Source organism: Thalia democratica, chromosome 2 (genome assembly GCF_965202585.1).
Source record: "Thalia democratica chromosome 2, ktThaDemo2.hap1.1, whole genome shotgun sequence".
NCBI classification, from domain to species: Eukaryota; Metazoa; Chordata; class Thaliacea; order Salpida; family Salpidae; genus Thalia; species Thalia democratica.
The window spans coordinates 47624884-47691016 of NC_139166.1; the positions used below are offsets into that span (position 1 = coordinate 47624884).

At 26.0% G+C, this 66133-nt stretch overlaps 3 protein-coding genes across 4 annotated transcripts; 2 read left to right on the forward strand and 1 right to left on the reverse strand.

The window, feature by feature from the left end:
• Positions 1-9981: 9981 nt before the first annotated feature.
• On the reverse strand, positions 9982-25636 carry LOC145830174 (mitogen-activated protein kinase 1-like). The gene is made up of 7 exons (XM_082938077.1): positions 25501-25636; positions 23256-23438; positions 21671-21860; positions 19243-19474; positions 15059-15190; positions 14575-14777; positions 9982-10677 (listed from the first exon to the last, which is right to left on the reverse strand). Exons 1-7 carry the CDS (start codon positions 25611-25613, stop codon positions 10666-10668), a joined length of 1065 nt encoding a protein of 354 aa, XP_082794203.1. The 5' UTR covers positions 25614-25636; the 3' UTR covers positions 9982-10665.
• Positions 25637-34448: 8812 nt separating this feature from the next.
• LOC145849815 (uronyl 2-sulfotransferase-like) lies at positions 34449-37293 on the forward strand. The gene is made up of 2 exons (XM_082954883.1): positions 34449-34945; positions 36417-37293. The coding sequence occupies exons 1-2, from the start codon at positions 34455-34457 to the stop codon at positions 36925-36927; spliced, it is 1002 nt and encodes a 333-aa protein (XP_082811009.1). The 5' UTR covers positions 34449-34454; the 3' UTR covers positions 36928-37293.
• Positions 37294-39924: 2631 nt separating this feature from the next.
• LOC145849703 (uncharacterized) lies at positions 39925-56852 on the forward strand. 2 transcript variants are annotated; one of them, XM_082954731.1, is made up of 34 exons: positions 39925-39998; positions 41117-41213; positions 43227-43324; positions 43579-43653; positions 43879-43965; positions 44610-44726; positions 44780-44912; positions 45130-45184; positions 45511-45551; positions 45622-45818; positions 45970-46118; positions 46402-46526; positions 46594-46738; positions 47390-47478; positions 47649-47761; positions 48113-48303; positions 48495-48630; positions 48794-48955; positions 49166-49349; positions 49495-49618; positions 49870-49969; positions 50225-50468; positions 50733-50981; positions 51166-51365; positions 51648-51747; positions 51834-52015; positions 52567-52710; positions 52844-52994; positions 53344-53482; positions 54078-54218; positions 54679-54726; positions 54882-55014; positions 55827-55931; positions 56338-56852. In XM_082954731.1, exons 2-34 carry the CDS (start codon positions 41135-41137, stop codon positions 56539-56541), a joined length of 4440 nt encoding a protein of 1479 aa, XP_082810857.1. In that variant the 5' UTR covers positions 39925-39998; positions 41117-41134; the 3' UTR covers positions 56542-56852. The 2 variants fall into 2 exon arrangements, with proteins under 2 accessions (XP_082810857.1, XP_082810856.1); XM_082954730.1 differs by having other exon boundaries at positions 39926-39998; positions 41124-41213.
• Positions 56853-66133: the final 9281 nt, after the last annotated feature.

The following is a 66133-nucleotide window of genomic DNA, read 5'->3' on the forward strand; positions in this document are numbered from 1 at the left end:
GTTGTATAACAATTTGTAAAAGTTATTAAAATGAAACTTAAAAATAACCTACTATAAAGCGCTAATACATTAATCAGAAATGATACAACATTTACAACAGACTTACATTGTAGTTTTTAGACCGTAATATAACGGTTTTTGTCTCTGAATATTACAATTTTAAAGGTTTGCTTTTTAAAATTTGCTTATTATAAAATTATTATAGTCACGGGAATTATTATAAGATTCATCTTAAATATAGTTATAACTGCTAAAGTCCTACAAACAATAGTTCAAAATATTGAAAAGTAAACGATTTAGGGAATTGTATATTATTAACGAAAAGCGTCTGTTAAAGTAGATTGAAAGAACAAAAAAATATGAAATAATGAAAAAAATTGAAATTATGTGTAGGATGAAATATAAATAATAAGGTGATAAAAATAAATTAAACTCATGTTTAGTTAATACTAAAGTTAAGGATTATACTAACAATGTTTTTTACGTAACACATTAAAATCATAATATTTTAAAGAAAAAAAAAATATTTTAATAATTTTATAAAGACTAGTTAGTTTTTAAAGAAATCTAGATTAAAATTAAGAAATAAAACAAAGAAGTAGAATGGGTTAGAAATGATCAGGTTAGAAGTGATTGGGTTAGAAGTGATCGGGTTAGAAATGATTGGGGTAAATCGGGTTAGAAATAATCGGGTTAGAAATGATCTTGTTTGAAATGATCTTGTTTGAAATGATCGGGTTAGAAGTGATCAGGTTAGATATGATCGGGTTAGATATAATCGGGCTAGAAGTGATCGGGTAAGAAACGATCGGGTTAGAAGTGATCGGGTTAGAAGTGATCGGGTTAGAAATGATCGGGTTAGAAATGATCGGGTTAGAAGTGAACGGGTTAGAAATGATAGCGGGTTAGAAATTATCGGCTCCCGTGCCGATGGCATGATTTGAAAAAAAAAGTTTTTAGAAAAAAATATTTTACCACTTGAAACAGATAATAAAATAAACATTCTCTAAATTTTTCTAAGATGGATTTACAAATTAACAAACATTTTTGTAAACTCGAAGGATTAAAATTCTTTCCAATAGGTATGTATTAGCTTTTACCTTTCTAATATGCGTTAGTTTATACATCCCGCTCTGCGGTGTCGCGCTTTGAAGTTACAAACATGAGATACTAGAAGGTTATCTTCGCCAAAAGAGTAATATAACATCGACATCATCAAATGAAGTTTAACTTCTATAAAGTAGATAACAAAACTAAACATATCTATCTAGGAACCAAACGCCGTGAGTTCCTATCGGAAGAATTATTTTGTCGAGACTGTTGGTCGTTACTTTATCTTTTCTATAGTTAGTACTTTTTATAGTTTTTACTTATAAATTGATTTATTATTACATATTTAATATATCACAATTTTATTAATTAAGTAATTTAAAAAGATTCTAGGTGTGTTATAGTTTAAAACTTAAGAAAATAAGTTACTTATAAGTAAGACCTGTAACTAGACTTCTAATTTTAGTATTACAATCCACTCGAAAATTAGGCACGCAGTTTATTTAAGATTACATATTAAGTCCACAACTAAATATCTTTATCTAACGTTTTAACCCGTAAAAACACTCAACGTGTTTGCAAGGGGAAACTTTTTTTTTTAATAACTTGTTAAGCTATTAACTGCATAAAATTATGCTGTTAGTTTTAATAAAAGTATTGACACTTTAAGTTTTCATTATATCAATTTAAACTTGGATAACTTTTATAATAAGATTACTTTAACAGAGAACTAAAATACTTTGTTTCTCTTCCGTCATTTATGGATATCTACCGTTTAATATTTAAAACTAATCTACTTTTTTAACTCAAATGGATAGACTTTACAAAAGGATCCATATCTTACAAATCCAAGATCCAGATCTAACCTTTTATGCTTTATTTTAATAATAGGTCCAAATAAAAAGAAACTCTAGTATACTTTTAAAAATGTTTAACTAATTGTAAAGTAGAACTAAAAGATACAAACTAACCATCAATCATAAAAAATTACAGTATTAGTACTTATGTATATAAAAAGTGAGCTACGAATATTGTAGATTAACACATACTTTATTTAATTTTTCTTTGGTAAAGATAATATTATATTGTTTATTATTAAATATTTGGTCCTTAAATATTTGGTCCAAGGACCTGGTGTACGTAAAAATCTTTCGGTTATCGAGTCATACACCAGGATACAGTTTAAAGTCATGTCCAGGACAAAACACACAAACATTCAACTAAAAACGCAGTTTATTTATAATAATCTTCTCCTTCCTTACATGAAAAAACTCTTATTTTTAAAGTGTTGTATTAAATTGGGTATACTAACATTTACCACCCGCGCAAAATTTCTACCCGTACGATTCACACCCAATTAACTTCCATCCGAATCAATTCCCACTCGATCGATCAATTCCAACCGAAGTTGTTCGTCAATTTTGCAAGGATTTTTTTTTGCATGGTGTCATTTTTATACGGGTCGTCACTTTTGAACGAGTTTTCGTTATTGCATGACGTCACTTTTGAACAAGTTGTCACTTTTGCACAGATAACATTTTTGCACAGTTTAAAACTAGGTCAAATAAAACTATATTCAAAATAAATGAAACTAAGTTGAATTTAAACTTCATCAACCTTAAAAAAATCAAATGAATATTTAACTATATATTGTTTTCTACTATACAAAGACTTAAGTTTATTTAAAATAAAATGTATTAAAATCAACATAAACTTTTAAAATTATTTATTACTTATTAAAATTAGTTTTTCGATAAAGTATTTAAAAAAAATTTTTAAATTACAAAACCTTTGCTTGTTTAATTTTTTTAAACTTTTTTAATAGCAATCAATGTAAAAGTAGGACTTTTATTTGTATTAAACTCAAAAATACAATATAGGATACATAGACGCACAAAAAAAACGCACGAACCAGGATTTTTGACAATGATGTTAGATTGAAAAACTTATTTTGGTAAAGTAAAACAACAGAACTGATATTTTTACTTACTTTTAGCTAGCTTAGCATTAAAGTAGTTTTAGTCCTCTTATTTTTAAAAATATTTAACTTATTATTACAGCTTAAAAATTTACTTTAACTTGTATGTTAATGCACTTTACAACTTTTTATACTTAATTTAAAACTGTTAGTGCAAGTTATTATTTTAACACAAAAGTAAATTTTAGTCTAAAAAATAGTTTTAAGTATTTTAGTTTATAAATAATTACCATGTATCGCGTGTAAGTGCAGTTTTAAGCATTAAACTACTATTTTATTACACATTTTTTGCCAATATTTGTGTGTTTACGTTGTTATACATTTTATTATAATTAATTTATGTCTTACAAGCTTAATCTACCGTACAACTTAGAAGTTATTTGATGTAGAATACAATATAACTTTTGTTTAAATTTGGTATCAGATCTTTCAATTACATTTTTAACACTGGTTTCGAAACAAATATATTTTAGGATTTACTTGATTGTACGTAGACTTTAAAAATCTTTTACTTTGTTCTGAAACACAAGTGATGTATCTCCAAATATTATAGTTTCAAAACTGCTGGGAACTTCTCAGGTCCGTATATATTAGGTTTTTTAAGTTATTATCATGTGATTTTAGCTTTCTCTTTATTAAATCTAATTGGTATGCATTTTTTACTAGAATATCTTTTATTCTCTCTATCCCAGAATGAAGAAGTTTTTTAGAACAGATCTTGTAGGCTCTATTATATATTGTTTTTATTAAGTTTAATTTTCGCTATTAAAATAATTGTAATGTAAACATTGCCCAGTGAATGTGCGAAAATGGGGAATGGATCAAATATGCACGAAGGGTAACTTTTGTACAAAGGATCATTTTTGCACGAAAGTAATAAATAAAATTATAAAACAAAAAATAAAAAAATTGTCAATAAAAAGTTACCGATCAAGGGAAAGGGATTACAGTGATAGTAACAAAAAGTTAAATTAAAATTAAAACAAAAAATAAATTAGTAAGAAAAAAAACTGACCAAGGGTAAGGGGTAACAGTGATAGTTAAAAAAAAGAAAATAATAATAAAATAAAATGAAAAGAAGTTACTGACCAAAAGTAAGGGTTAGAGGTAACAGTAATAGAAAAAACAAAGAAAAAAATTATTTAAGAAAATTAAATGATAGTAAAATATTCAACCTGTGCACAAGTATAGTGCAAAACTGACCCGTCTCCAGACATGTTTAAAGATAATAAGAATGTAACAAATCAACTTACAAAGAGCTGCACAATATGAAATTAAACCAAAATATTTATTTATTTACTATGTTTATTGCGAAAGCATAAAACAGATGTAAAGTAATAAACTCTATAAAACTTTTAATTTTATTTCATTTAGAAAAAAACAGGTATTTAAAAAATAGTGGCAACCTTAACTTTAGTTTCAAAAAAAATTCTTATTTGCTTACATAAGATAAACTTAGATAGAATTTGATGTAAATTTTTATTTTAAAGATAGCTCACCAAACATTTGAAGACGCAAAATGTAAAAGTGTCACTGTGAAGTATTAAAACATTTTAGTTTAGTTGATTTTTAATCATTAGTTATATAGTTAGTAAATGTAAGTTTTATTTTTTTTAGTAACTTGTATTTTAAAACTAAAAATTATAGACTAGAAACATTGTTAAACAAGAAACAAACATGTTATTAAATTATCAAACCAATACAAAACGGATATTATATAAATTATTCAATTAAACTAACTAATTACTCAAGCAAACTTATTGGCCATAACTTTTTTTCACATTATGACGTATTTCAAACCTGGAGTTAAATTTTATGATACTTCAAATTAATACTCGACCTTTTTCCAATAAGATGATCATCACGAGAATTTCAATACTTTTCATTCTGTTCGGCTTGTGCTCGTGTCAAGTCCGCAGGGAAGTCGCGGAGGCCAACTACGAGGACTTCCCGCACCAGGTGCAGATCGTGGTCACGTACGCGGACGAGAGCGTCGGCGGCGGGACCGGAACGCTGATACTGGACAAGTGGGGCAACCAGTGGGTGCTGACCTGCGCGCACGTCTTTCAAAACGTGAAGGGCAACGGAGCGGTGGTGTCCGCCGAGGTGCGCATCCCGTCTGAGGGGTTCGCGGCAGAAGCGAGTCACTGGTGGTCGGACGGGAGCTACAACATCTACGAGGCAGAGCCAGAGTATGAGGAGGAGTACAACTACGAGGAAATGGACATCGCTCTTGTGAAGCTGAAGACAAACTTGATGACGAGTGACGGTAAATTAGCCCGCGTCACCGCCGCAACGCTGCCCGAAGAAGACGACGTCATCGAAGATTACAGCGAGGTAAGGTTCGCGGGATTCGGTCAGAACAACCGGAGAGAAGATGACATTCTTTTGGAGGGAAGATCCTACAAGCTGCCCGATTACGTAAGCTATCATCTGGAGTTCAAACTGGAAGGACACCACACGATGAAAAAAGCTGAACGCATTCATGAGTATTACAGGAACGTGGCCAGCGACGAGGAGAAGCGGGAGTTGAACATGAGGTTCGAACTGGAATATCCTTCTCACTTTTTCACCGGGGTCAGGCGCCCCCATGACATCGGGTCGCACGCGGGAACGGGCGACTCCGGATGCGGCCTTTTCAAAATGGAAAAATCGACGACGGTACACGGTGTGCTCATCATACAGGATTACGAAAAGTACCGCCGCCAGCAATACACGCGGCCGATCAAGTGGGTGAAGGTGGCGGATTTCAAAGGATGGATTGAAGGCAAGATGGAAGCTCACTCGGACAGAAAATTCCGTCAACGGGCGGGGAATGGAAACTTGCAGAATGTTGTTTTGGCTGCCGTCTACGGAGTATGCGTTTACTTTTTGTAAAATAAATTGGTCGAATTTAATAATAAAAATGTAATGATGTTAACGCAAATAAAAAGATCAACAGCTAACTTTTAATTTTTTGCTTTCAACTCTAGTTTAAGCGAATATTCTTTTTGTTTTGGTCACATGACAATTCAAATTCCGACAACTCAAGTTCTTAAAAAATATTTAATAAGCAATGTATATAAAGTATTTGAAAAAAAAAACGGTTATAGATCTAATTAATAAAAGTATGATAACAAAAAGTAAACTGAAAATGAAGTTCATTAAAAGAGATTTTTTTAAATTACTGAATGTTACTATGTAATTAGACTTATTTTATCAATATCTCAAAAATACAAAAGATTTTGTAAAATTTAAAAAATAGTTATAAGGTTTTAATTAGACCAACAAAAATATTTCAACTTTTTAAAAACCGTATTATTTTTATAGTTTTAGCTCTTTAACTGTTTTTTTAAGAATTTGAATTATTGGAATTTGAATTTGGATTGTCGTGCACCCGTTTGTATTTTACTACGTTTAACTAATAAAATGTCACATGTAGTAATTAGATATGGGAACGGGTCAAAATTGCACGAGTTTACTAAATTGCACGAGGGGACTAAATTGAACCAAAGATACTTTTGCATGAAGATAAATTTGTACGAGGGGACAAAGCTGCACGAAGACAAATTGCACTAAGGGTCAATTTTGCAAGGAGGGTAATTTTTGCACGAAAGTAAAAAAAAAACAGAATAAAAGTATATGTAAAAAAACAAAATAAAAATAAAAGATAAATTAATAAAATAACAAAAAAAAAAGTTATTGACCGAGGGTAAGGGCTAGGGGTAACAGTGACAGTGAAAATAAAAACAAAAAATAACTAAGAACAATTATAAAAAAATAATTAATAGAAAAAAATAATTACCGACCGAGGGTAAGGGTTAGGGGTAACAGTCAGAGTAAAAAAAAATTACTAAATTAAAATAAATAAAAATTTCAATTAATAAAAAAGTTATAAAAAAAAGAAAAGTTTATCCCGTGCAAAAATGTCTCCGTGCAATTTTATTTCCTCGTGCAAAAGTATCTTCGTTAAATTTATGCCATCGTGCAACTTTGTCCCCTCGTGTAATTTCGTACGCTCGCGCAAACTTGACAGCTACCTATTAGATATATATACAAAATAATTATAAACTACAGTAATCTGCCGAAAGAAATTTTGGTCTTTATTTACCTACAATAATATATATTGTATAGTCTTTATACAAACATGTTAAAAGCCACTAAAGTAAGTTTACAGATGACTATTACACTATAATACCATCTTAATTATAATACAATTATTATATACTAAAACTATATTATATACTTAGTACACATTATAATATAATTCTTATATGATAAATAGTCATCTTAAGTATAATAAAAAAATTATACGCTTTTTACATTTATGTTTCAATCGTGGGATATGTAAATGTAATTGCACTGTTCATTATTTTCGTTTATCTAAATTTTTGTGATCTTTGAAAATATATTTTAAAACAGTAAAAACATTTCTTATTTTTAGCTGAGAAGTAGCTCGCAGGCCGCAGATTTTGACTTTGGGGGGTGATTTTGGCCGCAGTTTGCAAACTCCTAGTCTAGGTAGTATTTTGCTCATATACCAGAGATTACCAAACAAAAAAATTGTTTATTAATATTTTCAAATATTATATATAACCTGAATTTTGTTTAGTTATTTTTTGAATGCTATAAAATTAGTAATAAAAAAGTTGGTCTAAGTACTTAGTGCAGGGGTCGGCAAACTGCAGCTCGCGGGCCAAATGCGGCCCTCGAAGACAAAATCTGTGGCCCGCGAGGTACATTTCAGCTAAAAACATACTTTTTTAAATCAATACAAAAAATAAATTTGGTGGTTTAAACTTGCAAGTAGGGTTTAATTTAAGTAATTACGCATTATTAGTGCTCTTTTATAGCTATTTTTGTCACATTTTTTGGTTTAAATTAGCCTTTTTGTTTAAATATTACTATATATTTCTAAAAACTGCGGCCCGCGAAGACTTTTTTCTGTATAGTGCGGCCCGCGAGAAAATTTTTGTAAAAAAATTGGCCCGCTACTTATATAATGCTGCCGACCCCTGACTTAGTGTATAGAAAGAGCTTTCGGTCACCGGGTTGCAGTCGGATTCACTTTCAAATTTTGAGATACATAAAAACAATTTTACAAAACCGAAGACTAAGAAAACTTACCATTAAAAAGAATAAAAAATAATGTTTTCAACTCACATTAATAACAATAAAATATTGCTTAAATGGTAGAAAAAACTGCCGAGTGTAATAAACTAAGGCATGTAATTAAAACTATTATTATATATAACAGAACACAGTTAAAAAACTAGTAGATAATTATTCATTGTGTAAAAGGCTTTATAAACTCGAAAGTTTGAACTAGCTATTTCTAACTAATTATTGCCTTTGTTATATTTTTTAATAAAGTCTTTTGAAAATATACAAAATTTCTAAACTAACAACTTTTTTTATCTATTCCAAAAACATATTTTCCATAATTTTTTGTACAAAATTTTGTACTAGATAAAAACGGTAACAATTTTTTCTTCATAACTTAATCCTCTCAAAATAAATTGATATCTTTGTTAAGTAACCACAACTTTACAGTTATAATATTTAACTTACAACTACCATATTGATTTGTAAAAGATTGACAAAATCAGTTCTGTAGCTTTTATTTGAATAATTTTCAATTGTCCAAAATTTTCACGCAATTTCAAAAAAAGCTTAAGTATTGTCAAGTTAAGAATGTACTTCTTAGCTTATTTACTTAAATAGTTTGCTTACTCACTGTATTTTTGTTCTTTTTTTGTATATATTTTTTTCAAATATTAGTAATCAACCAAGTTTTTAAGTTTACAAACGTTTCTCGAAAACAATTAAAACCTTGGCCACAATTTGGTAACATTATTTAAACTTGTATAACGGTTTATTTGAAATAAAATTAGTTTAAATGTATTGTGATTATAAGCTAGTTTCAAAGAGTTTCGTTAGGAAACAACGTTCCACTCTATTAGAGATCTTTAGTTATAATTAAACCCTTGTTCAGGTAGAATTCGTTTTAAGAACATTTTTTTCTATTTGAATAAAAGTTTAATTACAGCTAAGTACTTTTATTAGAGTGAAACAACGTTTTATAGCGGAACTGTTTGAAATAAACTGTTTGTATTAATTTCCTTGAATCCAAGTTGAGAACTCTAACACTTAAAACCAAAAGTAAGATATAATAAGCTGGTTTGTAGAAATATATTTATGTTGCAAAACTACTTGCGTTCGACAAAAAATAAAATTATAATTTTTAAACTTAATGAAGAGCTAGTATTGACTTATAAAACATTATATGAAAATAAAACACGATTTCAATAAACTTTTTTTGAACGCAAACTTCTCAAAATCAAATTAAAAGTGTCCGATTTATTGATTTAGTTATAGAGTTGCAGCAAAGTACTTTTTCTTAATATATGTGTTTTTTTTTTTGAGCAGAACAAATAGCTATTTTTGTTTAGAAATCTACAAATTAAAACAAACCAGCAGATTCAATGTACGAGAATCGAGAAAAAAAAAAAACTGTTTTGAGACTTATGATACACTTTTACAAATATTATTGTTATTAGAATATAAAGTTTCACTATTAACTTAAAAATTGTCTAAAAATCTATTCTGTTATATTTTTTTAGTAAGTTATGCACCGGAAAAAAGCTGTTAAAAATTGTCAAAATAAAACTACAGCTCTATCTTACGTCATGAATTAAACATTTTTGCAGATGTACTATTTTTGCAGAAGTATTTTATAACACAGAATTTAATTACTTAAATATTAAATGTTTACAATTTGTCACTGATTTCGAAATTGAAAATGAACTTAACATTTTTTTGGTTTATTTTTGTAAAAAAGAAACACTTAATGCTTAAGTTTTTATTACTCAGCTTTGAAAAAATAAATAAATAAAAATCTCTTGTTCATACTATACAATTACATTTATTACTAACACAATGACACAATAATATTTGATGTTTATTTATACTTATTGTTGAATTACGAAGCACAAATAAGACAGCGGTTGAAAATAATAATTCAAGAAATATTCTAGTAACTATTGGTAGTGTACAAATTTTAATTAAACAAAATTACTTTTGCTAGAAAAATATTTATCATAATTGACATCTACTACTCAAAAAAAAAAGGAAAGTAATGGATTATAACGAAACGATATTAATTTTGACAGAAAACTGAAAGTAAAACTTAAGTTATTTTTCAAAGTAAGGCTGTTTTTTTTTAAATAATTTTAACACATGATTAATAATTTTTTTTTTGGTTTAACAATGATAAATTTACAGAGTGTTTAAATACAATTTTTGACTTTTTTAAAACTAATAAATTGAAATTACTTCTCTGAAACAAAAAAAAATTTGCTAAAAAAGCTATGTATAACAAAAGTTGATAGTTATTTTTGTAATGCACATATAATTTAAGTAAATTAAAATATCTATTAAATGACATTAAGTAAAACACCAGGAACAAAATTTAAACTGCATTTTGATAATTCGAAAGTAACTTTGCCATATTTAGAGCGCTAAAATGTTTCAATTATTACAGTTTAAAACACATAATGTTACAAATTATTCCAAAAAATAACATTATACACATGTTGTAAACATAATAATGGCGTTATTAGAGGAATATTAGGGTAAACTGGTAATTTGACTTGATCTCAACGAATCTCCTGAAAAAACAAGTTTGTTAGGGTAATAAATAGTAGTAGATAAATTAGAGTTATGGTTGAAAGTTCTTTGTTTTAAGTTTTGTCACTTAAGCAATTTTTTGGGTTATATGTTCTACCAAAATAATATTTATTTTCACTGAAAAAATTACCTATAAAAACTTTTAGCTATTTATTAAAAGCGATTACTTTAGATTAAAAAAGCACTAAACAGAACAAATACTAAAATACATCCGATGTGTGAATACTCGTCACGAAAAACGTGCTACTAACCTGATATGCTCTAACGTTGGTGTTTCAGTTTAAACTAATATAGTTGTATAGCAAAGGTTAGCTTTCATTTATTTGTGAATGAACGGTAAGTGGTTTGTAATTGCCAATAACTTAGCTTTGGAGTGCTTTTTAAGTGTCAATTGTTGTAATAGCTATTAAAAAAGTTTAGACTTGCAATTTGCTTTCAACACATACCATACGAAAGTGGAGATAAGTAAAATTGAAAAACCATCTTGACAAAGTATGTTTTTTGCTTTTATTTTACGGTTTAGAAAGCTTAATAAATCAATTAAAATGGTAATATTTTCAGTACTCCTACTTTAATTATTAAAAAACTTAAAAAATAAATCAACAACCGAAAATTAGAATATAACTAAATTATCAATATAGAACTTGTTAATTTTATTCAATAATTATCACTACAGAAATGACATCGATAAGCAAAATGCGTACTTTACAGTTTTGAGACAAGTTTGAATCATCTAACACTGGATAGTAGCTAGTATTTTAAAACAAATATGATCTGTTCTTGTTCATTTTTTAAAACTTGATCAAAATAACAAAACTGATAACACTTTTTAACTCATTTTACTTTTTGTGATTTTTTCAAAGTAGCTTTTGAGATATAAGCGATCAAAGTAAAAAAGATTAATAGTATAATTGTAAAAGGTGACAGCTAAAAAGGCAAAAGAAGATAGTTTTACTAAAAGTCTACCTTCTTAGGTTTTTGAGTAATTTCATTTAAACTTAAGTAAAATTTATAATTCATTAACAAACAAATTTTATTTTTGTATTGTGTTCATAAAATTAAAACTAAAATTTTGCTTCCTACTAGTTGTTCGCAATATTGAAAAAAAAATTCTGAATATTTTTTTTTTAATGTAATAGAGATAAATTTTTAGTAATTATTTTTTATTCTAAGAAAATCAGCCACGAAAAATTCTCTTCTATACACTACAATTGTACCGGAGCTTTTTTTTTAAACTAATTATATATCAAAAGATGGAATTTTTGTTCTATGAAAAGTATCTTAAAGTTTATACTTTAAGCTTTAATTTACAGGTTAAGTTAATTTAAAAAAAAATCTTAAGCCCTTTGTGGTTTTCTTAATATAGTTTGTTTCCTTTGCACTACTTTTATTCAAAAAGAAAATTTTATTTTATGTTTCCATTTACATCATATAAAAAACATGTATTTGCTCGTTTAACTTCATTAGTTCAATAATACGTCATGAGACATTCATTTTCAATTTTTTTGATCCCACTCGTTTTTTAGATTTAATGTGTACCTTATCGATTTTCTTACTGTAGCCAGAATTTCTTTTTTAAGTCTAGATAAAAAGGTCATTAAAGTTATAATCAACTACGAAAATTTTATACATGGTTTGAATAAGCTTGGAACAAAAATAAATGACATTTACCTGAACGAATTTAAGTGTACAAAATAGAATTAGATTCAAATTCATTAAGGTTTAGAAAAACAGGTTACATAATTTTAAAATCAAATTTATTTTAAGACTTTTTAATAAAACAATATATAGATTTACAATGATAATTTTGATAAATACTTTTTAGTGAGATAGTTGTTTAAAGCAGGAAATTGATGAAAATAGCTGAATAATGACTCTTGAATTTTATCATTTTGCTTTTATTATAACTTTATATAATATTTTACAGTTTATTACAAGATGCAAAAAGGCTAGAAAATTTTTTAAATTATTTAATACTGCTGATGATTGTAACGTAATTTTTTAATACTTTGATTTTAAACTTTTGTCTAGTTTTTTAAAAATATTACTGAATTAAAACCTTTTGAAAAGTTGGTACTTAATCGGTTAAGAAGTTTACAAGATCGAGGAGCTCTTTAAAAAAAATTGTATTATACATAAATCATGTTTAAAGTATAAAATTTACGCTTAACTTAGTTTTTTTAAAGAAAACAATAACAAGCTTAATTTGCAAAAACAAATTTTCAATGTATTAAGAACTGGTTTCAAAAAGTGTCATATCACTATGTTTTCACAGTATTTCAAGAAACCAAACAGTAACACATGAGAAGAAGGAACAAAAACTTCCAAAAACCACAAAATTGAAGCAAAATGAGGCAGTGGAAAAATACGGAGCACAATAAGCACATAGCAGTGCGCGCATGTTCAGCTTACAAAGAAGAGAAGAAATTGCACGCAACACCGACATTCACTTATTTCGCCTCGCAATATTCACCTCTTTACATTCGTGAGTGAAAAGCGTTCAGCCCGCGGCAGGCGAACTAGCGTAGTATTTTGACGCTGCTACTCTTTTGCGCTTGTTGCTTGTGAGACGCCGCTGTTTGAACTTTTCCATGTTTCAGTGTTTAGGAAACAAAAGACTTTTCTTTTTTAGAAAATAGTGTTAGTATACCAAAGTATAAGGCTGTAGATTACTGTAAAGAAAATGTCAAGTCTAAAGTTTTAAGCATGAAATATTAGTTTTTAATAGCAAGAGTCCTAAAGAGAAAAAAAAAACGTAGACTGCACGATTATACCTGTAATTAAACTAAGAACATCCAATACTGTAGTTTAAATATAACCTGCTTACTTTTAAAAGCATCATAAAACTATCAGATACCTATAGAAATTTTTATTTACGATAAACACATTTAAATATTTTAATGATAAAATTTATAATGCAGCAAATTAATTAAAACCTTATTTATAAAGAAAAACACACAGAACATGTGTATTTAAAGTAAATGTCAAATTAAATATTTCTTAAAAATAAACTTACAAAAAATAAATAAACGATGGTTTAAAAATCTACCAGTTTATTGCAACATTTTGTTCGAATTAATTTCGGACAACCGTCCTTCATCTAAGACATTTAGGACAACCAAAATTAATTTGAACAAAATGTTGCAATAAACTGGTAGATTTTTAAACCATCGTTTATTTATTTTTTGTAACTACTGATGCAGGGAAAAAATCACTAGTAAAAACAATTGACTTGTGCCCTGGACCGATTTGCGAGTTATATATAAATCTTAAAAATAAACAAAATGTTGTATAACATTTTTTTTATTCTAACAATATAAACTTAAGTAGTAGTTCCTCATTAAGCGTTTTTGATGAAAATTTTGAAATAAAACTTAAAAAACTTACATAAAAAACCACCTTTATAATAAAACAATCAAATTAAACTTTAAAATAAACAAGTAAGATACTTTATTCACTTACAAAAATTATCATTTATTTCATAAAAAAAAAAGCTGAAAAATAAAGTCGACTAGCTTTATAACAAACTTTATTAATAGTTTGCTTTAATTTTAAATACTTATATTTCCAGTTGACGAGAATTTTTAAACAAAAAAAAAACAATTGTACATATTTTAAATTTGCTATACAACTACATTATTTACGTTTTGAAAATAACACCATTGAAATACTATTTAAGTCAGTCCTTAAAATTGCCAACATTAAACAAGTGATTATTAAGGTTTAATATTAATAAACCTAAAAATACTATAAATATTAGATTTTACAAGCTTATGAGCTTTTCAGGTCTTTTTCTTTCAAAATTTACTTAAACTATTTTTTTGATCATTGGGGCTTATTACGATATCTCTGACATTTCGCAAACACAAAGACTAAACCTGGTTCGACACGTTGAAAATCATCTCCTTCAGCTTCTCCTTGGGCAGATCGTCGAATTCCTCGTGGAAGGTGAACGGCGACTCGGCAACCGGCTCGTCAGCAGGATCGTAGTACTGGTCGAGGTAGGGGTGGGCGAGCGCGTCCTCCACAGATATCCGCTTGTTCGGGTTGAAAGTCAGCATTTTGTCCAGCAAGTCCAATGCTGCAAGTTGCGTTTGAAACAGACGAAAATTAGTTGATTGTAAAACTGTGTAGAGTACTATACGGATGGTTTAAATAATATCTTGCAATGTACAAACAATCTTCTAACTTTTTTTTTAATAGAAATAATTTCCATTAAGAAAACGTTTAAACTTATGAAAAAAACTGTTTTTTTTTTAAAGCAATTAATAAGTGCAAGTTTTATTTCAACTGCAAGTTATTTCTAATTTTGTGATAAAATATCTTATTAATTTTTTATAACGCAAAACAAATTATACAAACCTCTTTCGTCAGCGCGGGCATACAAACTTTTCCAGGGAACTTGCTTCTTTTCGGGGAGGGACACGAGGTAAGCACGAGCTTTCTCGTTGATGATGCAGTTCAGATCCTCCCTAGACGGACTTCCGAGCACGCCTGCAAATATTGTTGACATTTTAGATGTTCAAACGTAAATTTTAATAACTACTCACTAAACATTGGTTCATTTGAAAATCAGTTTTGAAAATATATTTAATATATGTTTTAATAATACTGTTTTAATAGTTAGTAAAACTAGTAGAAATGTTTGAATATATAATTTTTAACTTTTCAAGTTTACATTTGAACGTATGTATCCAGTTTTATATCTTACTTAACCGTATTGGATATAATAGTTGTGTCATTGTTCATAATGATATTTTAGACCTACAAATTGTTATCATTAACTAACTGTTTATGGACTAAAAGACTAGTATTATATAGATATATTGTATAAAATAATTCAAAATGATTTTATGAAACTTAAAGAAATAGCATATTTTAAAATACTAGCAATTTTAACCAAGTATAAAAAAACTTTAATATTTTAATTAAAACTAATTCTACAGCTTGCGAAAGCGAAATAACTCAGCTTTAAAACTTCAAAAAAAATTGTAGTTTAACTTTGTTTCAGATAATGAGTATATTTTATCACAAAAATATAGTAAAAAAAAATTTACGTTTACCGATGTTTTTACATTTTACCTTCATAAGTATTAGTGTCAATGTTCAGCAAGATTTTACTATATTTCACTTGACTAATATTTTATTTTGACTGTGAAGTATCAACATAAAAAAACGTTTGAACGGTGTAACATTTCCTATGTGACGTCAAAACTAAATAATAAGATTATTAAAGTAATTTGCTGACTCAGAGCTTTGTTAGAAAATAACAAATAGTACTATACGTCATTTCAAAATGGAAATTAAAAACAAAATACACAAAGTATAAATAGCGACAAAAAATTTCCAAACAAGTTGACATCTAAACAAACTGTTTTGCTATAAGTAATATTTCAAGTTGTAACATAAATTTACATACATGAGTGCTACATAAAGTATTAAAAAGGCTAGTAACCAACACATTAGATTCTTTGTTTTTATTTATATTCTTAAATAAAAAACCATCTGTTTTAGAAATTTTAAGTAGGTATGTGGTAAGTATGTTTTTAAGCATTAGCTTCGTCTAATCTTGCATGCAAAGTAAAAAGGTCCGAATTTCATCTAAAATTTCTAAATATCATATTCAAACTACACATGTATACTTTCGACTCAGTATAAAATATTCTTTTTTTTTTGCTGTAAGTTACGTGCCACGTAAAGTCACGAGGCATATAAACTATGATCACTGTACTTTGAGTATTAAAACAAATAACAAACAAGCTTTATTCTTAGAAAAAACATTATATAAGTTACTAATAAATATACTTTTACAAGGTTTTAAAAACTATTATTTAAAAACTACTAGTTCTAGACGCTTTTTCAAAAGTATTATAAACAAAATGGAACTCACAACTACATCAAAAACGCTTTGACTTAAAGACTATTTAAAAAAAAATTCAGATTTTATTAAATAATGTAACAATTTTTAATGCCTTAACGCACATTTTAAAGTACCATACTTGAAATTTAAGGTTACATAACTCAACTTGGTAGTCAGTTATACTAAAAATAAAAATTCTTTAGAAAAATATTTTCTAGTCATAGTTTACTTTATTTCGCACTTTTATAAAAACAGCTTGAAAAGAAATCTATAATTCAAGCAAAAATAGCTATTGACATCAGTTATTTGTTCTTCAAACGTAAAGTCTAAAATAGATGATATAAAATATATTTTAAACCTAATCTAAAAGATAAAACATTGCAAGACTCACATATTTTTTAAGTTAATGGTTAATAGTTATAGATTTGGTGTAGCCCTTTTTAGAATACTATCTTTAGAAGATCTGAAATTATAAACTTCATCGATTGTGTTATTATTTTTATATAAATTTTGCGTTTCAAGAAACAAGCTTTTATTCAAACGATAAATAACACATGACGCACCACTTGATCAAACAAGCATCAAGGGAAATATTATCAAGTTAAATTTGATTTTAATTGTAGCAGTATAAAAATTTCACCTAAAATATGTGGAAAGCTTAGTTTCTACAGACATCAAGTTTCAACTTTAATTTGAAGGATCATTTGCAAAAATTACAGCAGTTACATATAACTGCTATATGCATGCACACTCGCTACAAACTTGTTGTTTCCGTGTTATAAGTTTAATATCTTCAATGTTATCATTTTTCATTAATACTTTGAAACTAACTAATATCAACAACTTATCAGTAAAAAGTAAGTTTCTTACTGATAATGTATACAAGTATACACCTTTAGTGAAATTTTAACTAGTTTTAACTTAAGTTTAATAAAAGTTTATTTTCGTAATCATCACCTTGCGTGAAATATATAGTAATAAATTACAAGATTAGCATTTGTTATTTAAAGTAAAGCTCCTAAATTCAGGATTGTCAAAGGTTTTTTGTAAGTTTCTTCGACGTTTTAAAAAGTAAGTTTTTTGGTCCATTTTTAGTACAAAATAGCTTAAGTTAAAATAACTGCCATAAATACTATAACAACAATGAAAATATACTGTAATGTAAAGTTACTTTAAATGTGTTTTTTAATGAAAAAAATAATAATATAACTTTTTTTAACACTTTGATTGATTTTTTGTATCTAATCGAAATTTTGTAACACAACATGTAAAAATAGTAAGAAAAATCTAGGTTTTTCAAGATTTTTTAGTGATTTTTGTTTGAAATTCCAGTTTTTTTTTTCAAAATTTCTCAAAATCAAAGTTTTCCCAGGTTTTTTGGCACTCTTGTTAATTATAATAAAGCTCTAAAAACTAGAATTAATTATTCATATTACTAATAAAATTTTATATACCTTATAGGAAATAACTCTAGCTAAAACTGTAAAGTAACCGGCTAAGTTATTATACATATTTTTTTGTAATTTAAAATAATAACAAGCTTTTAAAAATGTCTTCAATTGATTTCACTAGATTTAAAATTTGAAAACGAATATTAAACACTTTCAAATAAATTGCTTACAGAAACAAAACTGTTCCAAATATAATGAAGTAGTCACTAACGTATTTAAGAATTTATAATCTTAGTATAATGTTTATAAATTAAAGAAAGAATTTGATTTATTTAAGAAACATCTACATCAAACATTATATCTCACTAAAACTAGTACAATCACGTATTTTCAAAAACTTTATTTATCAAGCAAACAAAGTGTTCAGCTATTTTTTTGTTAAACTAAATACAATAAACTTGACTTTACAATGCAAACAAATAAGTACAAATCATTAAAAACAAGAACATTTTATACAGTAATTATAACTTTATAAATAAAATAGTAAAAAATACTTTATAAACAAAACATTAATAAATATTTTACAAATAAAATAGTTTTAAACTTAAATAATTTTATTCCTTCTTTTTCACTACTAAACACTTATTCTAAAAATGTATATAAATAAAATATAATTTATTACTAAATTTTACAGTCTAAATATACTGGAACTTGAAAAATTTATTTAAGTTATAAAGTAATCGTATTTAGCGTTAAAAAACGATGCTTAGTAGCTTGTAATTACTTTAAAGTAAAAAGAGTTAGCTTATTAGTTAAACAGTAAAATTAAAATATAAATAACTTTTACTTACAAATTTAAAATATTCGTTAAAAATCTTAGAATCTTTTTAGGTTATTCTGAATAATTCAAACTGTTTACGTTTGTGCTAATTCTTTTTTGAAAAATACATTAATTATTTAGGTTACACTCACAGTTATTACTTTAAATCTTATTAAGGTAAGTGATAAAAATAAATTTAACTTATGATCAAAACTAAACCACACAATGTACTGATAACTTTTATTTAGATTTATTAGTGTATTTAAATTCAAAATAAATATCTTAGCAATATAGTAAATTATCATTTCTAACAACACAGCATTTATTAGACTAAGCTCCAAAGCCACTTACAAACTAACGTATCAGTATTGCCTAAATACAGCTCTAAAAAACTGAAATCACATGGTAAACAATTCAAGTTAACAAATCATTTTGCCAAATATAAATACAACAGAAGCTAATGACACTAACTCACCCAATATATGATTGAGTTGATCAAGGTAGTGCTTGCCGGGGAAGATGGGTCTGTTGCTGATCATCTCAGCCAGAATGCAGCCCACCGACCAAATATCAATGGACTTGGTGTAGCCCTTAGAGTTGAGCATGATTTCCGGTGCCCGGTACCACCTAGTGGCAACATACTCGGTGAGGAATCCGGTGTGGTCGTGGGCAGGATCGGCCACACGCGCCAGTCCGAAGTCGCAAATCTGCGGGAAAATTGATTAAAAAGAACCAGAAGTTAAACTAAGCGTTGTGAGCAAAAATATTAAAACTATCCATTTGCTACATCAGCTTACTTAAAAAAGTATCAGTCAGGGTTGCCACTCTTTGAGCCAAAAAATCTTCCCTGAGTGACCAAAAATTTCCCTGAGTAACCTTAAATTTCCCTGAGTTTCCCTGAGTATTTTTCAAATCTTAAAAAAAAAAATTTCTCTTCTAACACAAATTATTAATACCTCATTCTTATTTTTCTTCTTTAATAATAAAAGGAAGGTTGTATGTGTATGCTTCTGCATGAAATTTATGAAAAAAACTGTTTTCAAAAACTCAATCTTAAAAGGTTTAAACCAATTAGAAATTAAAAACTAAATTTTTGCTCAACTTTGTGTAAACTTGTTAGTTAACTTTCTACATAAAAGAATAAAGTTTAATTTGTTTGACATTTTAATTGACAAAATTTAATTTTACTATTATAATAATTTCACATGAAGAACTCACTTAAATGCATACATAATAACTTCATTATGACTTATATGTCTTTCCTAGCAACTGTTCTGAATGCAGTAAATAAAACATTTAAAATCTTAACATTATTGTAAAAAAACCTGCAAAAACTGCTACTACTTTTGAAATTATTATTTTTAAACAAAAATTTAACCTCTATTTTTTTAACAAAAGTAATACAACACTAATCTGTATTCATTTTAATTTTTTTTATTGAAAACAAGTAGTTGTAAACAAATAACAAATAACTTTATTATTTAAAAAATAAGAACTAATAGTACAACATAGTGTTTTTTAAACTACATAAGTAACTAAAAATAAGAGTTTATAAGAACTTTTCAATGAATAGTTAACAACAACTTTCATTTCTCTAAACTGTTTGATTTTACTTAAGTAAATATAAATTTAAAACTTAAAAAAACTACAATGTTAATACTAAGAATATTGAAGAACTAGCCACAAGGCTAAAAAAATTCTAAATAACCACTTAAATAATAAAAATTACTACTTTTGAACAAAATATTGAAACTGAATTAACTAAACCTCATTCTAGGTCTAGAAAAAAATTTCCCTGAGATTTTCAAAAACTTCCCTGAAATTTAGAGAAAAAATCAAAACTTCCCTGAGTTTTCCTGAGTTAAAAGAAAAATGCCAAAATTCCCTGAGTTTCCCTGAGATTTTCTACAATTTAAAAATTCCCTGAGATTCCCTGAGTTCCCTGAGTGTGTGGCAACCCTGATCAGTATTAAAGTTAAAAATTGTAAAACTTTACTTTCAAATATGTTGGTGGCTTAATTTTATTTTCAATTATTTAGAAACTATTTTTAACAACACCCAAAACTTTAAAATCATTCATTTGTAAGCTTTAAAGGTGCAATGGTTAAAGACTTAGTTGTTTATTTAGTCACTAACGAATTACAACAAAAGTATATTATTTATAGAAAATGTTAATAACATGATGCTCTTAAGAAAATTTCCAGATAAAATTTACATCTATAAACTAATAAAAACGATAATTGAGTAAAAGCAGATAGGTAATCTAATGATTGTCTAAACAAATTTTGTTATAAAATACAATACAATGTTATAAATAATTGTTTTAGAAAAAAACATATTAAAAACTATGTTAGTCAGTTATTTCTGTTGTTGTCAGTTTTAATATGTTGGTTTATCACAGTATTGAATTTTTTGTGTTTAAATATCTTCATGCTCTATACTATTTAAGAATTAAGGTTTGAAAAAACTTGTTACAAACCTATCTTTTATACCAGAATAATTTGGATCTTTAATTTAAACAATTACTTGATCAAAAAACTTGGAATAAATTCAAAAAATTAGATAATTGCTAGTTGTTAAACTATAGTAATTTTTGTAACATATATAAAATTGTTAACTTTTAAAGAAAATTTAATATCATTTTCAAATAACTAATATTTGATCAATAAAACTGTACAAACAATCTTATAAGTATGTAAATATGAAAACTTTAATCTAGATCAGTCAACTTTATTTTTTGTTTTTTATAAAGAACTTCTTTTTTTCCTAAACTAGTTTTGTGTTAGCTTTTTGTGTGAACGTACTAAGGAAGTGATAAAAATAATTTACTATTTCAAACTACAAAAAATTAGCTAGTAACTTTAAATTAAAAATTACATATAACTAAAGTTTGAAGGAAATACCTTTAGGTCACAAGTTGTATTTAACAGAAGGTTGCTCGGCTTTAAATCTCTGTGAATGACGTTGGCAGAGTGAATGTACTTGAGACCGCGTAGTATTTGGTACAAAAAGTAACATATGTGATCATTGCTCAAGTGCTGTGTTTTCAGAAGCTTGTACAAATCAGTTTCCATCAAATCTTGTACAATATATCTGCAGTACGAAAATTTTATCAAAGTAAAATATCAATTGTTGCATTTGAATTGGTAATATAACATGTTGAAAAAGATTAATCAAATTAAAGCGTTGAGTTATAATTAAATAAAATTTTAGTCATTGATTTATAACCTTAATTTGTTATGTAGTACTTTTTATATGTCAAAAAATAGAGCATAACAGATATAAGTTATAATACACAATACTCAATAAAGTTTTACTCGTTAAACAATAATTATTTATTAAGTATTTTTAGATGAAATGTAAAAGACGAATTAAAACAACTTTTAAGTTTAGCAAATGTTTGGTAAAAAACTTAAATAAAAATTTTGATAAAACTAATGAACTACAATTAGAAACTATGATAATATTTTATCAACTCAAAGACTCGAACAAGGTTTTATTTTTCAAATAATAATCAAAATAGTTAAATATATCGTATAATTAAATTTAACAAAGGAATCTATTCAAGCTGAAGATTCTAATGTTGAAAAATATTTTTTACAAATTCAGACAGTTACTAGTTATTTCTTTCAGCGGTGAAACATAACTATCTGAATTTTTAGTTAATATTTTTACAGTATTTAAAAAAAGATTTTAAAAATTTCAGCAAGCTAATGGTATACAGTGTCAAAGATTTTTTAACAAAAACTAACATTAGCTTTCATTTGAGGCAAAGAGTATATAATATTAAGATATTTTTATAGTGAAAAAATATTTCAATTAACTCTTGAGATATAACCTGTTTTGTATTAAAAGTTTTCAAGGCTAATTATCTCTGAGTTTTTGAAAATTCACTAAAAACCTATATCTTCCTTCATTTTTAAAGCATTTTACTTTAAATTTTTAGATTTTTTTTTGATATTATAAACAACTTGTAGGAAGCAGATTTAAAAAAAAAACACGAACAAAATAAAAAAATAAATTTTATTAAAAAAAATTATACGAAAATAAGAAAAAATAACTTCCCTCAAGTAGTTCAAAATTTATTTAAGATTAGACTGAGAAATCTTTTAAACAATTGCTCAAAATGAAAGAGATAGATTTTTTTTTAAATGGTATACTTTGGTTTTTTAGTTTGCACCTCCCATAAAAACTTTCTAGCTTTGATCGCTTATATCTCAAATGTTACTTCAAATTTTAAGAATGGCAAAGAGGAACTAGTGGTTTTATAAATTATATAAAAAAGTATAAAAACAAAGTTCTGCCTCTTCCTCTAAGCCTTAAGAAAATTTAATAATCACTCAATAAAAGTATTTGTAGTTATGTAAATATCTTTATAGCAAATTTAGTTAAAGTAACATAAACCAGATGCACTATAACTCTTACAGTATTTGATCTATCGAAAAATATATACCTAGTTTGTAAAGCATTTATGGATAAAAAACTTACACATCTTTCATTTCGTTGATAGTAGATGCTTTGATTATATCTTTGATTGATATGATATTTTCATGATTGAAACTGACAAGTATCTTGATTTCTCTTAAAGTTCTTTGGCAGTATGTTTGATGTTCAAATGGGCTAATCTTCTTTATAGCAACTCTTTGGCTTGTGTTTGAATCTGTTGCTGATCTATATAATATTAATAAAAGGTTTATTCAAAATAAAATAAGTCTTTTAGGAATTTAAATATTAGTAGTACAAATTATTTGACCTAATAAATGACTGCGTTTTTATTTTGTATGACAGTTTTTTAACAATAATTATACTTTCTAAAATAGTAATAATTACTAATTTTATTTTATTTTAGCTATTTAGAAATTTAGGTAAAAATAAAAACATCTAAGGTTAGTACCAAGCTAATAACAATTTGTAACATTAATAAAAAATTAATCTTAAGAAAAAATTAAGTTTTATGAATAAAAGCTTAACAGGAATATTAATGGTTTACAAACTGTTATAAAGTACTTCCAGTACATACAATATCAAAAATTAAACAAATTTATGAAAACAATTTTACAATAAAACTATTTAATAGAAGTGTTTAGCTTTTAAACTTTTAGTATCTAGTAATTAGACTTTGCTACAAAATTTAAACTTTACTACTGTTATTCTTGTTAAATTAACTTGTTTCAAGTTATACAAAAAATAAACTCAGTACATTTTAACAAACTCTGAATAAATAATAGTTTGATTAAACTATTATAGCAGTAGTTTTACAAAAAAGGGTAAAAAGATAACAGTTTTAGAATTATTTGATTTTTATCTTCAGTATTTTATGGAGTGGATAAGCAAGCTGTCATTGACTTTTTTGTGAATATAAAACCAAATCAAGTGTTATAAATAGTTTTTAATAACTAGATTTTTTGTTTTCAATTCTATTTTTCTTTCAAGTATTAAGATCAGTATATCTCAAGTGTATAGGAGATAAATTAGTTAAAGTGCAGCTATTTTTTACTTTTTTATTTTTAGAAGTTACCCAAAATTATTTCATTTATTATTTTCATCAAAACTTAGACTTGATGAAACTTAAAAATGATACTTACATATATAGCCTTTTTACCAATTTTCATGGATATGGATATGAGTTTTCAATTAAAATAATTAGTTTGAAAACTCAAAACTTAAGACTTTTTTCTAGAAAACTCAACATTAGTTTTGAAAAAGTTTAAGGGTCATACAACTCAAAAAGCTTGTAGGCTATATATGATCATCTGATCTAAAGGCTATAGCAGTTATCATCACGTTAATTAACTCTGTGCATCCCAATATCAAAAACCACCAAAAGCGCAGTAATTATTTTAAAAGTTTCCCAATTATCTAGTGTAAATTTAAAAACACTCCTTAAATGTGCCTAGAACATGTAATAACTAGTTTAGTTTCATAACAAATTTTGTATACCCATACATGAGCTTTGCGCACCTTAACATTTTCTTGCACCTAAAATTAATTTTAGGCACACTATGAAGACCACTAGGCTAGAACATAGTTAATATAAAGACTTAAAATAACTTTATTAAAAAAATTAGTTTCTTGGGACAAAGTTTTTTTGAGCTATCTGAAAGCAATATTTTGAAGCCTGTTTACTTTTTACTTAAAAAAATAGTGATTGAAAAATTTAAATAATTTCTAGTGTTCTTAGTTAAAATTTTTTCATTATATATCTTATTTTATAATAAACGTTATACAATATTTTTAAAAAATGGTAACAATAATAATAAAAACAATAATAACAACATTAATTTTTTCAGTTGTTTTTGTATAGTTTTTGAAATCCTTTTTTTTTTAATGAAAAATAACACTTACTTTATTTTATTATATAAAAACTGTTTATGTTAGATTATCAATCTTAATGTCAGTTGTTTGAAAAAATGTTTAATGTTGTATCAAAAAATGCTAGTGACAAGCAGTTGTACCTTATAATTTTAATTAATACTTTGAAATTAACAAAAAATAAATAATGTAGAACAACTTTAGAAACTAAATCAACTCAATCTCATAAACTTTTAACAAAAAACTAGTCAAAACTTTTTGAAATTTTTCTAGACTAGTATATGTTTATTGAAACTTCAAACTAGCCTGAGTGCAAAGCACCCTTGCTACTTAAAAGTAATGTACTTGATTAAAAGCAATTTTGAATAGCAAATAACAAATGCAAAATTATCAATGATATCTAAACTAAATTTAAACTTACACAACCATCCCATAGGCACCTTCACCAATGTAACTAAGTGAGGTGTAGCGAGGAGCTACATTAAAGACTTGACCTCTCACAGCACACGGAGTAATCTGATCACTAGCCATCATACAATTACTGATTATATAAATATAAACCTATAAAACATAATATTTAGATAGATAATTGTAGAATGCTGCATATATTTTTAATACCAAGAAAAACTTTTCCTACTTCTAGGTAATCATAATTTATTTAAAAGTTCTTATATTAGTAATTGAAAAAGCTGTCAGCAGAGATGTTTCTTAAACTTTTGTATTTAAGATAATAAGGTTTTTGTGTAGAACTTTTTAAAACTAATACATAAATTAAAATAGATCACTTTAAGAAAAAAATTAATAAATTAACTTCAATTAACTTGGACTTGTTTATTTAAAGTCATAAACAAATGTTATATACATAGAATTTCAACTACAAAAACATTAAAATTACAATTATTAAAACTGTTAGATTATTATTGTTAAGAAAAAGTTCAAGTATAATCACTTTTATGACTTTTTTGCAACACTTTAAGTTATGTTTTAAACATAGATACATTATACACTTATTAAAGATATAAATTTCTTTAATATTTATGTTAAATTGTTACCAGCAATCATGGAGCATAATATTTTAGCAGTTAGTTTTCTAAATGTTGTTGTAGAATTTGGTGCTGTCAGTTTACTATAGGTTTATCTAAAATTGCATCAGCTGATTGTTAGTTTATTTAGATCACATAAGTGGGTTGATTATGTAGTTTTTTGTTATAAGGCAGTGGATACTTGCTAGAGGAATTGAGATTTAAAAGTTATTAAATAACATTGTGAGTGTTTGTCTAACTATGTCTTTTATATAACTAGTTTAATATAATTTGCTTTTATTGAAGATAAAAACTTGAATTTCACAACTTCTAAACATCTACAAACTGAATATAACACAAAAAAACTAAAAAACAAGTTAAGTGTGTCTAAGTTTAAAATAAGCTTTCCTTTAAAAACTTAATACAAAAAAAAAGATACTATTTATAAGTCTGATAACTTCAGTTTTGTAACATTTTTTCAATTTAATAATTAAATTGACATAATCTTTGGTTACACAATTGTCCACTGAGAATACATAACTTAGATAATATAAGCAGTTATCAACTTTTTCTCACCAGCCTCAACCATTTTATTTACAATCTGATTAACAGCTAATAAAGTTGTACTATCTCTCCTAAAACCATACTCAGGGTTACTAAATGTTTTTGGAAAATTTTCTCCAGGTTTTTGAAATTTTCTCCAGGGGTTCAAAAGTACACATTTTTGAGTCTATTTTTAGTTTAAAGCTAAGTTTAAAGTAAGAAAAATAAGAAATGGTTAGAACTATCAAAAAAATCAGTCTCAGTCTTATACAAACGCTTTGAAGAGATCTTTTATTTATTAAAAAACAAACATTTTCAATTCTGTAAAAAACAAAAAATATATACTAGCAACTAGAGAAAATTAAATCAATTTTGTAAAATAAAAAATAATAATAATAAATAAAAATCACCATTTTACTAAAATACTGAATTTTATACTTTTACTACAAAATTAAAAGAACACTTATATTTGAGATTAGTCAGTAAAACTTGATATAACTTTTTCAATTTGAGAAACTGAGAAGACAAATTTTTCTCAAATCGAATAAGTTATATCAAACTTTAAATACATTAAATACTCAACAATTACTTTGATTAAAGATAAAATCTATAGTTTGTCATTATTTTACCAGATTTATAAACTGGGATCATCTCAACATATTTAAGAGACTCAGGAAACAAAAAGTACTCTACTGTCAAACAGTTTGGAGAACAACAATTTTATAACCAAGTCTCACAATCTAACACCTGGAATGAAAAATCATAATGCAAACTTATAAACCGTTCCACATGTGACTCATAAAAACTTAATACAGATATTTAAAATTTTAAAACTATCTTGTTTTATACAAAACACCAATATTTTTTGATAATTAAGTTTTTATTTTTTTATAGGTTTTGTATAATTACAATTATTGGCTATTTTAGTATTTGTAATAATAATATATTATTCCAGAGATTTGCAGATATAAAAAGGAACTATATGCTTTTTTTATGCTTAAAAAAACTTGTTTCAAGCATAAAATTTTAAATAAGGTTTATTGTTAAATAGATTTTACAAGACATGAAATTAAAAAACATTTGAAAAAAATTATATTAAGTTAGTTATAATAAAAATTCTTGATTCTAGTGGGTAGCAGTTTTCTGACCACTGTTTTACTGTGACATAACTGCTTTTTGTAAGTCAAGAGCTAACATTTTCTGAAGCAGCAATAATAATGTAGCATAAATTAGATAAAAGCTCCATATTCTCAAAGCTTTTGCTAATTTGTTTGATATCTACTAGTGGCCTAAACTAGGTTTTTCTTTTTTTCTTGATACATATTACATACTATAACTAACATATAGGTTATCAGAATAAAAAAATCTCATCAATGAATTCATAATAAAGTTTAGTGCTTTTTACTTAAATTATATATTAATATAATAATAGTGGTGTACGACTCTATGACCAAGAGGTTTTTCGTAAAATTTAGAAAAGTATTTTAGTTTTTTATTTTGTTTTGTTCAATAAACTTGTTTCATATCATGCTCGAGTCCGAGTGTGTTTTGTTAATTTAATGAAATAGTAGATCTATCTTGGAGTCTACCTCTACCATAAACTACTTAGATTAAAAAGATAATTTTATACTTCAAAATATTGGGAAAATACTAGTTTTAAATAGGGATATAATTAAGAGGTTTGTTGTTTATAAATAAAGAATTTGAAAAAATTGTTAGAAATATTTTATTTTAAATAATGAGTGATTTTTTTCATGTTTTTCTTAAAATTATAATTTAGTCAGCCAAAAAAGATTAAAAATTAATTAAACAACACGAGTTTTTTTACATACAAGACTTAAAAATATGAGTAACCTTTGTTTAAAAATACTTGTTATTTTGAAATTTACTTTATTTATTTTGTTAATGCTAAAAATGAAAATGTTTTTTGTAGTTGTGTTCTGGTAACTTTGAAAAAGTTTAAAGGCATATAATAAAAATATGAACCTAAACACTTAAAAATACAGTGTTTGATGTTTAGGAACCGTAATATTTTTTTAAATTTTAAAGTTGTAAAAATTACATAATTAAATCAAACACAAAGTAAACGTCTAAAACTCTAAAACCAATAAAAAACATTTAAATAGTTAATGAAGAAAATTTTTATTGGAACTTTTAGAAGTGGAAACTGGCAACAATTTGAATTTTTAAACATTTTTAATCACGATTAGTAATACAACAATTATTTTTTTTTTTTAATGTTGTAAAAAAGCAAAGTAACACTTTTTGTTTTTAATCGTTTTATGTAACTAATGATTTTTTAATTATTCTTACTTTTATTTAGTTCCTAACATAATTTATAGTTTTTAACTTATGACCCTCAATATATTAATGAACTTTTTTACTAAATAGTGATTTCATAATTTTGAAGGCAGAAACTAAACAATAATTTCGAAACTGTTCATTTAAAGAATAAACTTTAAGTTTATTCTTTTTTAGATCACTTGTTTAAGATATATATTATTTATTGAACGACAAAAAAATACGCTTAAAAAGTTTGGTTCAAGGACCTGGTGTACAATAAACCTTTCGGTTATCGATTCATACACCAAAACAGTTTAATGTTATGCCCAGGAACAAACTTTAAATTACATAACAAACAGTTTTGTTTTTAACCATTGATAAACAGCTTTTTCAACACCTCTTTTTTTAACAGATTAAAGGCAATTATAAGGTAAAGAAGAAAGTTTCTTAATAAAAAAAATAGTAAGAGTTTTTGCAAGTTCTATAGAAGATTATTAAAACTTTAAATGATTATCTTTTATTCTATTTTACTTGTGATGGTACTTGGTTTATTCTATTTCTACATGCTTTTTTTTCACAAATTGTTATAAAAGCAAAAAGTAAATCCTTATAATGTTTTTTAAAGATTTTTATAAAAAAGCAAACTAATGTATTTTAGTCTTATTATGTTACAAAAAAACTTTTTTTTTTATGATACTACCCTGCACTGCGGGTTAACTAATTTCAAAAATTGTTTAAAAAGGAAAAAATCGTTATTAATGCCGTTTAGCAATGTAAAATTAATTGACAAATGTTAAAATTTTTGAATAAATTTAAAATTTTGATAATTGAATTAACCTTTTAACAGATAACTTTGTACTGCTCAAATGTTTAAAATAAAATTCTGGCTTAATAACTAAAGATCTTAAGGTCACTATCACAAAATTTTATAAAACTTAATATTTTACAAGATATCTAATAAACATTTAAATTTACATTTTTTAAAGTTTCAATTTTTGGATTTTTTGTTAATCTTTTTGGACTATTTTTTCTAATTTAAAGTGATCCTCCGAAGTCTTTAAGCATTGTACGACTTTAATATTAAAAATAATGAAACTTAGTAATAATATTGTGAACTACATGATTAAATGTATGCTTTTAAGATACGAGCATAAAGTTATTGTTATAGGAAAATCTATTAATTTTTCAAAAAACATAAAACTTTAATGTCAATTATTTTCCTTATCTTAAAAGCTATCTAAAATTTTTTTTTTATTTTAGAGAACGCACCTTTGCCTTTAATTTAAAAAAAAAATTATTTAATTTGGGGTTGGAATTATTTCATGGGGTCCCTCAAAAAATAAAGGTTTTTTTTCGTTTTTTTTCATCAAATGGTATTAGAACCAATAATAAATATTTTTTTTTAATTTTTTTTTTTGATTTCCCTTAGTTTGCATGTTATAAAAACTCGTAAATAGTTATTTTATAAATAATGTTAATATCTTTTACGATTTGGCCCAAAATCAAAATGTAGTATATTACACTATCATTTGCCTTGGCCATTTCCTAGATAAAAAATTGATAAAAGGAAAAAAAAAGTTAATAAGAATGTGAATTACATCAAACTAAATTAAAATAAAATAATTCAATTAAATTTGTTGTATATTCACAATTGATAAGTATATAAGTAATATTAATGCACACTATGTTGAAACACCTTCGAATAATGCAACGTAAGAGTACATTAAATTTAACTCACTTATTGTTTCTTTCTTTTCTGTTTTGTTTTTCATAAATAGTTTAACAAACAGAAATAAAGTTAAAGTAGCATATTTAGCCTTTTAAAAATATTTAAATAATATCTACTAAAACTATTTTGACATTCTGATACTTAACTACATCTCTAACTGTACACACACATAAATTGAAATATATTTTAGTTTGCAAGGAATTCGCTTGACATTTGCAAATTTATTGAACTTAATACACAGTTCAACTAAACGGAATATAGTTAAATATGAACCAAATTGTAATCTATTTTTTAACACTAAAAAACACTTTTTTTATTAGATATAGTTGTAACTAAGTATTTAGTTCTTCAACAAATATGACATCTTTTTCATACTTTGATAATAAATTTTCATACTTTTAACTTTTTTTATTAGTTTTATCACAAAGTTAATATTAAAACTTAAAGATTTCTTTAAGTTTTTTAAAAATACACATTTATTCAGAATTTTTTCAAGCTTACTTGATACTATTTTGTGATAACCAATATAGAACTAAGGTTTATATACTACCTTAATGGTTTTATAAAAAATAAGATATATTAAAAATGTTTTAAAGCGTTAAGTTTACTATTGTATAATAATCTTTAGCTATTCTTATCAAATATTACAACATAATGTTTAAAACTTGTTAAATATTTTTTAAGTGTTTTAGTTTAAAAATAAGGGTTTTGTTAATTATATTTTCATATATGAAGTACAAATTTATAAAATAAAGCATTTATAAAGTGTTTTTTTTTAATTTTTAATAGCAAAGCATAAAATATTTATAATATTGTTTTCTTACGTGAAATATTGAAAGTTTTCCTCCTTTAAGTTTTTCCGGCTTTTTAAAGTAATAGTATTAGTTCTTGACCATTAAGTTAAAATTTTCATTAAACTAGTTATAACTTGGTGATACTAAGTAGATAGCTCATTAAACTAATTTATTTTCAGTCTATTTCAAACAAAATTGTCCACTTAGTATTAACATTGTGTTATTTATTCGAAATATATAGTTTTATGATAGTAAAGATGATATAAATTTTAAATTGTTAAAACAAAAATACATTTCAAATAATTCTTTTTATTTAAAAATGTTTTAACTACTGAATATTGTGCAACATTGAGTAAATTTAATTTGTTTCAAATGTTTTACACTAAGTTTTTGTGCTTAATCAGTTTCATTACTTGTTAAAGTTTAAATCTAATACAACAAGCATTTCTTAATTTAGAATGCTTCTTTAACTTTTATAAAACATGTAAACAAATAAGGACGTAATTTTTAATATAAGAATTATAAGCCCTAAAACTTTGTTGTGTTAATTTTTATGACTTAAAAGTATATTTTTTGTAATATTTTAGTTGGTTTGACTACTAATATTTAACTACTATAAGTATTTTTACATGTAAAAACAACATTTAGTATTAAAATAAAGTTAAAAAAATATTGTTCTGCTTAAGACATTTCAACACTTTTATAAAGTTTTATAAAAACTACAGTCCTTTTTAGTTTTTGTTGAAAATCATAAACAAGCTATATTTATGAAAAATTTATTTTTAAGTTATATTTTTACTTTTTAAGTTATAAAGCCATACTGATAGGTTTCCAAAGAAATTAGCTCATTAGTTTATTTTTTCATTATTAACTTTTTAAGCAAGACAACTTTAAACTTTACAGAGTATTTATTTACTTAGTAAGTATTTTCGAATAACATGTTTATAATTTCCATACGTTAAAAGTTACGTTTGTCATTTTATATTACAAAGATTTGAAAATTGAAAGAATATTGTTTATTTCGATTGCTGTTTAAAAATAAATAAAACTTTAAGCTAATCAATTTTCATCTCATAAATTATATTTATATGTACAACGAACTTAATGCTCTTCAGCATGTACTTTAAGTTTTGAAAAATTTGAAACTCAAATAGTTTGAAATATTTAATAGATAGTTTAGAAAGTCAGGTAAACAAAAATAACTTACTTGTACAACATGTTTTAAAATTTTTACAAAAGATACAAGGATAACACAACGTATCTATCAACGGTTATCTCAATTTAGTTATAAAAATTTTAACATTGAGTTGTAGTGGTGTTACTACTAAAAACTTTATACTAAAACTTTATGCTTTAATGCTTGTTACTAAACTTTTTATTAACTTATTTCATTTTAGTGAAAAGTAAGAAAGCATATAGTTTTACTGTTGATAATATACTTGTTTTTTATTTATTTATTGTTTTAGTTGTATTTAAAAAGTTTAAAGAACATACTTGTTTAAAGAACAGCTTTACTTTTTCTTTTAACTTTTTATTGAAGTATGAAAAATTCACCAGTTTTTAGAGCATTCTCTTTTTATTTAAGTACTTTATTTGAAAATAATTTATTATGATAAAAATATATAAATAACAATAGCTATCATAAACAAACATTATGATATTGCTCATTAGTTGTACAAGTATAAACGTATAAACTACATATACAAAATTTATATTACTACAGCATTTATAATTTTTTTTAAAAGATTTGATTAAACATAAAACTATTAAAATTTTGCTACAAAAATAAAGTTTTAGTAAAATCAAGATAAACATTGTGCTACTTTTAGGTATTTAAGCTGATAAAATAGATTTGCAACAAAAATATTCCAATGAAGGAGTAGGACTGTTGTGAGAATATTGAAAACTTAAGATATTGAAACTTTTTAATTTACAAATTATATTATATTATTTTTTGTTTCAATCTATATGATATACTTTTTTTATGAAAATTGCTCATTCGCACCACCTCAAATAACAAAGTAAGAATTGAGTTTACATTTAACGTTTTTTTTATATTTTAAAGCTATAACTTAATGTTTCAACAAAAAAAAAAAGCAAAATTAATAAAAATATCTTTTTTAGAAACTAATAATCTGCACTTTTTTACATACTTTATGTTGACTAATTTAGGGATAAAGCATATTTTTTTCTAATATTTGTTCCTTTAAACTTACACTGTACACTGCTCCGTGTTTATTTACTTAATTTCTAACTTGAATATGTCTGAATATTTTTTTATCATGTTACATCAATTTTACAAAAATTTGTTCATATGATGCCTTGTTTAAAAAAAAATCGATAGAAATTGAATAAATAAATACAAAGACAAACTAATTTACTAATGAAAATATAGTCGAAGCTGATAGTATTATACATATTTCAGCTATCCTAAAACTGCACTTTTTGTTTAAACTTTACAGAAAACAGTTTTGCGTTCTCTCGTTATACAAGCGTATTATCATAAAACTGTATCGAGCAACTTTGATGAAAAAACTAAATATGAACAGTTACAACAAGATATGACTTTAAAAATTAATGTAAAAAAAACCTAGATATTCAGTTTAGGTTGAACTATATTATAAGATAATTAGTTTTTTTTTTTCAAATTAAAGGTAAAAAACATTTCTATTCGATTGAAAAGTATAGAAAACTAAAAGATCTTTTTTATTGTATTCACAATATAATTCAAAACTACTATCAACAAGTAAAAAGTTTTTTTATGAAAATTGTGTATTCTGCTTTTAGGTAGTGTAATCGTGTTTTATAAGACACTTAATTAATAAAACGTGATAGCATGAACGTAGTTTTTTTTCAATAATTATAGATATACCTACTAATTTTTAAAATAACGTTATGAAAAACAAACATTATATGTAAACACAGAAGAGTTTTTCCCATTAATATAACTTACCTTAAATTTGTTATATTGTTTGCTTATTTAATTTACAGCTTTTATTATACGATGAGCGTTTCTTTTAAAAAGCATAAAGATTTTTTTTTCATTGGAGCTCTTTTTATTGTTTTGGTCTATCTCTTTACTAGCAACAAAAAAAGCTGCGATGCAGAACTGGTGAAAAACGAATTTGCTAAAAGAGAAAATTCAACTGCTGAGGTAGAGTACATCAAAAACGACGGTAGAATAATTCCTATTTTGCAACAAAATAACTACATGAGTCGAGTCGTCTACAATAGAGTTGGCAAGTGCGGCAGCAGAACAATGCAAAACGTTATTCGAAAACTCGCGAAGAAAAACAACTTTAATTTTTTTATTTCGCCAATCACAAGTGATTTTCACCCGAAGCTGACCGATTTGGCAAACGAAGTTGAGTTGATTTCATCGATCGCACCTCCGATGTTATACTCGAGACACATACACTATGTGGCTTTTGAAAAGTTTGGAGCTGCTCAAAAAAAACCGATATTCATTAATTTAATACGTGATCCAGTTAGCAGGTATGTTGTTTTTTAAAATAGTTTGATTTTCTTTGTCTGAAATAGTTAAACTGAAAAGCACTATATTTAGGTGAATGATATGTGTATATGGTAAAGTATAAAAAGCATGTTATGTTATGTTTTTACAAATTCAAGACTCAAAAAAACAGTGTTACTAGTGATATTGAAAAGCAGTGTATCTATTTTACTTTTATTTTACTATACGACAAGCTAATTAAAACATATTCATTTAAAAATAGATAAAATTAATTTGAAACTGTAAAATTTATTAACTATGCTATTTATTTAAACTATTTATTTAAATATACTAATCAAAGGAAACATCTGCGAAAGTCTACAGAGTCTAAGCCTGGACTTTCATATGCTGTGAGACAAGCTGAAGTTAACATAAAAACTTGATCATACCATGCAAATTTTTCGGCTTCGGCTGACTGGCTAGTTTTAATAAAAACTAAACCCGGGTCTCAGTCTACCGAAAGCTTGTGGTCTTATTATTGAATTGGCATGATTAAACTTTTATGTAAACTTTTGTATAAACGCATAGTGTTTCGTTTCACATAAAACAATGAAAAAATATAGTTTTAAAACTTAAAAAAAGTTGTTTAGTATTGTTACATTCGGAAAATATTGTTTTTCACCATTGAAAGAGAAATTTTTCTAGATAGTTGGACTAATTCCAACTTTATTTCAAACTAAAGTTATACTTACATAATTCATTTACAAGCAACTATAAAACAAAAAGCTAGAAAAACATTGGTGAACCTATGTTTTGAAAAATATTCATTATGTTTACTTTTAATTTTTTTTAAACTGTCATCGAAAAAAAATCTAGTCCCAATATATAAGTATTACAAGATTTATAAACATGCTTAAAATAAAAGTTAAATTTAAAAATAATGATATAATTTTATCTTAAAACGCAATATGTAGTACTTTTAACTTACTTTAAGATATAAACATTTAAAAGATGTTAAAAAATATCATTATTAAATAACGTTCTAAAATTACAAAATAGCGTATGTCTAAAATTTAAAAGACTAAGTAAAAATTATGGCAAGGGTAATTTATTTGTTTTAGTATATATATTTCAAGTTCAATTTAGTTTTTTGTACATACTTAGTTACAACACCATAAACCTGCTATCTTTGCATTTACCAATTAACGTTGTTAAACAGGTAGTATTAAGTTGGATTGTATATCACAATGACTTTAAAACAAATATTTTATACTAAGATTTGTGTAAAGCAAAGTTGTCAAATTTCTTATTGTTTAAATGCCAGTTGCGCACTTAAGTTTGAAAAAAATATTTTTGTTTTAAATTAAAACTTCACGCTCGAGTAGTTAAAACAATTTGTTTTAACAACTATGCTATAGAGATAACTAATTTTTGAAGTGCTAAAAAGTATTACAAAACCGTAAATCTAAAAAATATGAAAACATTTTCTTAACTTTAAAACGTTTATTTTTCCAGGTTTTCTTCTGATTACCACTTTAAAAGGTTCGGTGACGAGAGAAAAGCCGTCGGAAGGTCCAATTCTTTGTCCAAAGAGCAGATAAACCTGAACATAAACGACTGTATAATTGAGGGTCACGACGAATGCACTTTGCCCATCAAAATCTGGTACATTGTGCCATATTTTTGTGGACAGGCCCCTTTTTGTCGAAATCCAAACAGAGATGCTTTGCAAATGGCGAAGCAAAATGTTGTCAAAAACTACCTAATAGTCGGTGTTTTGGAAGATTTTGGGGGTTTTTTGAAGGTTCTAGAAACGCTTTTACCGAAGCATTTTAGCAAATCTACAAAAGCCTACGAGGAGTTTTTGAGCGATGCTAAAACTAAAGGAACTGGCTCGCTAGGAAAAGTGAAGTTAAATGAAAAAGCAACTAGCCTGCTGAGAGAACGCATGGCTTTGGAGTATGAGTTTTATAATTTTGTAAATCAAATTTTTATAGACGTAACGAGAAGTTTAAAAATAGTTTAAACAAACTTGGTAGTATAAAATACCTTTTTATTTTGCTTACACGTTTTTATTTTTAAGATCTAAGTTTCAAATCAAGTATTCTAAAAACATTTCAGTACATAGTCTTACTTCATTTTAATAGTCGCACTTTTCTAGGTATTTACGACACACAAAATTCTGTGAATTTTAGGTAATATGCTATAAAAGTTTAGTAAACTTTTATTTTTGTTTATTAAGCAGATTGGCAAAATAGCTTTATTTTTGAAACCAAAGTTTTTTTTTAATTAACTAAATGACTAGACAAAAAAGCATTAACTATAAATTTTTGTGTAATTTTATTTATTTTTATTTATAAAATGTTGATAAATAACTTCTGTCTATAGATTTTTTTTTAATCAAATTTGTTTCCGAAAATTTTATACTACACTCAGTGAATATTTCATACTTATCTTTATATTATTAAAAGTACTTTTGTTTTTTAATAAAAAGAAATAAACTTTTGAAGATCATATTAAGAAACTTATCTAAAAAAATTAGAATTATCGGACTTATAAACTTGTTTAGAAAAGTAACTTGATTAACTAATTTTTTAATGGCAAATACTGATTTAATTTGTTCATAGATAATGTAAATTTAATAAGTTTCATGGTTTTTTTACCTAAATTCTTAGCGTATAAAATAGTATAGAGTATTTATTAGTAATAAAAATAAAAGCTTACTCTTGTAAAATCGGTTTCACAAATTCATATTTAACTAGTTTTAGAATATCTCCTAATGCTTGGATGAAGGTTTATTAAATTTTGTTAAATTTAGTTTATTCGCGCAGAAACTACTATGATTTTTATTTTTATAATTCAGTTATATGGTTATACATGTACGATATATTATTATTGTATTTTTATTGTTTAACGATCGACCTAGTTATCAAAACCTGGCCACTTAGCTGAAAGACGCACTAAAAGATACGAAATAGAAAAATAAACACAAAAAGTTAATTTTTTAAACAAAATATTTAAAATTATAATATAATAAAATTTTTAAAAATTTAAGCATGCATCAAGAGTTATAGTTATAGTTAATCATAAAAAAAACATTTTGCATTAATAAATAAACAAATGACGGAGCAATACATCTGTATTAGCAAAAAGTATGTATTTTTATTATCCAAAAAACTTTTAATCTACTTTTATTTTAAGAAAAAAAAAGCATTAACGTAAACTAACATTGTTAAACCATTAGATGAACCAATTAAATTTGAATTATTTTCAATATAAATGTGGTAAAAAAATTACGTTTACTAAAAAAAAAACGTTTTACGAGAAAATAGTATTACCTTATTCCTTTTAAGTTTGGCATAGACTTGAAATTCTACTCAGTCCTTTTTTTCGGTTTAAAGTTTAGATTTCTTTTACGTTCTAAACAGTCATATAAAATTATTTAGCTTTGAAAGTGAACCATAGTTTAATTCAATATTGTTTATTGAACGACAAATTCTTAGGACCGAAAAATGCACGAAAAAACCTTTCAGTTATCGAGTCGCACACCACTCAGATACCTTTTAACGTCTTGTCCAAGACAAAGTAATGATACTGTTAATAAACTTATGTTTATAAATAAGTTATGTTTTCTTTGAAATGGTTTAGCATTTAACATTTCATGAAAAGTAAATCTAATGATATTAAAAGTATATTTGTTTGATTTAGAACGAAAAGAATTGTTTAAGTATCAAAGCTTAGGTTACTTTAATAGTACTTTATTTTATAAGACTAAAATAAGTTTTAAATAACACATAACAACGAATATAATTGTAGTTTCGTACATACAAAAAATTTTCTGTTAAATAGTTGTCAAATAAATAAAATATTTCCGATAAAAGACTAGACTAGTGTTGTAGATATGAATTAATTATATTCAGCTATTTCTGTCTTTAATAAACGGTTTACTGAATTGAAGATATTTGCATTAAAACTTAAAAGTTTTGTGTAATATTTACTCATTATTGCTAAGGAGTTTTATTTTCTTGAAATTTAAAATACATTTTATTTAAAAAAAAAAACATTACAATTTACATGTATTGAAAAGCAAGAAAAAAGAAGTTAAGTAAAAAAAAATTGTTTTTTAGTTAGTGCCTAAATTACTATTTTTCTTACAACAGTAAATAAAAAACTGCAAAAGACGTTTAACTTACAACTTTTTTCTTGTTTTAATATTTTTTTTCTATAACTAAATATAAATTTTCTTTGCTTTCCTTTTGCTAAAAACATGAAAATCAAGTGGAGTTGTAGAAGTTCAAGTTTTAAAAAGTAAGAAAAAATAAATTTGCTTGAGGCAATCAACGGTACAAACACTTTCTTGTTGCAAACTTTTAAAAGGTACAAAACTTTAACAAAATTGTGTTAATCTTAAAAACTTCATATGCAATCTAAACAGTTATGAGGTAAGTTTTGAGAACATTTGTTACAGTGCTTGAGATTGCAGATTTAAAATTTTATTTATATTAACTATTTTTTTACCATTTAAAGTATTTGAACATAACCTGTATAGTTTTTAAAACCAACTTTGTTACTTTATTGATTTGGAAAAGTAGGTATTACAAGTTAAAATGCAAGTTCTTTCAAAGAAACTTTTAAATCAATTTTATTATATCAAAAAACATTTAAAAAATTTTCAGATTATAAGTTTATCCGCATACTCTTAACAACCTTTCAATGCAATAGTGTATTAAAAGAAAATATAAAAGATCAACAAACTAATAGTTGAAAAATTAACTATAGATTTGTACAATTCAGACAACTCTTTCAAATGTTATTATTACATAAGTTTGAATCGAAGCTATTCAAAAATATAATTTTATAACAAATTAAAAAAAAGCTTCATTTTTATAAGCTAGTTACAACAACTTTAAAAAATAAGCATTAAACTTAAATAAATTTACAATATACGCTATTTTGCTAAACTATTTATAAATATTTATTCTTATTACTGTAAAACAATCTTTTATTGTTTTTAAACTTGTTAGGTGTAGTTCCAACAAAAGAAAATGTAGAAGTTCTGTGCGAACGATTATTGTCGTACTTAGCATCCTTTTATGGGTAAGGTTTGAATATAAATATTTATAATGATAGTTGTTCATTAAAATGTTAACCTTTAATTCAATTTTCTGAGATAAAAACATAAAATATTGTTTATACTTTTAATTCACAAGTTAAAATTGAACCATAATTTTGTTATCAAACATAAAGTTTAGTTTATATATAGTAATTAAAGTAAAAATAAACTTGTAAAAACTTTATTACCTATAGCATAACTTGTAAATGAGCTACTTTGTTTATAAGTTTGTTCTACAAATAAAAAAGCTTACAAGTTAAAGTTTTTGAATGTTTTTTCTACATATAGTTTTAAACTGAGTTTTTGTTTATATACTAATCCGTTAATTTTATGTTTACATGCAAAAATAACCTATGTTTTTTAAGATTGTCGTTAAAAAGAAAATTTTTATTTATTTTTTCTTTGTAAAGTTATTTATATTTCTTGTTTCATATTTTCAAGTAACTCCAGTTTTGATGTCTGGGACCTACGTCGCAGAATATAAACAATTAAACAATATGTAATAAAAAGTAAAACAAATTACAAAACTAACATTTTAGTTATATTTAAACCATGTTGTTACATATTGAAAAAAAAAATTAAAGGTAAAACTAAGACAAATCAAAGTATCTCATTTAAGATTACCAAATAAAATTAAAATTGTTTCTTTTTTAAACAATAGTAATACTAAACTTTAATTTTAATCTTTTAATGCTTCGTTTAACAATTTAAAAGTTTTGAACTTGGCAATTAATCAAAACTTTGCAAAGAAAAGAATGATTCATGTGTTCCATTAAAATGTTTAAATCTTCAACTTTTACCTTTTCAAATATCTTATTATAATTTCTTAATATTTTTTTAAGTTTTATTTTTATTGCTTAATTATAGGTAGAAAATTTCAATCAATCAAAAATATTTGTTAATGGTAACAAATTTAATTCAAACACATTTATCCTGCTGATTAAAGCTAAATTGTTTTCATATAAAATAAACACAATCAAACGTTAATATTTTGTTCCAAGTTTTATTTAAAATTACAAACACCTGCTATTGATTAAGTAAAAGTAATTTAAGTTTTAAACATGATTGATCCGTTTTCTCATACTTGAAATAAATTTTAAAGTTTATAGGATGTGCAATAATGAGTTTCAGTGGATGGCTTTTGTATATAGATGAAGCTGCAATTCTTTACTACAAAAGTTTCACTGTTTTTTCTACTGGTTAGCAGCTTTAAATAGACGAAATTGATAATAGCTCTACAACATACAAATAGAAAAAAATATGAAAATTTTAAACTTTTTTTAAAATTATTTAAATCAATTTAAAGCTTTAATTTTAAATCTAATTTTAGACATTTTTAGACTCATACAAAAAAGTAAATTCTAACTAAAACTACCAACTTATATTTAAATAATTCTTTTTTGCATTAATTAAATACGACTAAGCCTAATAGCTAATTGATAGTAATGTTAGTGCCTAAATTGTCAAATTTTGAAGTAAGACTTAGTTCAAATGTTTTTTTAAGTCTATTAGACTTTTTAACTCTAAAATAACAAGTGCAATTATCTATAATATATGTATCTAAAATTTTAAAATTATGTCTAGATAAGTGTATAATTACTTAATATAACTGTCTACTTAAAAAAATGATATATGTTATGTCTAAAATCAACACACTGCTAATTTTAAGTTTTGTTTTAAATAAGAAAAAATTATTCAAATTATAAAATAAAAAGTGATTTTAAGCAAAAAATACAACTAAGTAAGTTTTTCTTTCGTTATTGGTTTAGTTATTATAAATACCCTGAATTTCAAATACTTTCTTATTAGTGTTTATGTGTTTAAATAAAAAGTTGTAACCTTATTTTTGGGGAACGGGTCAAGATTGCACGAAGACAAAGTTGCACGAGGTTACTGAATTGCACGAAGACAAAATTCCACGAAGATACTTTTGTACGAAGACAAATTTGTACGAGATGTCAAAACTGCATAAAGAATATTTTGCACCAAAGGTCAATTTTGCACGGAGGGTTATTTTTGCACGAGAGTAAAATAGAACAAAAAAAACAGAAGAAATAAACTAGAATATAAGCTAATAAAAAAACAAAACAAAAAGTTACTGACCGAGGGTAAGGGTTAGGCTTAGGGGTAACAGTGATAGTAAAAATATAACTAAAATTTAAAAAAAAAGTCAACCCGTGCAAATTGTCTCCGTGCAAAAGTGTCTTCGTACAAACTTATCTTCGTGTAATTTTATCCCCTCGTGCAAAAGTTTCTTGGTGCAAAAGTATCTTCGTGCAATTTTGTACGCTCATGCAAATTTGACAGCTACCCTTATTTTAGAGTAGAAAACTAAACTTTAATTTGAGTTAGCTTTAAAACTTTGTTTTACATTATACAAAAATATACTCTTTTATTAAATTCATGTTTCTTAAAAAAAAAACAAGTTATTTTTGTATCTAAATAGTTCAATGTTATTAACTCGTTAATATAAATTTAATTTTAACTAGCCTTATTTTGCTTTTGAATTATAATTAAACAGTCATAACTTTATTATGTCTATTTGAGACTAATTTAACATAACAATGGTTAATAAGGTTTGTTATGAACTTATTTTGATTAAATACTAATGTTAATAATGTTTATAAAAATTGAATTACAGTATATGTCTATCAAAACATAATAAATAAACCACAAATAACTTATTAATGCAAAATAAGTTAAACTATAGAACTATATTGAAAGATTACTAGCATTTGCTTTAATGTTTTAAACTTATTTTCAAAAGTAACAGTTAGGTTTTATTATACAACTTTATAAAAAAAATTATAAGTATAACAGTTTTCAACGGAAAAATGTCAAAAACTTTCAGCACGTTTTGCCAGTAAACCGAAACAATTGATGAAATTAAAGTTAATTTGTATATAAAGATTCATTAAACTTCAAAAGCTTGAAATATGTTCAAAAACAAAACTTAAACATAGGTCGGATTCTTAATATAATCTGTTATCCCTTAAAAAAGTATCTACTATTTTCACTAAAACTAAATAAAACAACTACATACTAATTTAAACTCGTTTAAGAATATATAACTGGTTAATAGTATTAGTTTTGAATATGTAACTTGATTTTAGTCTTCTCACTTTGTTAGATACTCTAAGTTGAATACTACGTTATAACTAAACTTATATTTGTACTCTTCAAACTAAAAAAATTCCAAACTTTCAATGCAGCACTGTACGTGATATTCGCAAGTGGGATTGTCTTTCTGGTACTTTCACTACTTGGAACGTGTGGAGCAACAATGAAAAGCAAAGTTTTAATTTTTCTCGTTAGTTTGTTCGAAATAATCATAAAACAAGCCTTCAGTTAAATATAGAGTTAACCTTTTGTATAAAAATAAAAAAAAGAGAATAGTTGTTGAAGCTTTAAATTATGATCAATATAGACTTTAATAAGAAAATTTTCATAAAAATACAAGCGTTAAACTTTAGAACTATGAAAAATTTCAACCTTAATAGTATAGAGCAATTGATTATACAGTTATTAAATAATGCATAATTTTTATTTTATTTATTTCAACAGTCACTTTCAACATTAGTTATAGTGTGTGTTGGAGAAATCATTGCTGTCGTATATTTCGCTAGCTACAGAGAAGATGTAAGTTTTTGGTTTTAGTATTAATGATTGCTTAGTTATAAAAAAACTAGAATAGTGCATTAAATTTAGTAATTGCTTAATTTGACTAATAAGTTTCTATTTGCAAGTTTTTGATACATTTCCAAAAATTAAAGATTTATATTTTAGTTGTAAAAGTAATAAAAAAACTTTATCGATAAGCATATAAAATATTATGAGTAAAAAATATGGCAAAATTAAAATCAGATAACAATGAAACTTGAAGCTTGGACTACCGAAATGTTTAAAATACCTCAACAGGATAAAAAGATTGTTGATCGTATACAAGCTAATGTATGTTTTCTTTATTACTGCAGTAACTACTGACAAACTATATAAGAAATCATGAATACTATATTATTTAAACTTAAAATAGTTAAATATATTGTGTATTGAACGACAAATAAAAGCGCACAAAATGTTTGGTCCTAAGACCTAGTGCACGAAAAAACCTTTCGGTTATCGAGTCGCACACCACTTGGATACCTTTTAATGTCTTGTCCAGGACGAAAAAACTAAGTATGTTTTCATACAAAACTTTATATGACAAATATAAACTAACATAATGTAAAAACACTTTTACTTTTTTATATTCATTTTTTTCTAAGTATATTTGTAAACTTATAATCAGAATTAATTTACCCGTTGTTTTTAATTTTTATAGTATAACTTTATACCACTTAAATATTTTTCTTTAAACAAATAAGTCAATTTAGTATGATTATCGAAAAAATTGTTATTTAAAGTCTTAAAACTATGCAACTTGTCTAATAAAAAGTTAGTTTTATCTAGGATACTAATGCCTAAAAATTTTTAAATTATCTTGTTTTAAGAATTTTTTTAAAATTAAATTTTAATATATTATTTTTATTAAGTAACTTACTTTGTAAATAAAATTAATTTAAACAAACCAAGAAACTAGCTAAAAGTTTTTAAAGATGAAATGTTGCGGGTTCAATTCGCCCCGTGACTACCCGGATGCGCCACCTAGCAGCTGTTTGACCGGAAAAGTGTTTGCCACAGGCGTGCTAACAAGACAAGAGTACTACCAGCAGGTAAGTGGACTAATTTCAAAGTGTTTTTAAAGTAAAACAAAGTGTTTTTCTAGGGATGCAGTAGTGTACTGGAATCCTTTGGTAACTGGATAATTTATTCCTGGCCAGTTTGGTTAACGACCATTTTTATATTTCTGGTCCAAGTAATCACTGCTGTTTGCGACGTTTTTTACTTGTTGCAGTTAGGTTTGTTCGTAAAAAAGATTTTTTCTATAACAAAATCTAAACTTTTTTTATGGACGTAAAACCTTTTTTGTGTATTTTAAGTTATATTCAAAGTTATAAGATGATACATTCGTGTTTAATAAAAAGATACATATTAGAAAAAAAAAGGTTTTGAAAAAATTTCAAAATATTTGTCTACATTTATAATAGTTTTAAACAGTTTAAAAATTTTCAACAGTTGACAGAATAGACTATGATGATAAGTTCGATGAAGAAATTTCTGAGCTAATCGAGTTTGATATTAGTATTTTTCTTAAAACACATTGCTAAATTAATGTCAACATTTTGGGTTTTTAATGATTTTGTATTTCTTATCATTTTTATATTTTACTTTGAAGTTAAAAAATGCAAATTAAAAACTTACCAACAACATAATCACATCTTACCTTAAAGTAAATTATTTTTGTGATCTAAAGCTAGTTAAAAACAGATTTTTATGAATTATACTCTTACGAAACCTTTTGTAATTTTAATTAAATAGATAAAAAAGGTTTAGATTAATTAAAGGTGTAACGATAAAAGCTGAGCCAAAAAGTATTTACAAATTAAACTTTTCCAGCAAAGATATTGATCTAAAAGGAATGGAAAATCTCTGTCAAGGTATGTATATAGCAGTTTTGTAACAAAAAAGAGAGATCTAATGAAAATAATTATATCTATTTTTTATCAGAACTTTTAAAACCTCGCGTTTACGAGTTAAAAAGACGCAACGAAGAAATACCGTTCGGCTTTGAGTTTGAATACAGAAGCTCCAACTTCTATGTGAGCACAGTGTCTGCGAATAGCATTGCAAACATGGCTGGATTCACCGTTGGTTCGAAGATAGTCGAAGTAAATGGAACTTTGGCTCCGTCTACTGGACTACAGGTTAGACGTCATTTACAACCCTTTTTAAGTGTAATAAAAAAAACTAGATTACATAATTTTGCTTAAAAAATAGTTTGCTTATACGATTTCCTTGCAAATTTAGATGAGTAATACCTCTAAAATTTGCAGTAAAATTGTGCAAAAATTACAGGAGCTGACAGATATCATTAACAGTTGCGATTCAGAATTGAGAGTTCTTCTTATCGACAAAGCGACACTTGATTCCTATGACTATCATGACGTAACTATTAACTTACACAACGTAGAAGGAATCACTACGAATTTACCAGCTGTAAATAGGTACTTAAAGTTACCCTTAATTTTTCCTTCAATAAATACTTAAACAAAATGTTTTTATACCACCATAGTCTTGTTAATAAAACCTTTAGCCAATTTTTCATTTTGTGAAGTTCATATTGCTTTTTAAGATGTTGCCCCTTACACTTTTTATAAGAGTTTGTACTTACGGAATTTTAAATTTTACAATTATTTTATCGTGTAGTCATTAAGTGTACTGCAATAAAGAATAGAACTTTATGCTATTCAATATGTATACAAAAAAAAAAACAACTACGAAAATTAGACCTCGTTTGTGTGTTATTGACAAATCATCTACTTCCGGTTTCGGTTTCAATTTGCTTTATCTAGAAGACCGAAAAGGTGAGTTCGTGGAAGAAATTTTTCACGGAGGGCCTGCGTTTCAAGCAGGTATGACGTACAGTAAAAAGTTGTATTTTGTAAAACACAGTTAAATAAACTATATTGGTTTTTGTAGGGTTAAAAGTAGGAGATCGAATAGTGGAAGTCAACGGTGTCAATATAGAATGTAAAAAGTCCAGACAGGTCGTAGACATGATTCAAAAAAGCGGCCAAATAGTTTGCTTGCTTGTCGTTGACCCAAAAACTGATGCCTTTTACAGGTATTTAAAAATACTGACAAAACGTTTTTTTAAACTACAACTTTATTTAAAATTGAGCTAACTTGACTGATTAGTATAAACAAGTAAACTATAAGTAAGCTTTACTAAGTGAAAAAACATTTAAAGTGTATTTAATTAAACTTAAAAAATCTCGTAGGCTACGTAGCTCTTACAAAAGCTATAAAAATTACATTTTTAATTATAAACACTTAAGCAATTATTATATCTAAAATACTTAATAAACATTTAAAATTAGATAATGTAAAATTTACATTCAATAAATTTTAAAGAACATTTTTTCAAAGTTTTTTGTCTAGTTTATTTAATTTTCTACATAAGCTTAATTAATTCAAGAACACTTGTTTTCTTAAGACTTAACTTGTCCTTTTTATGTAAAACATTAAACTTATATTTAAAAAAATGTTATTTTTTAGAATATGTTGTAAGAATTGCTTTTAAAAATATTTTTTTTTTATTCTGAATTATGATTTTTTTGTTCAGAAAGAATTGTTTTATTACTATTAATTCTAAAAAACATACAACAACTTTTGATGATGTACCTTAAAATACGAATAATTTTTTTGTTGACTTTAAAGGTAAAACTTTAATTTGTATGCTTTGTTATATTTAAAAGTTAGTTGCTTTATGTAGAAAGAAAGCAGTCACGGTCTCTTCATCATTGGCAAGTGATTTTTACGCACCAGCTAGCAACTCTCAAAACAGTGATTTAATATCATTAGGTAATTTCTTTTTTATACATATAAAACGTAACTTGTTTTAGTAAACTAATTTGAACTTGTATTTTTCATAAAGTGATGCAACTGTTTAAATCTTGCCTTTAAACTTTTTGTAAAAATTTTATTTTAAAGTTATCTTAGATAAAATCTACTATAAACTAACATTAAAACAGCTGGAAGGAAAACACGAAAAAAGTCAGTCAAACCCCGATACTGTCAACTTGTCAAACGAGCTAAAGAGGAGTTTGGACTTTATGTCGTAATCGACAACCAAAGAATCGGTCAAGTAAATAATATTTATACTATATATGAATTTTATATGTTATAGTAGATTTTTTTATAAAATTTCATATTAAATTATACTGTTTTTTTTTGTTAAAAGTAGTATACAGCTGGAACTTAATCTATTTATAAAAGTCACAAATAACTATTGTGTTTCACTAAACATAGTTTTTCCTACATATAAAATAATAAACTTTTTAAAACCTAATATCTGAAATATTAATAAAAACTTGTGCAAATAATGCTAAGAGGCGACGTTAATTACTTTAAGTTTATTAAAGAGTTTTTCTAAGATATTAATTTTACTAAAAGTCTCAAAAGAAACTTATAAAACTTCTACTTTCATATATTTCAGGTGATCAGGTGGATAGACAGCGGAGGGGCGGCGGACAGGGCCGGGTTAAGGATCGGTGACCGGATAGTCGAGGTGAACGGTTTAAACGTGGAGTATGAGAACCACCAGAACCTGATCAGCGTGATAGGAATGTGCAAGAACACCGCCCACTTCATTGTGGTTGACGAAGACTACGACCGTGCTTACACAAGGTTTTATATTATTATATTCTGTATTATTTTATTTACAAATATTCCAGCGAACTTGCTTCGCTAGGAACTTTATTTTCAAACATTTATCTTGAAACTTGGAATATTTATTATATTATTTTATTCTTTAGTTTATAAAAAGTAATTTGAATAATAAATGCCTAAGTTAAATTGAAAAAACACTGTTTTTAAAGAAACAAGCCGCGGTTGTGTCGACTTTTTAAAGAAGATGAGATGTTCGGCTTTTGTATTGACTATATTCCGTCCAACCATGGACACTACATAATACAAGTTGACAGCTCAGGGCCAGCGCATAGAGCTGGCTTGCAGGTGAATTTTGAATGAACTTACGATCTAACTTAAACCTGTTGTATTTTGGAGAGTGTATTTTTTTTTGAAACTTTACAATACATTTTAAGCAATTTTTGAAATGTTTTTGATTTAATCTAATTTAGCTCCAGGTTTATGTAAGGTTTAAAGTACTTTTTTACAGATTGGTGATAGGATTATACAAATAAACGGGCTGACAGTTGAAGACAAAAACAAGCATCAAATACTTGAAGTACTGCGAAAGTGCGATAATGAAGTCATAATACTCGTAATTGATAGAAAATCTAGCAAGCACTACAAGCGCATCAACCAATTTAAAAGCGAGGTATAACTATTTAGCTTCATTTTTTGTTTAAAAAAATGAGTTTAAGTATATTTTTATTTTGAAATAAGCTGATATTTAAAGATTTTCATTCTATAAAATTCAGTAATATAAAAACAAGTTCCTGAAAAAAGCCAACAAGCTATAACACAGGATTGAAAGAAGTAGCGCTAGTTTTTAGTTTTATATTACTATTTAAATAATTCTAAAAAGGGAACAATCGTTGACTTGGACAATATATCGATTCCTGAGCAACCAATGCTTCTGCCAAACGACGTTTACGACAACTATTCAGGACTAATGTCGCTTAAGAGCGGAGCTCCCAATATTTCCATGCATGACTCAATCTCTATGACATACGATTCAAGAACTACCGGAAGCATGAGTTTACTAGGAGGTTTTTATTAATCTTGTGTATACTTAAAATCAGGGAAATTGTTAAAATCTAACACTAAAATGTTTTTTAACAACCCAAATTAAATCCTTTAAGCATGTAGTAGAGTAAAAAGAGTTCAAATCGCATAAATTTTTGTATTTGAAAGGTGCCTTACATCAGGAGGACGCACGTGAAGCCATGCGTGTGTGCTTGCTGAGAAAATCTTCAAATGAAGAGCACGGATTCTTCCTGGCTGTGGATCGTGACAGGAACGGCCAGATCGTTCAGAAGTAAGTTCTTGGTTGATGCGATTTGACATGAAATATCATAACGAATTATTTTTCTTATTACTGATTTTTTTTGTAAAAGTTAGAAGAACAGAAAAAACTTTAAGCTAAAAAAAGTGTTGTTGTATACTTATATTTCAATTTGATAAAATAAACATCTGTCCATTAATGTTTACCGAAGAGTATCTTTAAGTTTAATTCTTAGATTAGATAGTTTTAACAAAATGTTAGAGTTTCTTTTTTGTAATTTTCAGGGTAATTCCAGGAAGTGCAGCTGACAGATGCGGTCTTATGGATGGCGACAGAGTTGTTTGCATAAATGAGCACAAAATAGACAAACTTTCGCATGACCAGGTTATCATTTTTTATCTATGTATTTTAGTATTTAAAAAAAGTTTATTTGCAAACTAAGTTTCGCTCAAACAGCTCGTCAGTGCTTAAAATAAACTAAACTTCATATAATAATTCTTAATCTTAGCTAGATATTTTTAAGTTCATGTTATTTTTTTTATTAAGCGTAAATTAAGTATAATAATTTGTTAAGAAATTTTTTTAATGAACTAACACTACGCACAGTGTAACAAAACTTCTTTTTTTTTGCATTTAAAGGTAGTGCAGATGATAAACGAGGGAGGAGACGCGATCGCGTTCACGGTGATCGACGAACGAAACGACCAACTACTACATGGACGAAATGACGACAAAACGCACAACGCGTACCTTTACAAGCTGCAACGAAACTTGCAACCGCTGGAGGGCGTGACGCAGCAGGGATTCGGTTTTTACTTGTGGTACGACGATGACGGGCATTACGTGCAGGAAGTGACGAGCGGTAGTCCGGCAGACTCAGTAGGTAAACTGTTTTAATTGATAAATAAATTCAAAAAAGTGAAAACTGCGTTTTAGTCGTTTGTTGTTATTCTAAAAACTAAAGTTACTAAAACGTCAATTGCAAGGCTTGCGGAAGGTTTAGTAACTTTATTTTCTATTTTCTAAAGCTTTTTATATTTTATAAAATAACAAATTCTAGTACTTTTCAGTTTTTTATACATTAACTTTTGATTGTTAATATTTTTATACAGTTCTGTATAATTACTTTCAAATAATTTTATTTAAGGAATGAGAATAGGCGACAGATTGATTGAAGTTAATTCTATCAACATTGAAAATCACACGAACGAAAATATTTTTCACCGGATAAAAACGTCCAGTTCCAAGCACCTTCACATGCTTGTCGTTGATCACAAGACTTTTTTGCATTGCAAGCGCCATCAGGTGGATATTAAATCTCTACCGGTTATTTGCAAATCGGACCAAGGAAGACCTCAAGAAGTTGCAGAAAGTTTAGTTGCTGAAAGTCAAAAAGGTCAAACTTTTGTTGTTTGTGTTATGTTTGTTATTAACAATTCTTTGATACATATTGTCAATCAAGACTAGTTTAAAAATTAGTTTCAAAAACAAAATTAATTATCTCTTCTAAAACCGTTAATTTTTATATATTCGTTACTGAGCTTTATTTAACTTTTGTCGTACTTACTTATTTTTTTTAGAAGCGTCAAAAGTAGAATATTCGGAGCACGAAGTGACGCTTTTTAACGAAAAGCGCAAAAAGTGGAAAAACTTTGGACTCAACCTGGCATACTCTAATTCGTTCATGCAAACATCTTCCAAATCTCACGTAGTTCACTGGGTGGCACAAGGGAGTCCAGCTGATGAAGTTGGTATGAGAGATGGTGACCAAATTTTGCAGGTTTTATAGTTATTTTAAAAGTTTCAATTTGATTTTTTTTAAAACTTTTATCTAGTTTTTATACAGTACAATATAATCATTATTATGCAGTGTTTAAACTTTGTTTTTATCAACTAACAACATCTTAAAAAAGTAAAATGTATTGCCAAGCGTATAAGAAATTTAAAATGTCATGTAATACTAACAAACGGTTTTCCATAGAAATATTAAATTATTTTATGAAATTATTTACTTCTTGTTCACAAATGCTTTTGAAAAGTATTGATACATTACATTTAAAAGGTAAATGGCAAAAACGTAGAAGATATAGACCATGACGAAGTTATGGTTTTGATTAATGAAAGCGATGAAATACTATCACTAAGAATAAAGTTTTCAAAAGGTTTTTATTTGTATACTTTGCAAAATTTTACTTTTTTTATAAAAGTTTACTTTAATAGTTATAAATAGATAAAATATTTTTGTTAGAAAAACAAGAGACTCGAAAGATTGTAATAACAAAAACTTCAAGCAACGCTGAAGGCGTAACTAGCAACTCGAGCTTCGGTTTTAGTTTATGGTTCAACAAGGAAGGTCATTTTGTTGATGACGTAACAATTGGTGGTCAAGCAGATAATAATGGACTCAAACCTCATGATATGTTAATAAAAGTAAGTTTAAGTTTTTAGATAAATGATAATAAACCATTGCAATGAAGAAACATACTTTAAAAGTTATCACAAAAATTTACTAAGCAAATATTTTACTTATTAACGCTAAAGTTAAAGAGTAATATTTAGAGTCTGGGAAGTGAGTATAAATGAATAAGAATATACTAAATAATAAGAACAATGATTTCCAAACAAATCAAAACTTTTATAAGCTAAGTTTTGTTCATTAATGTTCTAATAGTTTTTCATTAACCTGGATTTTTAAAACACCACTAAAAAACTGATTGGCTACAGTAGTTATGTTTTCAAAAAAACATTTGCTTGGTAAGGCCTTAAACAAACTTAAATAGCGTAACACAAATTAGGTTTGAAAATATAGTAATATTCTTTTTTTTTCAATCATGCTATCCAGGTTTAGTTCCACTAACTTTTAAATTCTTTAAAAATTCAAATGTAACACATTTTGTTTCTGTTTTATTTAGAGTAGTATACTTAAATTTAAATTGTAAACAATTAAATTGACTTTTAAAATTTAATAACTAAACTCCCAGGTAAATGAACATGATGTGGCTAACAAGACTCATGAACAAGTAGTGAGATTAGTTAAATCTTCTGGTGACACTATTACGTTAGAAGTAACAACATCACTTAAATCGTACCATCAAGCTGCAAGAAGTGAAGAAGTTATATTGAAGGTATAAAAACATTTAAGAGATATAGTAAAGTAAAAGCACTAATTAAGTAAGTTAATGAATATGGTAATTCGAAATACTCTCTTTTTTCAAATACGATTACCGAAAGTAAACTTTATTATTGCTTTTTAAATAGATAAATCGAAAGCGAGGTAGTTTTGGATTTGGACTTAACAGAGATGATAGAAGCTTTTATGTTGAAGCAATTTCGCCCAATAGTGCTTCTGAAGAAAGTGGATTAAGAGTTGGAGACCGAATATTGCTAATTGATGATGTCGATATTTCTAGTTGGTTTTTTTAACTACAATACGTAAAATTATTTAAAAAAAGATGGTTGAATATTTGTTATTAACAAAATTAACAAAAAATGTTTTTTTCTACATACTTTTCTGTTTAAAGTATTAATGTTCACAGTTTGTATTTAACTTAAACGCACATTAAACTTTTAGTTTGCCAAATATCGTCATCGTTTATTTTTCGTTTACCAAAAATATTCAAGAAATCTTTAAAACTAAAATTATTTTATGTAATTTGTTTTAGAAGTAAAGATACCTAAATATCATCAATTTAATTTAAAATAAAACTTTTAAACAAAAGTTTAAAGTATAAACTTACTTATATGCAACTTTTTTTCAGATTTTAATCAATCGGATGTAGTAAATATGGTAAAGTCTTCAAATTCAATAAAGCTATTGGTTTTGACGACTAAAAAGCGAGAAGAACTGTTCAAAAATTCAGCAAGATCTTCAAACAGAATCGACCGCGTTGAAGTTAAGTAAGTATTGTTTATTCATTATAAAATATTTTTTGAGAGTAACAAAACAAGAGTTTTTTAAAAACTGAAGCTACAAAGTATTTTATTCGAAGAAAAAGATCGATTTTAGATGTTTTGAAGGTTGTTCATAACATTATTGCAATCACTTAAAAAACATAGAAATAAAATTTCAAATTGTTAATGTAAACAGCTTAACTTTATTAAACTTGTTCTTCAATTTTTCAATCAAGCTTAATATATAAATCAACTTTGCTCTAATATAGTTTAAACACAGTTAAAACAGTTTGTTGATTGTATTTGTAATTATAGTATTTATAAAAACTTAAGCTTTAAAAAAACCTAAAATACTTTAGAATTTTATATTTTTTAAATGACCTAATAATTAATTATTTAAATTTTTAGTATAATTTGTTTTTGTTTAAACTCGTGCTTTTTTATTTAAAAAACTCGTTTAGTTTTCTTAATAGTTTAAATTTAACATGGATAAAAATATAATTAAGTAGTTAACTTTAAAATTTGATTACTGTTAAATAAAAATTTTCTTGTGTTTTTAAAAGTATATTTTAAAGTATAGTCATGCCTAATAAAAAAAAAGGGAGGACTCTTCTATTCTAAGAAAATTGTTGGATGACGAAGATATAGGAATAGAAGTTGTAAAAAGACGACAATCATCAACAGTTAAAGATGAGCACAAAAACGCTAAACAAGTTAAACATAAAGAAGAAATAAAACCTTCGTTAGTTTTTTTTTTCAATTTTTGTAGTTGAGATTTCATAATTTTAAATGATTTCTTTTATTTAATAGATAAATAATATAAGCTTAGTTTGTTTCAAATCAATTCCGAAGTTATTTAGTGATCTGCTATAACATATTAACTTTTTTTATATAAACTTTTAAAAAATAATTACTATGTTGACAATGTTTTCAGATAGTGTTAAGTGCATAAAACTATTGTTAGTAATTAATATTTTTTAATATATTTCATATTTCCTTTGTTTATCAGAACATCTTATTTAAAGTGCGAGCAAATGTATGCTTGAATGATATAATAGCTAAATGAACATTAACAAGTTTATCTTTTGGTAAAAATGATTTCAAATACTTTTATCATTCAATCAACAAGAAATAAGTATATAGATTTACAATAAACTGCTTAAACATTTTACTATAGTATAGCTAAACTAAATTTTTGACAGGTATACACTTAGATCAAAGCAACAAGAATCAGATGGAAATAAGAAAAGGTTAATTTTCTCCATGCTTACTTATATATTTCAAAAGCATCTTTTAAGACATTTAAACTAAAAAACTTAGACTTTAGAAACTGATTCTTTTAAATTGTTGTACTTTAGTTTTTTGATTTAACAAAGTAATTTAAAACTCTATTACAAATGATTAGAAAGTCATCTCTGTCAAAAAGATTAAGTCTAAGGAAAAATTCTAGCCGTAGTTTAGGTGAAGACAATGTAGCTTTTATGACGTCACAGTTTGACAACAATGAAGATGACGAGGATGAAGTTTTCAACAAGCAGGTTATTTTGTATATGTTTTCTTAAAATTAAAAACAATTTTATACGAGAATCACAAACTTAGACATCATCACCAATCATTTGTGTGCAAGTGTTGAATGTTATGTTTAAAACTTTGTCACTTTTAATTACATAGTTATATTTACTTTATCTTTATATATATAGAGATTATTTAACCATTAAAGCTTTGAGAATAAGTTGTTTCTGATTAATGTTCAAACGTTAACATACAAAACATTTATAACCACGAAAAAAAGTAAAATAGGACAGTTTAAAGTACAAAATTTTAATAAGCTAAAGATACCTTTATATCCATAATCTAACTCATGTATTTAATTTAGTAAGGCAGATGGTTTCCAAAAGTGCTCCATGTGGTCCCAATATATGCATATCTTAGCAAGTTAGGGAGCGAAAATCTGCAAAAGGGTCATAAAATTTACACTAGATATTGTAGAGTTTCTGTTGAAGAGCTGAAAAAACTTATGAAAATTTTACAAGAGATTTAAAACTTACACTAGATATTTTGGGGGTTTGTTATGAGGAGGGGCGATCATTTTTTAGTTTTCAAAAAATACTAAAGTTAATTTTGGAAACGCTGACGTAAGGTTATATACGAATAACGATCATAGTTATTTTTTAATTAGAGTTGTACCTTTAGTTAATTTTCGTTTAAAGTTATTGTAATTAGATGCTTATCTGATTTATTTTTTTGCTTTTTTTTAAAGGATTTATTTGAAGAAACAAAAAATACGTGAGATAGCACCAAAAAAATTATTATTATAATTATTGTTTTTAAAGAAATTTTTACTGTGTAGATATTGGATGGAAACTTTGCAATGACTAAGATGAGAAGTATGGACCCAGTGAAATCAGTTTTACAAAACAGGACTTCATCTGTCAATGTTGAAGATAAATCAAATGTAAGACAAAATTTATAAACTAAATAAAACTAAACTACATATAAAAACCAGTTATGATTGTTTTAATAACAACTATTTTTTAAATTGTTTAAAGTTTTTATTAAACCGTGAGTGTTTGATTTTAAGTCTGCAAATTAAGCAGGTTTTTGTTCAAAAAAAAAAGAATCTATAAAGCTTCTAAGTTATTTTTTTTTAGTTATGAACAACTGCAATATTATTTTCTAAAAATCGTTTTAATTTTAGTTAAGTATTTATTGATAATACTTTTTATTACATTAAGCCCTACACTGTAGGGCCTACAGGATGAAGCATTGTTATATATTTAGAACCTTTTAATTAAATCTTAGTCAAGTGTCTACTTTAAAAACAGAAAATTACAAACGTGTAATGTCAAATATATAAACAGATACGGAAAAAACGAAAATTTAATCTTCCTAAAAACGACGGAAAGCGCAACAACACAGACAAGTGGAGGTTCAAAGTTCATGACAGTCGAAAGCAGAGTGTTCTCGATGATGTCATACTAGAGGTAGACGAAGAACACAACGAAATTACTTCAAGTATCAAACCGAAAGAAGGTTACGGCGCAACAGCAACATCAAGTGTTTAAAGTAGAGGACTAAAAAATTAACACTGAGAGTTATTTTGTGTAGAAACTTTTAATACTTTTTTTTTGAGGTGATAAGTTATTTGCTTGCTTTATAATTGCCAAATACTTTATTTTAAACTATATATTGCGTTTTTTCGTTTTGGTTATATTATAAGTATATTTTAGCAAAATTAAGTGAAAAGTTTACATTAAAAATACTAAAGTCAAACTTACATTTAAGTTATTTTATAAAACTATTAATACTATATAAGTGTAAAAAGGAAGAATTAGTTTAGATTCTCAATTTGTATACTTATATTACTTCTTTTTACTCGAAACTCTAAAGCATCATATTTTTAAGCTTAATGCTTCTTTTTTCAACTTGACTTCTTTGTTAAAAATAAAATCACTTTTTGTATTTTATTTTTTGTTATTACGATAGCACACATTGTTCACTTATGTGTTGAATTTGCTTTCTTGAAAGCGAAAGTTAAAATATTTTTGATTTTAATAAGCTTTCCGCTCATAGGACTGAAAGCTCTTCGATAGAAAGTCGAACATGCTAATTAATTAATTCTTCTACAGAGAAATCATAACAAAATTTAGCTCTAATTGATAAGAAGCTAGATCCAGTAACTTACACTTTAATGCATGTCTTAAAACTAAAACTATAAAAATACAAGAAAAATTATTATAGAAAACTACTATTTTAAAAAGAGTATGATTTTAATTTTTTTTAATGCATTTAACAGCACATTTATTTTTTTAAACACTTGAGCTTTAAGAAGAAAAAAAAAACCACTCATGAACAAAAAAATAGCAAAATAAATTTATTACAGTATAATTTATTTTAAAATTTTGAAAGTGATTTTTTTAAGTACTGTTCAATTTAAAAAAATTGTTAATGTGCATCAAAACTTTTATATAACAGTAAACTTTTTTAGTTTTCTTTTAATATGATGAAAACTTATAATACTATGATTTTTTGTAAAATCATTATTTTGTTAAAACCATAAATTTATCTGCTGTTGCTTTATTTAGATAGATTAGAAAATATTTGCTTAAGAGTTTGAGTTTTTTCAAAACAAGTATAACTTCTTAAATCAAACTTTTTTTTATCATAAACCTTTGCTAACCACTTAAATTAATTAGAAATTGAATAAGGTAAGTTATCGAAAAAACTTTTATTTTATTATTATAGATATAAGAAGCACAAAACCTGAAATCAGTTGTTTTCGTAAGATAAATAAATATAAAAAGTAAGATGTTCTGTTAAGACTTTACTTAAAATCAATATAAAAGTTTATTTATAAACAGCATAAGCCAGAAGTATTTATAAAATCTTTCAAAAAGATGTCTTTTAACGACCAAGCTATTTTAAACTTAATAATTGCTACACTTTAAGGGTTATTGAAAAATGTTTATTAGATAATTTTCAAATTGCTCAATATAGGACTACTTAAAGCTCAAGAAAAATAACAAATAAAATTAAGTTAAACACTTTTAGCAAAACTTATTGATTTATTGCTTTAAGATTTAATTTGGCTGGTTTCAAATATAAAAAAAATAACAGCAATAAACATTTATTTTGTAAATACCTATATAATTTTTTACTGTTGAACAAATTGAACTGCTAATAAACGCAACTTGGATAAATATGTTTTTATTAGTGACGCTGTACTAAGCTTTGTAGTGTAAAAAAATAAAAACTTCACAGATTGGTATTTCGTATAATCTGTAATGCAAACCTATATGAAAGATAAGCGTTATTCTTTGAACAAAAACTATCATTTTTAGAAATCTTAGTTCAAGATTGTACTACGCATTTTATGTAAACTACGTTTTACCATTTGAACTTGTTTTAAAACCTGCTACAAAATTAATCGGGATTTTGTTTTACAATTTAGTTTTGTTGGTTATACAACATTCATGGTGTGACTAGAACCTTCTTTTCGTGCCAAAATTCAAATCTATCGTATAAATATATATTCAATATATTACCCTAGGGGTCGGCAAACTATGTACTGGGAGCATGTAAATCTATCTAAACAAGAAATTTTTGAATCTTACACTAGATATTCTGAAGTTTGCAATGAAATTGAAAAAAATAACTAAACTACAAGTGCGGCCCAATAAATTTTTATTTTCGAATATTGGCCTGCGAACACCGATCACGTGAAGATTCTTGCTCTAGCTAGACAAAGAAATTGTAAATAACAAATCACTTTACTTACTTTTAACAGCTTGATTTATTTACTAAAAAGATATTACTTTTTATAAGTTTCTTTTAGTTAAAGTCATGTTTCTTAACATTTCATAGTAAACGATTTGTTAACACAAACTTATTTTATCTAAAATCGAAAGATAATTTCTAACTCTACTATGTTAAAAAGAACTAAGTAGCATGTTTTAAACGTTTGTGCATCAAAAATGCTCTGCTTTTTTTAGTTACTTTAAATGTATTACAGAATAATACCAAGTTTAAAAAGAATTACATTAAAAATAATTAAGTTTTGTAAAAAGTGTACAAAATAGATAAATTGTTTAAATTATTTGTCGAAAATATTGAAAAAACAAACTCATACAAAACAAATTATAAACTGAGAAATTTAGGGTTCTTTAAAATATCAAGGAACATATATGAAACAAATTAATACAAAATATATATGGAGTTAATGTAAGATTACTTCTTGCATAGTTTTGTTGTATTGTTTTTATATTGAATGACTAAAAAAAGTGCTATAAAAATTTAGTCCAAAGACCTGGTGTAGGAAAAAGTCTTTCAATTATCGAGTTGTACACCACGGATACTCTTTTACTATTTATCTACGATAGTGGAAAATGTGTCACTAGTCTAAACTATAGTTTTATGTTAAAATATTTCATATAAAACTATTTTTTCATAGTTATGGTTACGAAATTTTAAGCTAGTATAAACAGCCTTTAACACAAACTAACATAAAAATAAGAATAAAAAGTCAATTAAAGCATGATCCTTAACACATTGTTAACATTGGTATACGGTACTAAATTTGAAGTCTTTTACAAATAGATGAACAGATTTTTCACTTAGTTCCTTATTAATTTTTTTCTATTAGTTATAGAAATTTGTTACGAATATAGTAATTAAAATTTTTTTACAACAAAAACAATTAGTATGATAAATACTTTAGTAATAACAACTAGTTTTCACTACTTAATTGTTTCAAATATTAATTTAGTAAGTGTTTACTTCTTGTGGTAAACTTTATACACAATATATTTATTATACATTAAGAACGATTTAGTATTTAAAAACTTTATTGTAAAAACTTACGTAAGTTATAAACAATAAAATACCTCGCTTTCCCGTTAACAATTATGTTATTTTAATTAGGTACTATATTAAGACATGCAAATGTTTTTAGATTTCAATACTTTATATTTTTAACTTGCATTACAGTCAAGCTAATCAGGCTAGCTTAAAACTTTATAAGTACGCAGGCTGATTCTGAATAACCCAGAACAACTCAAGCAAGTACACATGCTTTTAAAACTAATATTATATCAACTTAGGTCTACTAAAACTAGTATAACATTGTTTCAGATTAAATAATTTTTTTTGTTAGCTTTAGTATTTTTCTAAACTTTTAGTTAGTTTTTAAAAGACCTAACCCAAGTTGTTTCTAATTATTATTATTTTTTTGTTCTGAATAGCAAATGGCTCAGATATTTCATTGAGTTTTGAATTAATTAATCTCAATTATCAGAAAATGTTTTTTTTTTTTTTAATACATTTATTTTATCATAATGCAGGACAATTCAGGCTATTTCAATGTAACCAATACCAGTTCTTGATCACTAAGGCTAGTTTGTTTGCTTTAAATAGTCGCACTCATATAAAAGAAAAAATAACTTTTAACTTTTTTTTTTATATAGATGCAATAACTGTAAATAGCAGTTTTGTTTACGTTTTAGTATCGAAGTTTTACAACCATGGTTCCTTTTTCTAATTTTCATAAAATATAAAGCAAAACTGTTTAGTTCGCTTATAGTTGAGTAGGACTTTTGTAGCACTATTTACAGTACGTAATTTTACGTTAGATTATGGTAAACTGAACTTCTTGAGAATACATATAAAGATTTAATAAGTTCTAACTCTAAATATTGCGAAGTTTCTAATTTTCATTTGTTGATAATTCGGATGAAAAAAGTTGAAGCTTAAAGGATACTGGAACTAGTGAAGGTATTTTTAAAACTTACATAAATAAATTACAAAAAAAATATTTTGGATTTTATTTATTACATTTCTAAGCTTAGTTTATTAAATTAAAAAAGTTTTGTTTTTGTTTGTATACCAACTTGGTCATTATACATTATTTTTGATTGAGAACTGATATAAACAACTGATACAAAAGTAGTACCGGAAGAATTAGAGGACTCAAGTTTTATTCCAACCGAAAAACCGAACTTATTTGTATTATTTCTAAAAAATATTGTGATCAAATGACCTGTAAGTTTTTTACTAGATAGTTTATTGAACGAAAAAAAAAGACGCTTAAAATATTAGGTCCTAGGACAGGGGTCGGCAAACTGCGGCCCGCGGGCCAAATGCGGCCCGCGAAGGGTAAATCTGCGGCCCGCGAGCACGTTATTTTTTTAAATGGAATGCGGCCCGCGAAAGAAAATTTTGCGGCCCGCGAGCATGTAAATGTGGCCCGCTGAGCAAAAAAAAATTTTAAGTTAATTTTCTTTGATTAATTTAAAAAACAGGTGGGGATACTGGAGTTTTTAAATACCAATTCAGTAAGAAACACATTCTACGTTTAAAATTTATTCGCATGACGACGTTTCGACTTTCAATAAGTCATTATCAACAAATTACTGTGCAAAAATAAATAAAATTAGTGATAAACAACTAAGTATACAAAAAAAAAAATTTCTAAGTGATACATTATATAAAAATTTTATAAATTAAGATTATAAACTCTAATACAAAAAAACATTTTACATAAGTACTAACAAATTGTTACACTAATATATATCAAATTAATCAAAAATTCTTAATGTATGGGTAATACCCGGTTTAATTAATTGTTTATTTAAAATTGGATTATAGCGTTTAATTAGTAGAGCTTCACTTATTAGGGTCTCAAATTTATTTCTACATTCTTTCAAAATTCCAAAATTATTAGCAGTTATTTTTTCATTTTTACAAACATTACAATTGCTAATATGGTCCGATACCGATGTTTTGCCCTTTAAATGTTCTTTAATTCTTTCTACTAATGGTCGTGAAGTGAATCCAATATATTGGATACTCTTATCATAAGAGCATTTGTACTCATAGACCACGTTTGATTTTAATTCATGGGGTGTCTTATCTTTATTACTAAAGTAATTGCTTACTTTTGTTGTGGTAAAAATTACTTTGAATTCTTCGATGTAGTTGTTTAGAAGCTTTTCTAGTTTCTTTTTATACTCGATACTAGGTTTTCCAATATAAGGTACCTTTACAACATTTTTGAAGTCTGAGTTACTTAGTTTTTGTTTAGTGCAGTCTTTATTAATATCAAGAGATCTTTCAATTATGTCATCAACAAATTTCTTTGGATATCCATTCTTAAAGAACTTTTCTTTTAAGCTTGTGATTTCTTGTTTGTAAATGTTATGCGTAGAAGCTATAACTCTCGCTCTGTTTACAAACCACAGTATTAGAGCTCTTTTCCATTTAATTGGTGCCACTGCACTAAAATTTAAAATGACATCTGTATCAATTTCTTTTTTATGTACCTTTGTTGTTATTTCCTCTCTCTTTAGTTTGATATTAATGTCCAAAAATGGGAGTTCGTTTCCACCTAATTCATATGTGAAGCTGATAGACTTGTGTAGTTTATTTAACTTTTTGTGGAATTTTTCGAATGAGACATCTTTTCGGAAGATACAGAATATGTCGTCGACATATCGAAGGTATAAAACTGGATTATTTTCATCTTCGGTGTTAAAGAGACTTTTTTCCAATGTTCCCATAAAATAATTTGCTATAGTAGGCGCTAATGGGTTTCCCATGCTTACGCCATCTATTTGTGTATATAATTGCTTATTATATTGGAACAAACCTCCAGTAACGGACTTTAAAAGATTTAACATATTTGATTGTGGTATGGTACTATCACGTACTCCATTTGCAATCATCTGTAGAGTTTCGTTTAGTGGTACATTAGTAAATAGTGAGACTACGTCAAAGCTTATGCAGTAATCACCGTCTTTTCGTTCATATTTAGAAAGTTTTTCTAGAAACTCTTTGTTGTTTTCCACACAATATTGTTTTGGGATATGATGTTTGATTGTTACATCCAGATATTTAGCTAATTTATATGACGGTGTGTTTAGCATTGATACGATAGGTCTCAATGGGTAATCTGTTTTATGGACTTTACACGTGCCATATAACTTGCCCGTCGAGTTGCCACCTGTAATTAGGTTGTTATATGTCTTTTTATCTATAAAAGGTTTAAGGTTTTGTTTTATCATTTCTCTTATATGTTCTATTCTTCTTACTAGGGGGTGTCTGGAGTTTTTCCTTTTGTCATTTTCTACTAATTTGAATTTAGTTTTATCTTCAACAATAGAATTGAGTTTATTCAGATAATCATCTTTAGACATTAAGCAAATTCCGTTACCTTTGTCATATTTTACGATTTTAATATTTGTTTTATTTTTTAGATTTAAAAGAGTTTTGTGAAACGCTTGATTTTTCCTTGTTTGACAGATTTGTTTACTTTTATTGAGAAATGTTCTTGTTAGTCCGTTAATTTCATATTTTAGGTTATGTGGTAAATTTTCTTTTTCATTAAAGCATTTTTTAATTAGCCGTTCAATTTCTATTTTTATTTTATCTGCATCTATCTTTTTTGGTAAAATGTGATGCTTTAATCCTCTATACAGACAATTCTTTTCCTCAATTGTTAGATTATGACTAGTCAAATTTAGTAGACAGTTTGGGCTTCTTGGTCTTTGTCTAAACCACATTTTTTCTAATTTAGAGTTATGTTTCATTCTTATTCCATTTTCTTTTTTGTTAACCACTTTACTAATAATCATATTTAATTTACAATATTCAAAAACTGATAACTTTTTACCCAATATACTTTTTATTTCAGAAGCTTCTGACTTAATTCCAATTAGTTCATTTTCTGTTGTCTTCAGTGCTTTATTTACGACAAAACTATGGAGGTCACTACTATACTCAAAAAATTTATTTTTAGGTGGTTTCAATTTTAAAAAATCAGGGCAGAGTCCAATATTCAAACATTTTTTCCAAAAAATTATGTCAAGTTTCCTTTTATTTGATTTGATCATTAGATTCTCATATCTTCTGATCAGGTTTATGTGTATATCCCTTCTCTTATCCAATCGAAATCTTATCCATACATTAAGAATTTTTGATTAATTTGATATATATTAGTGTAACAATTTGTTAGTACTTATGTAAAATGTTTTTTTGTATTAGAGTTTATAATCTTAATTTATAAAATTTTTATATAATGTATCACTTAGAAATTTTTTTTTTTGTATACTTAGTTGTTTATCACTAATTTTATTTATTTTTGCACAGTAATTTGTTGATAATGACTTATTGAAAGTCGAAACGTCGTCATGCGAATAAATTTTAAACGTAGAATGTGTTTCTTACTGAATTGGTATTTAAAAACTCCAGTATCCCCACCTGTTTTTTACTTTCGATTGGATAAGAGAAGGGATATACACATAAACCTGATCAGAAGATATGAGAATCTAATGATCAAATCAAATAAAAGGAAACTTGACATAATTTTTTGGAAAAAATGTTTGAATATTGGACTCTGCCCTGATTTTTTAAAATTGAAACCACCTAAAAATAAATTTTTTGAGTATAGTAGTGACCTCCATAGTTTTGTCGTAAATAAAGCACTGAAGACAACAGAAAATGAACTAATTGGAATTAAGTCAGAAGCTTCTGAAATAAAAAGTATATTGGGTAAAAAGTTATCAGTTTTTGAATATTGTAAATTAAATATGATTATTAGTAAAGTGGTTAACAAAAAAGAAAATGGAATAAGAATGAAACATAACTCTAAATTAGAAAAAATGTGGTTTAGACAAAGACCAAGAAGCCCAAACTGTCTACTAAATTTGACTAGTCATAATCTAACAATTGAGGAAAAGAATTGTCTGTATAGAGGATTAAAGCATCACATTTTACCAAAAAAGATAGATGCAGATAAAATAAAAATAGAAATTGAACGGCTAATTAAAAAATGCTTTAATGAAAAAGAAAATTTACCACATAACCTAAAATATGAAATTAACGGACTAACAAGAACATTTCTCAATAAAAGTAAACAAATCTGTCAAACAAGGAAAAATCAAGCGTTTCACAAAACTCTTTTAAATCTAAAAAATAAAACAAATATTAAAATCGTAAAATATGACAAAGGTAACGGAATTTGCTTAATGTCTAAAGATGATTATCTGAATAAACTCAATTCTATTGTTGAAGATAAAACTAAATTCAAATTAGTAGAAAATGACAAAAGGAAAAACTCCAGACACCCCCTAGTAAGAAGAATAGAACATATAAGAGAAATGATAAAACAAAACCTTAAACCTTTTATAGATAAAAAGACATATAACAACCTAATTACAGGTGGCAACTCGACGGGCAAGTTATATGGCACGTGTAAAGTCCATAAAACAGATTACCCATTGAGACCTATCGTATCAATGCTAAACACACCGTCATATAAATTAGCTAAATATCTGGATGTAACAATCAAACATCATATCCCAAAACAATATTGTGTGGAAAACAACAAAGAGTTTCTAGAAAAACTTTCTAAATATGAACGAAAAGACGGTGATTACTGCATAAGCTTTGACGTAGTCTCACTATTTACTAATGTACCACTAAACGAAACTCTACAGATGATTGCAAATGGAGTACGTGATAGTACCATACCACAATCAAATATGTTAAATCTTTTAAAGTCCGTTACTGGAGGTTTGTTCCAATATAATAAGCAATTATATACACAAATAGATGGCGTAAGCATGGGAAACCCATTAGCGCCTACTATAGCAAATTATTTTATGGGAACATTGGAAAAAAGTCTCTTTAACACCGAAGATGAAAATAATCCAGTTTTATACCTTCGATATGTCGACGACATATTCTGTATCTTCCGAAAAGATGTCTCATTCGAAAAATTCCACAAAAAGTTAAATAAACTACACAAGTCTATCAGCTTCACATATGAATTAGGTGGAAACGAACTCCCATTTTTGGACATTAATATCAAACTAAAGAGAGAGGAAATAACAACAAAGGTACATAAAAAAGAAATTGATACAGATGTCATTTTAAATTTTAGTGCAGTGGCACCAATTAAATGGAAAAGAGCTCTAATACTGTGGTTTGTAAACAGAGCGAGAGTTATAGCTTCTACGCATAACATTTACAAACAAGAAATCACAAGCTTAAAAGAAAAGTTCTTTAAGAATGGATATCCAAAGAAATTTGTTGATGACATAATTGAAAGATCTCTTGATATTAATAAAGACTGCACTAAACAAAAACTAAGTAACTCAGACT

Bases quoted from the DNA above. Each gene is read 5' to 3' on its own strand.
- LOC145830174 (XM_082938077.1), bottom strand. From the start codon at position 25,613: ATGATGGCTAGTGATCAGATTACTCCGTGTGCTGTGAGAGGTCAAGTC. The intron at 19,475-21,670 runs GTATTTCCTTCA...ATTTTCCCGCAG, and splicing joins ATACAACTTGTGACCTAAAG to ATTTGCGACTTCGGACTGGC. The intron at 14,778-15,058 runs GTTTGTATAATT...CGCAACTTGCAG, and splicing joins TGCCCGCGCTGACGAAAGAG to CATTGGACTTGCTGGACAAA.
- LOC145849703 (XM_082954730.1), top strand. The intron at 53,483-54,077 runs GTAAGTATTGTT...ATAAAAAAAAAG, and splicing joins ATCGACCGCGTTGAAGTTAA to GGAGGACTCTTCTATTCTAA. The intron at 54,219-54,678 runs GTTAGTTTTTTT...AATTTTTGACAG, and splicing joins AAAGAAGAAATAAAACCTTC to GTATACACTTAGATCAAAGC.
- LOC145849815 (XM_082954883.1), top strand. From the start codon at position 34,455: ATGAGCGTTTCTTTTAAAAAGCATAAAGATTTTTTTTTCATTGGAGCT. The intron at 34,946-36,416 runs GTATGTTGTTTT...TTATTTTTCCAG, and splicing joins ATACGTGATCCAGTTAGCAG to GTTTTCTTCTGATTACCACT.